This window comes from Rattus norvegicus, chromosome 5 (assembly GCF_036323735.1).
Source record: "Rattus norvegicus strain BN/NHsdMcwi chromosome 5, GRCr8, whole genome shotgun sequence".
NCBI lineage: Eukaryota > Metazoa > Chordata > Mammalia > Rodentia > Muridae > Rattus > Rattus norvegicus.
The window spans coordinates 90,497,503-90,568,308 of NC_086023.1; the positions used below are offsets into that span (position 1 = coordinate 90,497,503).

The 70,806-nt window shown below is 42.1% G+C and overlaps 5 protein-coding genes and 3 pseudogenes across 5 annotated transcripts; 1 reads left to right on the forward strand and 7 right to left on the reverse strand.

The window, feature by feature from the left end:
• Positions 1 to 693: 693 nt before the first annotated feature.
• On the reverse strand, positions 694 to 2,216 carry LOC134479072 (uncharacterized). Its single transcript, XM_063261348.1, has 3 exons — positions 2,039 to 2,216; positions 1,465 to 1,644; positions 694 to 1,190 (listed from the first exon to the last, which is right to left on the reverse strand). The coding sequence occupies exons 1-3, from the start codon at positions 2,214 to 2,216 to the stop codon at positions 694 to 696; spliced, it is 855 nt and encodes a 284-aa protein (XP_063117418.1).
• Positions 2,217 to 4,741: 2,525 nt separating this feature from the next.
• Positions 4,742 to 6,266, reverse strand: LOC134479073 (uncharacterized). The gene is made up of 3 exons (XM_063261349.1): positions 6,089 to 6,266; positions 5,514 to 5,693; positions 4,742 to 5,238 (listed from the first exon to the last, which is right to left on the reverse strand). The coding sequence occupies exons 1-3, from the start codon at positions 6,264 to 6,266 to the stop codon at positions 4,742 to 4,744; spliced, it is 855 nt and encodes a 284-aa protein (XP_063117419.1).
• A 2,521-nt stretch (positions 6,267 to 8,787) lies between these two features.
• Positions 8,788 to 10,316, reverse strand: LOC120103080 (uncharacterized; annotated as a pseudogene).
• Positions 10,317 to 12,833: 2,517 nt separating this feature from the next.
• 3110040M04Rikl1 (RIKEN cDNA 3110040M04 gene like 1) lies at positions 12,834 to 14,375 on the reverse strand. The gene is made up of 3 exons (XM_017593916.3): positions 14,198 to 14,375; positions 13,606 to 13,785; positions 12,834 to 13,330 (listed from the first exon to the last, which is right to left on the reverse strand). Exons 1-3 carry the CDS (start codon positions 14,373 to 14,375, stop codon positions 12,834 to 12,836), a joined length of 855 nt encoding a protein of 284 aa, XP_017449405.3.
• Positions 14,376 to 16,906: 2,531 nt separating this feature from the next.
• LOC134479074 (uncharacterized) lies at positions 16,907 to 18,437 on the reverse strand. The gene is made up of 3 exons (XM_063261350.1): positions 18,260 to 18,437; positions 17,678 to 17,857; positions 16,907 to 17,403 (listed from the first exon to the last, which is right to left on the reverse strand). Exons 1-3 carry the CDS (start codon positions 18,435 to 18,437, stop codon positions 16,907 to 16,909), a joined length of 855 nt encoding a protein of 284 aa, XP_063117420.1.
• Positions 18,438 to 20,953: 2,516 nt separating this feature from the next.
• LOC134479075 (uncharacterized) lies at positions 20,954 to 22,485 on the reverse strand (annotated as a pseudogene).
• Positions 22,486 to 25,014: 2,529 nt separating this feature from the next.
• LOC134479076 (uncharacterized) lies at positions 25,015 to 26,555 on the reverse strand. Its single transcript, XM_063261351.1, has 3 exons — positions 26,378 to 26,555; positions 25,786 to 25,965; positions 25,015 to 25,511 (listed from the first exon to the last, which is right to left on the reverse strand). The coding sequence occupies exons 1-3, from the start codon at positions 26,553 to 26,555 to the stop codon at positions 25,015 to 25,017; spliced, it is 855 nt and encodes a 284-aa protein (XP_063117421.1).
• A 36,669-nt stretch (positions 26,556 to 63,224) lies between these two features.
• Smarca2-ps2 (SWI/SNF related, matrix associated, actin dependent regulator of chromatin, subfamily a, member 2, pseudogene 2) overlaps positions 63,225 to 70,806 on the forward strand; it is an 8,775-nt pseudogene continuing 1,193 nt past the window's right edge.

Genomic DNA, 70,806 nt, shown 5'->3' on the forward strand with positions numbered 1-70,806 from the left:
AAGACAAGATTCAACCAAGTGAGAGAGGAAAAATGGATAATACTCTTAAAAGGTCATGGATTTCGAGTCCTGAATGGCTTGATTGTGTCAGTCTACTGAACAGGAAGCTGTGTTCTATGGTCTGCAACACACCAGTCTTGGTTGCTATCCTGAGGTAAGTTCTGGAATCCAGGAGGTGCCTCAGGGCTCAAAAGAAAGGAAGAATGGCAGTTCCAACTGAGGGAAGGGGCCCAGCCATCCCAGAGCCCAGAAAGGGCTGTACAGCTGAGACTCTGGGAACTAGCATGAACAAGGACTGGGGCTTGATCCCAGGAACAGCATGTCAAAGGTTCGCGAGCTCCCGTGCCTTACACGGGCAGTTCAACACTCAGTTGGCATACGGGACATTGTCCAAAAAGGGACGAGGGTGTCTGTAGGCTAATCAAGCTCCCTTTGCTGATTGAACTCTAAAAGTCTGTCATTTCTCAAATGATACACAGTTCCTAAAGGGCAGGTGGAAGGATCCAAGTCAGTGAAAGCTCTCAAAGGTCCAAGTTCCCGCGAGAATCTTCGCAGGATTTCTTCACAGGCAGGCCCTGGGTCTCTAAGTGGAGTGTCCCCAGGCCCTAAAGGTGGGATCCTCAGGATAGGCAGATGGTTTGGTGCTCGCTGAGGACACAAAGCCTGCCTGCTGGCCTCTCTGGCCTGATGTGCTCAGCCCAGGGTGCCGCTTGCAACCCACGAAGGGTTAAGAGATGTGAAGGGCAGTGGCCTGCTCTGTGCACCACTTAGCTGTCCTGGGTTGTAGGGCCAGGTGTATCTAGGCAGGCTGGCCTGTGCAGACCAAATGGAATTGACTGTGTGAAGAGCCCAGTGCAGGGCTGCTCCCGCGTGAGACAATTGCCAAGTGAGCCAGGCGCGCTGTGAGACAGTGGGCTCCCTGCTGCTGGAAGGCCCAGGCAGGAAGGCACCTCCAGGGGTTTGGAGGTCGTCCAGGGCCACCTGCAAGGCACCCATGTTGGTGAAGACTCTGGACATCAGCAGGGAGAACGTCGGGAATGAGAGGGCTTCCGGAGAAGGGTGTCTGCGCCTCTTGGCTGAGTTGTATGGGGCACCATAGCTGTCTCCAGAGGGCCTGCGCTTCAGAGTCCTCACAGGAGATCTTAGCTGGGGCCTTCGGTCCTTTACATGCAGTTTTGTGTGCGAGGAATCTGTGGCAGAGACAATGGGCATTACTCAGAGTGCACACTGATTTCACCCAGCAGCCTACCCTCCAATACACCACCGCGAAAGAGCTCTTGAAAGAGCTTTTTCCATGCCCTGATAGGGTCTGTTTCATGTCCTGTGGAAACACACCCTCCCCACAGTGCCTTAGCACTGGAAGCCCCAACGAACCAGTCACCACCAGCTGTGTTCTATGCACGGTTTGCTTAGCACCCAGGGCATTTGCCCCCTCGGGTCTGCTTCTTCAAAGCCCAGACCTACCTCTCCTGTGGCTGGAGCCATGCTTTTCCCTTCCTATCTCTCTGGAGGAAAATGGTCTGGCCCTCCTCTTCTCATCCAGCTCGTTACTTCTCTTGTCAGGTCTGCAGGAGGAGACAGCCCAGCTTTGCCCAGATCGCTTCTGCCTGGGGACCTGAGGCTCCAAACTTGGACAGGTGTTCTCTGTGGGGACAAGAGGTAATTGGTGAAAGGTCCCCAACCTTCCTAAGGAAAGCCTGAGATAAGGCACCATGAGGCCAAGCTCCTGGCACGCCTTACAGTCCCATGCAGAACCCCACTACTTTTCTATTCCACATCCCCTCTTTGGTGAAGGCTTACACATGCTTGGGATGTTCCCAAGTTGCTTCAACAAACATTCCAAAATACAGACCCAGTGACCCTTGGCTGACCTAGGCTCACCCCAAAAGCAAACACAAACGCACACACACACACACACACAAACACACTCTCTCACAATTTGTTATCAAATGTGCAGTGAGGGCACCATGAAGAGTGCAGCCGACCTCCTTCCTCAACTTCAACAAGCCTACCAGTAGCTCAAAGATGGAAACCCTACCTTTGCCATTGGCAGAGGACTTGGAACGCGGGCCACTGTTCTCCCCACCTTCAGAGGACTGTTTCTCATCTCTCTTCTGCTCTAGGGGCTGCTTTCTCTTGGAAGGAGATACGATGGGCATCTCTAAATTCACAGGTCCAGGCTCCTCCACTTGTGCTTCACTCCTTTCTGCCTCCATTTTTGGCCGGAGCTCACGGGCAAATGGTGCTGATTGTAGAGTTGATTGGCCCTAAATACAGTCCTGAAACTCCACCCCCTGGCAGAGCTCTTGCAGGAGCTTTCGCCAATCCCTGTCAGGCCACACCCAGGAATAGGGAGGGGCGACTTAATTCAATCTAACTCGAGGAATATTCCTTCTGGTTGATTTCCATGCTTTCTCTACTAAATTGGGAGGGTTTGAAGCTGAAGGCCACAGTTAAATTTCTTCTCTAATGGGTGTCCTAAACAGGATACCAAACGCACAATGCTTTTTGAACTCTGATTCGATGCTTTAGGTTTGCTATAGAGTTTCGACCTCCAGCCCACAAACTTGTCTCCCTATCTCTGTGTGGACGTTTCTATGGGTGGTTGGGTGAGAGTGTGCATGCATCGGGACATAGGTGTGCCCCTTTGTGTGTGACCCTACTACCTCCTGCTGAATTGGAGTCTACATGCATGTGTGTGTGTGTTTGTGTGTGTGTGTGTGTTTGTGTGTGTTTGTTTATTTTTGCAGTATCCGTGTTTGTGTGTTTGTGTGTGTGTGTGTGTGTGTGTGTGTGTGCGCGCATGTGTGTGCATCTCAGATGCTTGCTGAGTTGTCTGAGCAATTTTTTCAATGCCACCTGACCAGATTGGTTTTCCCCAATTGGCTCTTGATTTGGAAACGGTATGGAGCCAGTCTGTCTTCAACTATGGGTTTCTAAACGCTGCACTCAATGAGTTTCTTCATTACGATATAGGTACAAGCCCACAGTTGCTATGGAGGAGAACATGGTCGATTGAGTAAGAACAGCAACTTGTAGGATAGTAGACTTGAATGCTTATCCCTCAGGAAAAGAGTACTATTCGGGAAGGATTTAAGTTGTGGTAGGGCCTTAGGGTAGGCATGCCTATGCTTGGAAACGTGGTGGGTGAAGCCAGTTGGTTGTTTTGTGGTTTCAAAACCACAGCCAGACATACCCTCTCACTGCTGCCCTGGACCTGGATAAAGAATGATTAGTTACATGTGATTCCTCAGCCCCCTCTCACTCTCTTTGCCACCATGCTTCCAGCCCTGATGGCAATGAACAAAACTACTGGCAGCGTATGCAAGCTGCTATTAAATGCTTTCTTTTACCAATTTGTCCTGGTCATGGTTTCCTTCACAGCAATAGAATCCTGAGACACTGCCTGAGAAAAGGAGGGAAGGAAGAACATAAGAGACAAAGGGCAGCAGGGAAGAAAGGATGGAAAGAAGGTAGGAAGGAAGAAAGAAAAGAAGGGACAAAGGAAGACTGGTAGGTCCAGTGGATCAGGTTTGTTGGCTCAGGACTTCAACCTCAGCAATCGGTAGTCCAGAGGAAGCAGGTGTGTATCAGTCAAGGAGACAGTCTGGCCTACAGAGAAAGTTCAAGGACAACCAGAGCTACCTCCTGAGACCCAGTCTCAAACTAACAAAACAAACAACATCTACAGAGCCTCAATACCGAAGATCAGTCTGCAGAACAGGATGGAGGAATGAAAGATTTGACTCTCAGAACTTCTGCAATGATCTCTGTCTACAAATCATGCTTGCTTACCACACATGCACACACCCGTGTGCACACGCACACATACACACACACAGACACTCACACACACTCACACACACTCACACACTCATACATTCGTGCAATATGAGATAAAAAAGGAATGTATATAGATTACTCCACACAGCCTAATAGTGTATACACTATTACGCAGATGAAGGAGAGATACATTGACATCACTCGATTGACATGAGGACGAACTAAATCTTTATTTAAAAAGGTAAAAACCATGATGAAATATTGCAAGACAAGATTCAACCAAGTGAGAGAGGAAAAATGGATAATACTCTTAAAAGGTCATGGATTTCGAGTCCTGAATGGCTTGATTGTGTCAGTCTACTGAACAGGAAGCTGTGTTCTATGGTCTGCAACACACCAGTCTTGGTTGCTATCCTGAGGTAAGTTCTGGAATCCAGGAGGTGCCTCAGGGCTCAAAAGAAAGGAAGAATGGCAGTTCCAACTGAGGGAAGGGGCCCAGCCATCCCAGAGCCCAGAAAGGGCTGTACAGCTGAGACTCTGGGAACTAGCATGAACAAGGACTGGGGCTTGATCCCAGGAACAGCATGTCAAAGGTTCGCGAGCTCCCGTGCCTTACACGGGCAGTTCAACACTCAGTTGGCATACGGGACATTGTCCAAAAAGGGACGAGGGTGTCTGTAGGCTAATCAAGCTCCCTTTGCTGATTGAACTCTAAAAGTCTGTCATTTCTCAAATGATACACAGTTCCTAAAGGGCAGGTGGAAGGATCCAAGTCAGTGAAAGCTCTCAAAGGTCCAAGTTCCCGCGAGAATCTTCGCAGGATTTCTTCACAGGCAGGCCCTGGGTCTCTAAGTGGAGTGTCCCCAGGCCCTAAAGGTGGGATCCTCAGGATAGGCAGATGGTTTGGTGCTCGCTGAGGACACAAAGCCTGCCTGCTGGCCTCTCTGGCCTGATGTGCTCAGCCCAGGGTGCCGCTTGCAACCCACGAAGGGTTAAGAGATGTGAAGGGCAGTGGCCTGCTCTGTGCACCACTTAGCTGTCCTGGGTTGTAGGGCCAGGTGTATCTAGGCAGGCTGGCCTGTGCAGACCAAATGGAATTGACTGTGTGAAGAGCCCAGTGCAGGGCTGCTCCCGCGTGAGACAATTGCCAAGTGAGCCAGGCGCGCTGTGAGACAGTGGGCTCCCTGCTGCTGGAAGGCCCAGGCAGGAAGGCACCTCCAGGGGTTTGGAGGTCGTCCAGGGCCACCTGCAAGGCACCCATGTTGGTGAAGACTCTGGACATCAGCAGGGAGAACGTCGGGAATGAGAGGGCTTCCGGAGAAGGGTGTCTGCGCCTCTTGGCTGAGTTGTATGGGGCACCATAGCTGTCTCCAGAGGGCCTGCGCTTCAGAGTCCTCACAGGAGATCTTAGCTGGGGCCTTCGGTCCTTTACATGCAGTTTTGTGTGCGAGGAATCTGTGGCAGAGACAATGGGCATTACTCAGAGTGCACACTGATTTCACCCAGCAGCCTACCCTACCATAACACCACCGCGAAAGAGCTCTTGAAAGAGCTTTTTCCATGCCCTGATAGGGTCTGTTTCATGTCCTGTGGAAACACACCCTCCCCACAGTGCCTTAGCACTGGAAGCCCCAACGAACCAGTCACCACCAGCTGTGTTCTATGCACGGTTTGCTTAGCACCCAGGGCATTTGCCCCCTCGGGTCTGCTTCTTCAAAGCCCAGACCTACCTCTCCTGTGGCTGGAGCCATGCTTTTCCCTTCCTATCTCTCTGGAGGAAAATGGTCTGGCCCTCCTCTTCTCATCCAGCTCGTTACTTCTCTTGTCAGGTCTGCAGGAGGAGACAGCCCAGCTTTGCCCAGATCGCTTCTGCCTGGGGACCTGAGGCTCCAAACTTGGACAGGTGTTCTCTGTGGGGACAAGAGGTAATTGGTGAAAGGTCCCCAACCTTCCTAAGGAAAGCCTGAGATAAGGCACCATGAGGCCAAGCTCCTGGCACGCCTTACAGTCCCATGCAGAACCCACTACTTTTCTATTCCACATCCCCTCTTTGGTGAAGGCTTACACATGCTTGGGATGTTCCCAAGTTGCTTCAACAAACATTCCAAAATACAGACCCAGTGACCCTTGGCTGACCTAGGCTCACCCCAAAAGCAAACACACACACACACACACACACACACACACACACACACACTCTCACAATTTGTTATCAAATGTGCAGTGAGGGCACCATGAAGAGTGCAGCCGACCTCCTTCCTCAACTTCAACAAGCCTACCAGTAGCTCAAAGATGGAAACCCTACCTTTGCCATTGGCAGAGGACTTGGAACGCGGGCCACTGTTCTCCCCACCTTCAGAGGACTGTTTCTCTTCTCTCTTCTGCTCTAGGGGCTGCTTTCTCTTGGAAGGAGATACGATGGGCATCTCTAAATTCACAGGTCCAGGCTCCTCCACTTGTGCTTCACTCCTTTCTGCCTCCATTTTTGGCCGGAGCTCACGGGCAAATGGTGCTGATTGTAGAGTTGATTGGCCCTAAATACAGTCCTGAAACTCCACCCCCTGGCAGAGCTCTTGCAGGAGCTTTCGCCAATCCCTGTCAGGCCACACCCAGGAATAGGGAGGGGCGACTTAATTCAATCTAACTCGAGGAATATTCCTTCTGGTTGATTTCCATGCTTTCTCTACTAAATTGGGAGGGTTTGAAGCTGAAGGCCACAGTTAAATTTCTTCTCTAATGGGTGTCCTAAACAGGATACCAAACACACAATGCTTTTTGAACTCTGATTCGATGCTTTAGGTTTGCTATAGAGTTTCGACCTCCAGCCCACAAACTTGTCTCCCTATCTCTGTGTGGACGTTTCTATGGGTGGTTGGGTGAGAGTGTGCATGCATCGGGACATAGGTGTGCCCCTTTGTGTGTGACCCTACTACCTCCTGCTGAATTGGAGTCTACATGCATGTGTGTGTGTGTTTGTGTGTGTGTGTGTTTGTGTGTGTTTGTTTATTTTTGCAGTATCCGTGTTTGTGTGTTTGTGTGTGTGTGTGTGTGTGTGTGTGTGTGTGTGTGTGTGCGCGCATGTGTGTGCATCTCAGATGCTTGCTGAGTTGTCTGAGCAATTTTTTCAATGCCACCTGACCAGATTGGTTTTCCCCAATTGGCTCTTGATTTGGAAACGGTATGGAGCCAGTCTGTCTTCAACTATGGGTTTCTAAACGCTGCACTCAATGAGTTTCTTCATTACGATATAGGTACAAGCCCACAGTTGCTATGGAGGAGAACATGGTCGATTGAGTAAGAACAGCAACTTGTAGGATAGTAGACTTGAATGCTTATCCCTCAGGAAAAGAGTACTATTCGGGAAGGATTTAAGTTGTGGTAGGGCCTTAGGGTAGGCATGCCTATGCTTGGAAACGTGGTGGGTGAAGCCAGTTGGTTGTTTTGTGGTTTCAAAACCACAGCCAGACATACCCTCTCACTGCTGCCCTGGACCTGGATAAAGAATGATTAGTTACATGTGATTCCTCGGCCCCCTCTCACTCTCTTTGCCACCATGCTTCCAGCCCTGATGGCAATGAACAAAACTACTGGCAGCGTATGCAAGCTGCTATTAAATGCTTTCTTTTACCAATTTGTCCTGGTCATGGTTTCCTTCACAGCAATAGAATCCTGAGACACTGCCTGAGAAAAGGAGGGAAGGAAGAACATAAGAGACAAAGGGCAGCAGGGAAGAAAGGATGGAAAGAAGGTAGGAAGGAAGAAAGAAAAGAAGGGACAAAGGAAGACTGGTAGGTCCAGTGGATCAGGTTTGTTGGCTCAGGACTTCAACCTCAGCAATCGGTAGTCCAGAGGAAGCAGGTGTGTATCAGTCAAGGAGACAGTCTGGCCTACAGAGAAAGTTCAAGGACAACCAGAGCTACCTCCTGAGACCCAGTCTCAAACTAACAAAACAAACAACATCTACAGAGCCTCAATACCGAAGATCAGTCTGCAGAACAGGATGGAGGAATGAAAGATTTGACTCTCAGAACTTCTGCAATGATCTCTGTCTACAAATCATGCTTGCTTACCACACATGCACACACCCGTGTGCACACGCACACATACACACACAAGACACTCACACACACTCACACACTCATACATTCGTGCAATATGAGATAAAAAAGGAATGTATATAGATTACTCCACACAGCCTAATAGTGTATACACTATTACGCAGATGAAGGAGAGATACATTGACATCACTCGATTGACATGAGGACGAACTAAATCTTTATTTAAAAAGGTAAAAACCATGATGAAATATTGCAAGACAAGATTCAACCAAGTGAGAGAGGAAAAATGGATAATACTCTTAAAAGGTCATGGATTTCGAGGCCTGAATGGCTTGATTATGTCAGTCTACTGAACAGGAAGCTGTGTTCTATGGTCTGCAACACACCAGTCTTGGTTGCTATCCTGAGGTAAGTTCTGGAATCCAGGAGGTGCCTCAGGGCTCAAAAGAAAGGAAGAATGGCAGTTCCAACTGAGGGAAGGGGCCCAGCCATCCCAGAGCCCAGAAAGGGCTGTACAGCTGAGACTCTGGGAACTAGCATGAACAAGGACTGGGGCTTGATCCCAGGAACAGCATGTCAAAGGTTCGCGAGCTCCCGTGCCTTACACGGGCAGTTCAACACTCAGTTGGCATACGGGACATTGTCCAAAAAGGGACGAGGGTGTCTGTAGGCTAATCAAGCTCCCTTTGCTGATTGAACTCTAAAAGTCTGTCATTTCTCAAATGATACACAGTTCCTAAAGGGCAGGTGGAAGGGTCCAAGTCAGTAAAAGCTCTCAAAGGTCCAAGTTCCCGAGAGAATCTTCGCAGGATTTCTTCACAGGCAGGCCCTGTGTCTTAAGTGGAGTGTCCCCAGGCCCTAAAGGAGGGATGCTCAGGATAGGCAGATGGTTTGGTGCTCGCTGAGGACACAAAGCCTGCCTGCTGGCCTCTCTGGCCTGATGTGCTCAGCCCAGGGTGCCGCTTGCAACCCACGAAGGGTTGAGAGATGTGAAGGGCAGTGGCCTGCTCTGTGCACCACTTAGCTGTCCTGGGTTGTAGGGCCAGGTGTATCTAGGCAGGCTGGCCTGTGCAGTCCAAATGGAATTGACTGTGTGAAGAGCCCAGTGCAGGGCTGCTCCCGCGTGAGACAATTGCCAAGTGAGCCAGGCGCGCTGTGAGACAGTGGGCTCCCTGCTGCTGGAAGGCCCAGCAGGAAGGCACCTCCGGGGGTTTGGAGGTCGTCCAGGGCCACCTGCAAGGCACCCATGTTGGTGAAGACTATGGACATCAGCAGGGAAAACGTCGGGAATGAGAGGGCTTCCGGAGAAGGTTGTCTGCGCCTCTTGGCTGAGTTGTATGGGGCACCATAGCTGTCTCCGGAGGGCCTGCGCTTCAGAGTCCTCACAGGAGATCTTAGCTGGGGCCTTCGGTCCTTTACATGCAGTTTTGTGTGCGAGGAATCTGTGGCAGAGACAATGGGCATTACTCAGAGTGCACACTGATTTCACCCAGCAGCCTACCCTACCATAACACCACCGCAAAAGAGCTCTTCAAAGAGCTTTTTCCATGCCCTGATAGGGTCTGTTTCATGTCCTGTGGAAACACACCCTCCCCACAGTGCCTTAGCACTGGAAGCCCCAACGAACCAGTCACTACCAGCTGTGTTCTATGCACGGTTTGCTTAGCACCCAGGGCATTTGCCCCCTCGGGTCTGCTTCTTCAAAGCCCAGACCTACCTCTCCTGTGGCTGGAGCCATGCTTTTCCCTTCCTATCTCTCTGGAGGAAAATGGTCTGGCCCTCCTCTTCTCATCCAGCTCGTTACTTCTCTTGTCAGGTCTGCAGGAGGAGACAGCCCAGCTTTGCCCAGATCGCTTCTGCCTGGGGACCTTAGGCTCCAAACTTGGACAGGTGTTCTCTGTGGGGACAAGAGGTAATTGGTGAAAGGTCCCCAACCTTCCTAAGGAAAGCCTGAGATAAGGCACCATGAGGCCAAGCTCCTGGCACGCCTTACAGTCCCATGCAGAACCCCACTACTTTTCTATTCCACATCCCCTCTTTGGTGAAGGCTTACACATGCTTGGGATGTTCCCAAGTTGCTTCAACAAACATTCCAAAATACAGACCCAGTGACCCTTGGCTGACCTAGGCTCACCCCAAAAGCAAACACAAACACACACACACACACACACACACACACACACACACACTCTCACAATTTGTTATCAAATGTGCAGTGAGGGCACCATGAAGAGTGCAGCCGACCTCCTTCCTCAACTTCAACAAGCCTACCAGTAGCTCAAAGATGGAAACCCTACCTTTGCCATTGGCAGAGGACTTGGAACGCGGGCCACTGTTCTCCCCACCTTCAGAGGACTGTTTCTCTTCTCTCTTCTGCTCTAGGGGCTGCTTTCTCTTGGAAGGAGATACGATGGGCATCTCTAAATTCACAGGTCCAGGCTCCTCCACTTGTGCTTCACTCCTTTCTGCCTCCATCTTTGGCCGGAGCTCACGGGCAAATGGTGCTGATTGTAGAGTTGATTGGCCCTAAATGCAGTCCTGAAACTCCACCCCCTGGCAGAGCTCTTGCAGGAGCTTTCGCCAATCCCTGTCAGGCCACACCCAGGAATAGGGAGGGGCGACTTAATTCAATCTAACTCGAGGAATATTCCTTCTGGTTGATTGCCATGCTTTCTCTACTAAATTGGGAGGGTTTGAAGCTGAAGGCCACAGTTAAATTTCTTCTCTAATGGGTGTCCTAAACAGGATACCAAACACACAATGCTTTTTGAACTCTGATTCGATGCTTTAGGTTTGCTATAGAGTTTCGACCTCCAGCCCACAAACTTGTCTCCCTATCTCTGTGTGGACGTTTCTATGGGTGGTTGGGTGAGAGTGTGCATGCATCGGGACATAGGTGTGCCCCTTTGTGTGTGACCCTACTACCTCCTGCTGAATTGGTGTCTACATGCATGTGTGTGTGTGTTTGTGTGTGTGTGTGTTTGTGTGTGTTTGTTTATTTTTGCAGTATCCGTGTTTGTGTGTTTGTGTGTGTGTGTGTGTGTGTGTGTGTGCATGTGTGTGCATCTCAGAGGCTTGCTGAGTTGTCTGAGCAATTTTTTCAATGCCACCTGACCAGATTGGTTTTCCCCAATTGGCTCTTGATTTGGAAACGGTATGGAGCCAGTCTGTCTTCAACTATGTGTTTCTAAAAGCTGCACTCAATGAGTTTCTTCATTAGGATATAGGTACAAGCCCACAGTTGCTATGGAGGAGAACATGGTCGATTGAGTAAGAACAGCAACTTGTAGGATAGTAGACTTGAATGCTTATCCCTCAGGAAAAGAGTACTACTCGGGAAGGATTTAAGTTGTGGTAGGGCCTTAGGGTAGGCATGCCTATGCTTGGAAACGTGGTGGGTGAAGCCAGTTGGTTGTTTTGTGGTTTCAAAACCACAGCCAGACATACCCTCTCACTGCTGCCCTGGACCTGGATAAAGAATGATTAGTTACATGTGATTCCTCGGCCCCCTCTCACTCTCTTTGCCACCATGCTTCCAGCCCTGATGGCAATGAACAAAACTACTGGCAGCATATGCAAGCTGCTATTAAATGCTTTCTTTTACCAATTTGTCCTGGTCATGGTTTCCTTCACAGCAATAGAATCCTGAGACACTGACTGAGAAACGGAGGGAAGGAAGAACATAAGAGACAAAGGGCAGCAGGGAAGAAAGGATGGAAAGAAGGTAGGAAGGAAGAAAGAAAAGAAGGGACAAAGGAAGACTGGTAGGTCCAGTGGATCAGGTTTGTTGGCTCAGGACTTCAACCTCAGCAATCGGTAGTCCAGAGGAAGCAGGTGTGTATCAGTCAAGGAGACAGTCTGGCCTACAGAGAAAGTTCAAGGACAACCAGAGCTACCTCCTGAGACCCAGTCTCAAACTAACAAAACAAACAACATCTACAGAGCCTCAATACCGAAGATCAGTCTGCAGAACAGGATGGAGGAATGAAAGATTTGACTCTCAGAACTTCTGCAATGATCTCTGTCTACAAATCATGCTTGCTTACCACACATGCACACACCCGTGTGCACACGCACACATACACACACATACACACACACAGACACTCACACACACTCACACACTCATACATTCGTGCAATATGAGATAAAAAAGGAATGTATATAGATTACTCCACACAGCCTAATAGTGTATACACTATTACGCAGATGAAGGAGAGATACATTGACATCACTCGATTGACATGAGGACGAACTAAATCTTTATTTAAAAAGGTAAAAACCATGATGAAATATTGCAAGACAAGATTCAAGCAAGTGAGAGAGGAAAAATGTATAATACTCTTAAAAGGTCATGGATTTCGAGTCCTGAATGGCTTGATTGTGTCAGTCTACTGAACAGGAAGCTGTGTTCTATGGTCTGCAACACACCAGTCTTGGTTGCTATCCTGAGGTAAGTTCTGGAATCCAGGAGGTGCCTCAGGGCTCAAAAGAAAGGAAGAATGGCAGTTCCAACTGAGGGAAGGGGCCCAGCCATCCCAGAGCCCAGAAAGGGCTGTACAGCTGAGACTCTGGGAACTAGCATGAACAAGGACTGGGGCTTGATCCCAGGAACAGCATGTCAAAGGTTCGCGAGCTCCCGTGCCTTACACGGGCAGTTCAACACTCAGTTGGCATACGGGACATTGTCCAAAAAGGGACGAGGGTGTCTGTAGGCTAATCAAGCTCCCTTTGCTGATTGAACTCTAAAAGTCTGTCATTTCTCAAATGATACACAGTTCCTAAAGGGCAGGTGGAAGGATCCAAGTCAGTGAAAGCTCTCAAAGGTCCAAGTTCCCGCGAGAATCTTCGCAGGATTTCTTCACAGGCAGGCCCTGGGTCTCTAAGTGGAGTGTCCCCAGGCCCTAAAGGTGGGATCCTCAGGATAGGCAGATGGTTTGGTGCTCGCTGAGGACACAAAGCCTGCCTGCTGGCCTCTCTGGCCTGATGTGCTCAGCCCAGGGTGCCGCTTGCAACCCACGAAGGGTTAAGAGATGTGAAGGGCAGTGGCCTGCTCTGTGCACCACTTAGCTGTCCTGGGTTGTAGGGCCAGGTGTATCTAGGCAGGCTGGCCTGTGCAGACCAAATGGAATTGACTGTGTGAAGAGCCCAGTGCAGGGCTGCTCCCGCGTGAGACAATTGCCAAGTGAGCCAGGCGCGCTGTGAGACAGTGGGCTCCCTGCTGCTGGAAGGCCCAGGCAGGAAGGCACCTCCAGGGGTTTGGAGGTCGTCCAGGGCCACCTGCAAGGCACCCATGTTGGTGAAGACTCTGGACATCAGCAGGGAGAACGTCGGGAATGAGAGGGCTTCCGGAGAAGGGTGTCTGCGCCTCTTGGCTGAGTTGTATGGGGCACCATAGCTGTCTCCAGAGGGCCTGCGCTTCAGAGTCCTCACAGGAGATCTTAGCTGGGGCCTTCGGTCCTTTACATGCAGTTTTGTGTGCGAGGAATCTGTGGCAGAGACAATGGGCATTACTCAGAGTGCACACTGATTTCACCCAGCAGCCTACCCTACCATAACACCACCGCGAAAGAGCTCTTGAAAGAGCTTTTTCCATGCCCTGATAGGGTCTGTTTCATGTCCTGTGGAAACACACCCTCCCCACAGTGCCTTAGCACTGGAAGCCCCAACGAACCAGTCACCACCAGCTGTGTTCTATGCACGGTTTGCTTAGCACCCAGGGCATTTGCCCCCTCGGGTCTGCTTCTTCAAAGCCCAGACCTACCTCTCCTGTGGCTGGAGCCATGCTTTTCCCTTCCTATCTCTCTGGAGGAAAATGGTCTGGCCCTCCTCTTCTCATCCAGCTCGTTACTTCTCTTGTCAGGTCTGCAGGAGGAGACAGCCCAGCTTTGCCCAGATCGCTTCTGCCTGGGGACCTTAGGCTCCAAACTTGGACAGGTGTTCTCTGTGGGGACAAGAGGTAATTGGTGAAAGGTCCCCAACCTTCCTAAGGAAAGCCTGAGATAAGGCACCATGAGGCCAAGCTCCTGGCACGCCTTACAGTCCCATGCAGAACCCCACTACTTTTCTATTCCACATCCCCTCTTTGGTGAAGGCTTACACATGCTTGGGATGTTCCCAAGTTGCTTCAACAAACATTCCAAAATACAGACCCAATGACCCTTGGCTGACCTAGGCTCACCCCAAAAGCAAACACAAACACACACACACACACACACACACACACACACACACACTCTCTCTCTCTCTCTCACAATTTGTTATCAAATGTGCAGTGAGGGCACCATGAAGAGTGCAGCCGACCTCCTTCCTCAACTTCAACAAGCCCACCAGTAGCTCAAAGATGGAAACCCTACCTTTGCCATTGGCAGAGGACTTGGAACGCGGGCCACTGTTCTCCCCACCTTCAGAGGACTGTTTCTCTTCTCTCTTCTGCTCTAGGGGCTGCTTTCTCTTGGAAGGAGATACGATGGGCATCTCTAAATTCACAGGTCCAGGCTCCTCCACTTGTGCTTCACTCCTTTCTGCCTCCATCTTTGGCCGGAGCTCACGGGCAAATGGTGCTGATTGTAGAGTTGATTGGCCCTAAATACAGTCCTGAAACTCCACCCCCTGGCAGAGCTCTTGCAGGAGCTTTCGCCAATCCCTGTCAGGCCACACCCAGGAATAGGGAGGGGCGACTTAATTCAATCTAACTCGAGGAATATTCCTTCTGGTTGATTGCCATGCTTTCTCTACTAAATTGGGAGGGTTTGAAGCTGAAGGCCACAGTTAAATTTCTTCTCTAATGGGTGTCCTAAACAGGATACCAAACACACAATGCTTTTTGAACTCTGATTCGATGCTTTAGGTTTGCTATAGAGTTTCGACCTCCAGCCCACAAACTTGTCTCCCTATCTCTGTGTGGACGTTTCTATGGGTGTTTGGGTGAGAGTGTGCATGCATCGGGACATAGGTGTGCCCCTTTGTGTGTGACCCTACTACCTCCTGCTGAATTGGAGTCTACATGCATGTGTGTGTGTGTTTGTGTGTGTGTGTGTGTTTGTGTGTGTTTGTTTATTTTTGCAGTATCCGTGTTTGTGTGTTTGTGTGTGTGTGTGTGTGTGTGTGTGTGTGTGCGCGCGCGCATGTGTGTGCATCTCAGATGCTTGCTGAGTTGTCTGAGCAATTTTTTCAATGCCACCTGACCAGATTGGTTTTCCCCAATTGGCTCTTGATTTGGAAACGGTATGGAGCCAGTCTGTCTTCAACTATGGGTTTCTAAACGCTGCACTCAATGAGTTTCTTCATTACGATATAGGTACAAGCCCACAGTTGCTATGGAGGAGAACATGGTCGATTGAGTAAGAACAGCAACTTGTAGGATAGTAGACTTGAATGCTTATCCCTCAGGAAAAGAGTACTATTCGGGAAGGATTTAAGTTGTGGTAGGGCCTTAGGGTAGGCATGCCTATGCTTGGAAACGTGGTGGGTGAAGCCAGTTGGTTGTTTTGTGGTTTCAAAACCACAGCCAGACATACCCTCTCACTGCTGCCCTGGACCTGGATAAAGAATGATTAGTTACATGTGATTCCTCGGCCCCCTGTCACTCTCTTTGCCACCATGCTTCCAGCCCTGATGGCAATGAACAAAACTACTGGCAGCGTATGCAAGCTGCTATTAAATGCTTTCTTTTACCAATTTGTCCTGGTCATGGTTTCCTTCACAGCAATAGAATCCTGAGACACTGCCTGAGAAAAGGAGGGAAGGAAGAACATAAGAGACAAAGGGCAGCAGGGAAGAAAGGATGAAAAGAAGGTAGGAAGGAAGAAAGAAAAGAAGGGACAAAGGAAGACTGGTAGGTCCAGTGGATCAGGTTTGTTGGCTCAGGACTTCAACCTCAGCAATCGGTAGTCCAGAGGAAGCAGGTGTGTATCAGTCAAGGAGACAGTCTGGCCTACAGAGAAAGTTCAAGGACAACCAGAGCTACCTCCTGAGACCCAGTCTCAAACTAACAAAACAAACAACATCTACAGAGCCTCAATACCGAAGATCAGTCTGCAGAACAGGATGGAGGAATGAAAGATTTGACTCTCAGAACTTCTGCAATGATCTCTGTCTACAAATCATGCTTGCTTACCACACATGCACACACCCGTGTGCACACGCACACATACACACACACAGACACTCACACACACTCACACACACTCACACACTCATACATTCGTGCAATATGAGATAAAAAAGGAATGTATATAGATTACTCCACACAGCCTAATAGTGTATACACTATTACGCAGATGAAGGAGAGATACATTGACATCACTCGATTGACATGAGGACGAACTAAATCTTTATTTAAAAAGGTAAAAACCATGATGAAATATTGCAAGACAAGATTCAACCAAGTGAGAGAGGAAAAATGGATAATACTCTTAAAAGGTCATGGATTTCGAGTCCTGAATGGCTTGATTGTGTCAGTCTACTGAACAGGAAGCTGTGTTCTATGGTCTGCAACACACCAGTCTTGGTTGCTATCCTGAGGTAAGTTCTGGAATCCAGGAGGTGCCTCAGGGCTCAAAAGAAAGGAAGAATGGCAGTTCCAACTGAGGGAAGGGGCCCAGCCATCCCAGAGCCCAGAAAGGGCTGTACAGCTGAGACTCTGGGAACTAGCATGAACAAGGACTGGGGCTTGATCCCAGGAACAGCATGTCAAAGGTTCGCGAGCTCCCGTGCCTTACACGGGCAGTTCAACACTCAGTTGGCATACGGGACATTGTCCAAAAAGGGACGAGGGTGTCTGTAGGCTAATCAAGCTCCCTTTGCTGATTGAACTCTAAAAGTCTGTCATTTCTCAAATGATACACAGTTCCTAAAGGGCAGGTGGAAGGATCCAAGTCAGTGAAAGCTCTCAAAGGTCCAAGTTCCCGCGAGAATCTTCGCAGGATTTCTTCACAGGCAGGCCCTGGGTCTCTAAGTGGAGTGTCCCCAGGCCCTAAAGGTGGGATCCTCAGGATAGGCAGATGGTTTGGTGCTCGCTGAGGACACAAAGCCTGCCTGCTGGCCTCTCTGGCCTGATGTGCTCAGCCCAGGGTGCCGCTTGCAACCCACGAAGGGTTAAGAGATGTGAAGGGCAGTGGCCTGCTCTGTGCACCACTTAGCTGTCCTGGGTTGTAGGGCCAGGTGTATCTAGGCAGGCTGGCCTGTGCAGACCAAATGGAATTGACTGTGTGAAGAGCCCAGTGCAGGGCTGCTCCCGCGTGAGACAATTGCCAAGTGAGCCAGGCGCGCTGTGAGACAGTGGGCTCCCTGCTGCTGGAAGGCCCAGGCAGGAAGGCACCTCCAGGGGTTTGGAGGTCGTCCAGGGCCACCTGCAAGGCACCCATGTTGGTGAAGACTCTGGACATCAGCAGGGAGAACGTCGGGAATGAGAGGGCTTCCGGAGAAGGGTGTCTGCGCCTCTTGGCTGAGTTGTATGGGGCACCATAGCTGTCTCCAGAGGGCCTGCGCTTCAGAGTCCTCACAGGAGATCTTAGCTGGGGCCTTCGGTCCTTTACATGCAGTTTTGTGTGCGAGGAATCTGTGGCAGAGACAATGGGCATTACTCAGAGTGCACACTGATTTCACCCAGCAGCCTACCCTCCAATACACCACCGCGAAAGAGCTCTTGAAAGAGCTTTTTCCATGCCCTGATAGGGTTTGTTTCATGTCCTGTGGAAACACACCCTCCCCACAGTGCCTTAGCACTGGAAGCCCCAACGAACCAGTCACCACCAGCTGTGTTCTATGCACGGTTTGCTTAGCACCCAGGGCATTTGCCCCCTCGGGTCTGCTTCTTCAAAGCCCAGACCTACCTCTCCTGTGGCTGGAGCCATGCTTTTCCCTTCCTATCTCTCTGGAGGAAAATGGTCTGGCCCTCCTCTTCTCATCCAGCTCGTTACTTCTCTTGTCAGGTCTGCAGGAGGAGACAGCCCAGCTTTGCCCAGATCGCTTCTGCCTGGGGACCTTAGGCTCCAAACTTGGACAGGTGTTCTCTGTGGGGACAAGAGGTAATTGGTGAAAGGTCCCCAACCTTCCTAAGGAAAGCCTGAGATAAGGCACCATGAGGCCAAGCTCCTGGCACGCCTTACAGTCCCATGCAGAACCCCACTACTTTTCTATTCCACATCCCCTCTTTGGTGAAGGCTTACACATGCTTGGGATGTTCCCAAGTTGCTTCAACAAACATTCCAAAATACAGACCCAGTGACCCTTGGCTGACCTAGGCTCACCCCAAAAGCAAACACAAACACACACACACACACACACACACACACACACACACACACTCTCACAATTTGTTATCAAATGTGCAGTGAGGGCACCATGAAGAGTGCAGCCGACCTCCTTCCTCAACTTCAACAAGCCCACCAGTAGCTCAAAGATGGAAACCCTACCTTTGCCATTGGCAGAGGACTTGGAACGCGGGCCACTGTTCTCCCCACCTTCAGAGGACTGTTTCTCTTCTCTCTTCTGCTCTAGGGGCTGCTTTCTCTTGGAAGGAGATACGATGGGCATCTCTAAATTCACAGGTCCAGGCTCCTCCACTTGTGCTTCACTCCTTTCTGCCTCCATCTTTGGCCGGAGCTCACGGGCAAATGGTGCTGATTGTAGAGTTGATTGGCCCTAAATACAGTCCTGAAACTCCACCCCCTGGCAGAGCTCTTGCAGGAGCTTTCGCCAATCCCTGTCAGGCCACACCCAGGAATAGGGAGGGGCGACTTAATTCAATCTAACTCGAGGAATATTCCTTCTGGTTGATTTCCATGCTTTCTCTACTAAATTGGGAGGGTTTGAAGCTGAAGGCCACAGTTAAATTTCTTCTCTAATGGGTGTCCTAAACAGGATACCAAACACACAATGCTTTTTGAACTCTGATTCGATGCTTTAGGTTTGCTATAGAGTTTCGACCTCCAGCCCACAAACTTGTCTCCCTATCTCTGTGTGGACGTTTCTATGGGTGGTTGGGTGAGAGTGTGCATGCATCGGGACATAGGTGTGCCCCTTTGTGTGTGACCCTACTACCTCCTGCTGAATTGGAGTCTACATGCATGTGTGTTTGTGTGTGTGTGTGTGTTTGTGTGTGTTTGTTTATTTTTGCAGTATCCGTGTTTGTGTGTTTGTGTGTGTGTGTGTGTGTGTGTGTGTGTGTGTGTGTGCGCGCATGTGTGTGCATCTCAGATGCTTGCTGAGTTGTCTGAGCAATTTTTTCAATGCCACCTGACCAGATTGGTTTTCCCCAATTGGCTCTTGATTTGGAAACGGTATGGAGCCAGTCTGTCTTCAACTATGGGTTTCTAAACGCTGCACTCAATGAGTTTCTTCATTACGATATAGGTACAAGCCCACAGTTGCTATGGAGGAGAACATGGTCGATTGAGTAAGAACAGCAACTTGTAGGATAGTAGACTTGAATGCTTATCCCTCAGGAAAAGAGTACTATTCGGGAAGGATTTAAGTTGTGGTAGGGCCTTAGGGTAGGCATGCCTATGCTTGGAAACGTGGTGGGTGAAGCCAGTTGGTTGTTTTGTGGTTTCAAAACCACAGCCAGACATACCCTCTCACTGCTGCCCTGGACCTGGATAAAGAATGATTAGTTACATGTGATTCCTCGGCCCCCTCTCACTCTCTTTGCCACCATGCTTCCAGCCCTGATGGCAATGAACAAAACTACTGGCAGCGTATGCAAGCTGCTATTAAATGCTTTCTTTTACCAATTTGTCCTGGTCATGGTTTCCTTCACAGCAATAGAATCCTGAGACACTGCCTGAGAAAAGGAGGGAAGGAAGAACATAAGAGACAAAGGGCAGCAGGGAAGAAAGGATGGAAAGAAGGTAGGAAGGAAGAAAGAAAAGAAGGGACAAAGGAAGACTGGTAGGTCCAGTGGATCAGGTTTGTTGGCTCAGGACTTCAACCTCAGCAATCGGTAGTCCAGAGGAAGCAGGTGTGTATCAGTCAAGGAGACAGTCTGGCCTACAGAGAAAGTTCAAGGACAACCAGAGCTACCTCCTGAGACCCAGTCTCAAACTAACAAAACAAACAACATCTACAGAGCCTCAATACCGAAGATCAGTCTGCAGAACAGGATGGAGGGATGAAAGATTTGAGTCTCAGAACTTCTGCAATGATCTCTGTCTACAAATCATGCTTGCTTACCACACATGCACACACCCGTGTGCACACGCACACATACACACACACAGACACTCACACACACTCACACACTCATACATTCGTGCAATATGAGATAAAAAAGGAATGTATATAGATTACTCCACACAGCCTAATAGTGTATACACTATTACGCAGATGAAGGAGAGATACATTGACATCACTCGATTGACATGAGGACGAACTAAATCTTTATTTAAAAAGGTAAAAACCATGATGAAATATTGCAAGACAAGATTCAACCAAGTGAGAGAGGAAAAATGGATAATACTCTTAAAAGGTCATGGATTTCGAGTCCTGAATGGCTTGATTGTGTCAGTCTACTGAACAGGAAGCTGTGTTCTATGGTCTGCAACACACCAGTCTTGGTTGCTATCCTGAGGTAAGTTCTGGAATCCAGGAGGTGCCTCAGGGCTCAAAAGAAAGGAAGAATGGCAGTTCCAACTGAGGGAAGGGGCCCAGCCATCCCAGAGCCCAGAAAGGGCTGTACAGCTGAGACTCTGGGAACTAGCATGAACAAGGACTGGGGCTTGATCCCAGGAACAGCATGTCAAAGGTTCGCGAGCTCCCGTGCCTTACACGGGCAGTTCAACACTCAATTGGCATACGGGACATTGTCCAAAAAGGGACGAGGGTGTCTGTAGGCTAATCAAGCTCCCTTTGCTGATTGAACTCTAAAAGTCTGTCATTTCTCAAATGATACACAGTTCCTAAAGGGCAGGTGGAAGGATCCAAGTCAGTGAAAGCTCTCAAAGGTCCAAGTTCCCGCGAGAATCTTCGCAGGATTTCTTCACAGGCAGGCCCTGTGTCTTAAGTGGAGTGTCCCCAGGCCCTAAAGGAGGGATGCTCAGGATAGGCAGATGGTTTGGTGCTCGCTGAGGACACAAAGCCTGCCTGCTGGCCTCTCTGGCCTGATGTGCTCAGCCCAGGGTGCCGCTTGCAACCCACGAAGGGTTGAGAGATGTGAAGGGCAGTGGCCTGCTCTGTGCACCACTTAGCTGTCCTGGGTTGTAGGGCCAGGTGTATCTAGGCAGGCTGGCCTGTGCAGTCCAAATGGAATTGACTGTGAACAGCCCAGTGCAGGGCTGCTCCCGCGTGAGACAATTGCCAAGTGAGCCAGGCGCGCTGTGAGACAGTGGGCTCCCTGCTGCTGGAAGGCCCAGGCAGGAAGGCACCTCCGGGGGTTTGGAGGTCGTCCAGGGCCACCTGCAAGGCACCCATGTTGGTGAAGACTCTGGACATCAGCAGGGAGAACGTCGGGAATGAGAGGGCTTCCGGAGAAGGTTGTCTGCGCCTCTTGGCTGAGTTGTATGGGGCACCATAGCTGTCTCCGGAGGGCCTGCGCTTCAGAGTCCTCACAGGAGATCTTAGCTGGGGCCTTCGGTCCTTTACATGCAGTTTTGTGTGCGAGGAATCTGTGGCAGAGACAATGGGCATTACTCAGAGTGCACACTTATTTCACCCAGCAGCCTACCCTACCATAACACCACCGCGAAAGAGCTCTTGAAAGAGCTTTTTCCATGCCCTGATAGGGTCTGTTTCATGTCCTGTGGAAACACACCCTCCCCACAGTGCCTTAGCACTGGAAGCCCCAACGAACCAGTCACTACCAGCTGTGTTCTATGCACGGTTTGCTTAGCACCCAGGGCATTTGCACCCTCGGGTCTGCTTCTTCAAAGCCCAGACCTACCTCTCCTGTGGCTGGAGCCATGCTTTTCCCTTCCTATCTCTCTGGAGGAAAATGGTCTGGCCCTCCTCTTCTCATCCAGCTCGTTACTTCTCTTGTCAGGTCTGCAGGAGGGGACAGCCCAGCTTTGCCCAGATCCCTTCTGCCTGGGGACCTTAGGCTCCAAACTTGGACAGGTGTTCTCTGTGGGGACAAGAGGTAATTGGTGAAAGGTCCCCAACCTTCCTAAGGAAAGCCTGAGATAAGGCACCATGAGGCCAAGCTCCTGGCATGCCTTACAGTCCCATGCAGAACCCCACTACTTTTCTATTCCACATCCCCTCTTTGGTGAAGGCTTACACATGCTTGGGATGTTCCCAAGTTGCTTCAACAAACATTCCAAAATACAGACCCAGTGACCCTTGGCTGACCTAGGCTCACCCCAAAAGCAAACACAAACACACACACACACAGACACACACACACACACACACACACTCTCTCACAATTTGTTATCAAATGTGCAGTGAGGGCACCATGAAGAGTGCAGCCGACCTCCTTCCTCAACTTCAACAAGCCTACCAGTAGCTCAAAGATGGAAACCCTACCTTTGCCATTGGCAGAGGACTTGGAACGCGGGCCACTGTTCTCCCCACCTTCAGAGGACTGTTTCTCTTCTCTCTTCTGCTCTAGGGGCTGCTTTCTCTTGGAAGGAGATACGATGGGCATCTCTAAATTCACAGGTCCAGGCTCCTCCACTTGTGCTTCACTCCTTTCTGCCTCCATCTTTGGCCGGAGCTCACGGGCAAATGGTGCTGATTGTAGAGTTGATTGGCCCTAAATGCAGTCCTGAAACTCCACCCCCTGGCAGAGCTCTTGCAGGAGCTTTCGCCAATCCCTGTCAGGCCACACCCAGGAATAGGGAGGGGCGACTTAATTCAATCTAACTCGAGGAATATTCCTTCTGGTTGATTGCCATGCTTTCTCTACTAAATTGGGAGGGTTTGAAGCTGAAGGCCACAGTTAAATTTCTTCTCTAATGGGTGTCCTAAACAGGATACCAAACACACAATGCTTTTTGAACTCTGATTCGATGCTTTAGGTTTGCTATAGAGTTTCGACCTCCAGCCCACAAACTTGTCTCCCTATCTCTGTGTGGACGTTTCTATGGGTGGTTGGGTGAGAGTGTGCATGCATCGGGACATAGGTGTGCCCCTTTGTGTGTGACCCTACTACCTCCTGCTGAATTGGAGTCTACATGCATGTGTGTGTGTGTTTGTGTGTGTGTGTGTTTGTGTGTGTTTGTTTATTTTTGCAGTATCCGTGTTTGTGTGTTTGTGTGTGTGTGTGTGTGTGTGTGTGTGTGTGTGCGCGCATGTGTGTGCATCTCAGATGCTTGCTGAGTTGTCTGAGCAATTTTTTCAATGCCACCTGACCAGATTGGTTTTCCCCAATTGGCTCTTGATTTGGAAACGGTATGGAGCCAGTCTGTCTTCAACTATGGGTTTCTAAACGCTGCACTCAATGAGTTTCTTCATTACGATATAGGTACAAGCCCACAGTTGCTATGGAGGAGAACATGGTCGATTGAGTAAGAACAGCAACTTGTAGGATAGTAGACTTGAATGCTTATCCCTCAGGAAAAGAGTACTATTCGGGAAGGATTTAAGTTGTGGTAGGGCCTTAGGGTAGGCATGCCTATGCTTGGAAACGTGGTGGGTGAAGCCAGTTGGTTGTTTTGTGGTTTCAAAACCACAGCCAGACATACCCTCTCACTGCTGCCCTGGACCTGGATAAAGAATGATTAGTTACATGTGATTCCTCGGCCCCCTGTCACTCTCTTTGCCACCATGCTTCCAGCCCTGATGGCAATGAACAAAACTACTGGCAGCGTATGCAAGCTGCTATTAAATGCTTTCTTTTACCAATTTGTCCTGGTCATGGTTTCCTTCACAGCAATAGAATCCTGAGACACTGCCTGAGAAAAGGAGGGAAGGAAGAACATAAGAGACAAAGGGCAGCAGGGAAGAAAGGATGGAAAGAAGGTAGGAAGGAAGAAAGAAAAGAAGGGACAAAGGAAGACTGGTAGGTCCAGTGGATCAGGTTTGTTGGCTCAGGACTTCAACCTCAGCAATCGGTAGTCCAGAGGAAGCAGGTGTGTATCAGTCAAGGAGACAGTCTGGCCTACAGAGAAAGTTCAAGGACAACCAGAGCTACCTCCTGAGACCCAGTCTCAAACTAACAAAACAAACAACATCTACAGAGCCTCAATACCGAAGATCAGTCTGCAGAACAGGATGGAGGAATGAAAGATTTGACTCTCAGAACTTCTGCAATGATCTCTGTCTACAAATCATGCTTGCTTACCACACATGCACACACCCGTGTGCACACGCACACATACACACACATACACACACACACAGACACTCACACACACTCACACACTCATACATTCGTGCAATATGAGATAAAAAAGGAATGTATATAGATTACTCCACACAGCCTAATAGTGTATACACTATTACGCAGATGAAGGAGAGATACATTGACATCACTCGATTGACATGAGGACGAACTAAATCTTTATTTAAAAAGGTAAAAACCATGATGAAATATTGCAAGACAAGATTCAACCAAGTGAGAGAGGAAAAATGGATAATACTCTTAAAAGGTCATGGATTTCGAGTCCTGAATGGCTTGATTGTGTCAGTCTACTGAACAGGAAGCTGTGTTCTATGGTCTGCAACACACCAGTCTTGGTTGCTATCATGAGGTAAGTTCTGGAATCCAGGAGGTGCCTCAGGGCTCAAAAGAAAGGAAGAATGGCAGTTCCAACTGAGGGAAGGGGCCCAGCCATCCCAGAGCCCAGAAAGGGCTGTACAGCTGAGACTCTGGGAAATAGCATTAACAAGGACTGGGGCTTGATCCCAGGAACAGCATGTCAAAGGTTTGCGAGCTCCCGTGCCTTACACGGGCAGTTCAACACTCAGTTGGCATACGGGACATTGTCCAAAAAGGGACGAGGGTGTCTGTAGGCTAATCAAGCTCCCTTTGCTGATTGAACTCTAAAAGTCTGTCATTTCTCAAATGATACACAGTTCCTAAAGGGCAGGTGGAAGGATCCAAGTCAGTGAAAGCTCTCAAAGGTCCAAGTTCCCGCGAGAATCTTCGCAGGATTTCTTCACAGGCAGGCCCTGGGTCTCTAAGTGGAGTGTCCCCAGGCCCTAAAGGTGGGATCCTCAGGATAGGCAGATGGTTTGGTGCTCGCTGAGGACACAAAGCCTGCCTGCTGGCCTCTCTGGCCTGATGTGCTCAGCCCAGGGTGCCGCTTGCAACCCACGAAGGGTTGAGAGATGTGAAGGGCAGTGGCCTGCTCTGTGCACCACTTAGCTGTCCTGGGTTGTAGGGCCAGGTGTATCTAGGCAGGCTGGCCTGTGCAGACCAAATGGAATTGACTGTGTGAAGAGCCCAGTGCAGGGCTGCTCCCGCGTGAGACAATTGCCAAGTGAGCCAGGCGCTCTGTGAGACAGTGGGCTCCCTGCTGCTGGAAGGCCCAGGCAGGAAGGCACCTCCAGGGGTTTGGAGGTCGTCCAGGGCCACCTGCAAGGCACCCATGTTGGTGAAGACTCTGGACATCAGCAGGGAGAACGTCGGGAATGAGAGGGCTTCCGGAGAAGGGTGTCTGCGCCTCTTGGCTGAGTTGTATGGGGCACCATAGCTGTCTCCAGAGGGCCTGCGCTTCAGAGTCCTCACAGGAGATCTTAGCTGGGGCCTTCGGTCCTTTACATGCAGTTTTGTGTGCGAGGAATCTGTGGCAGAGACAATGGGCATTACTCAGAGTGCACACTGATTTCACCCAGCAGCCTACCCTCCAATACACCACCGCGAAAGAGCTCTTGAAAGAGCTTTTTCCATGCCCTGATAGGGTCTGTTTCATGTCCTGTGGAAACACACCCTCCCCACAGTGCCTTAGCACTGGAAGCCCCAACGAACCAGTCACCACCAGCTGTGTTCTATGCACGGTTTGCTTAGCACCCAGGGCATTTGCCCCCTCGGGTCTGCTTCTTCAAAGCCCAGACCTACCTCTCCTGTGGCTGGAGCCATGCTTTTCCCTTCCTATCTCTCTGGAGGAAAATGGTCTGGCCCTCCTCTTCTCATCCAGCTCGTTACTTCTCTTGTCAGGTCTGCAGGAGGAGACAGCCCAGCTTTGCCCAGATCGCCCTTGCCTGGGGACTTTAGGCTCCAAACTTGGACAGGTGTTCTCTGTGGGGACAAGAGGTAATTGGTGAAAGGTCCCCAACCTTCCTAAAGAAAGCCTGAGATAAGGCACCATGAGGCGAAGCTCCTGGCAAGCCTTACAGTCCCATGCAGAACCCCACTACTTTTCTATTCCACATCCCCTCTTTGGTGAAGGCTTACACATGCTTGGGATGTTCCCAAGTTGCTTCAACAAACATTCCAAAATACAGACCCAGTGACCCTTGGCTGACCTAGGCTCACCCCAAAAGCAAACACAAACACACACACACACACACACACACACACACACACACACACACACTCTCTCTCTCACAATTTGTTATCAAATGTGCAGTGAGGGCACCATGAAGAGTGCAGCCGACCTCCTTCCTCAACTTCAACAAGCCCACCAGTAGCTCAAAGATGGAAACCCTACCTTTGCCATTGGCAGAGGACTTGGAACGCGGGCCACTGTTCTCCCCACCTTCAGAGGACTGTTTCTCTTCTCTCTTCTGCTCTAGGGGCTGCTTTCTCTTGGAAGGAGATACGATGGGCATCTCTAAATTCACAGGTCCAGGCTCCTCCACTTGTGCTTCACTCCTTTCTGCCTCCATTTTTGGCCGGAGCTCACGGGCAAATGGTGCTGATTGTAGAGTTGATTGGCCCTAAATACAGTCCTGAAACTCCACCCCCTGGCAGAGCTCTTGCAGGAGCTTTCGCCAATCCCTGTCAGGCCACACCCAGGAATAGGGAGGGGCGACTTAATTCAATCTAACTCGAGGAATATTCCTTCTGGTTGATTGCTATGCTTTCTCTACTAAATTGGGAGGGTTTGAAGCTGAAGGCCACAGTTAAATTTCTTCTCTAATGGGTGTCCTAAACAGGATACCAAACATACAATGCTTTTTGAACTCTGATTCGATGCTTTAGGTTTGCTATAGAGTTTCGACCTCCAGCCCACAAACTTGTCTCCCTATCTCTGTGTGGACGTTTCTATGGGTGGTTGGGTGAGAGTGTGCATGCATCGGGACATAGGTGTGCCCCTTTGTGTGTGACCCTACTACCTCCTACTGAATTGGTGTCTACATGCACTTGTGTGTGTGTGTGTGTGTGTGTGTGTGTGTGCGTGTGTATGTGCATCTCAGATGCTTGCTGAGTTGTCTGAGCAATTTTTTCAATGCCACCTGACGAATCTTGTTTTTCCCAATTGGGTCTTGATTTGGAAACGGTATGGAGCCAGTCTGTCTTCAACTATGGTTTGCTAAAAGCTGCACTCAATGAATTTCTTCATTAGGATATAGGTACAAGCCTACAGTTGCTATGGAGGAGAACATGGTCGATTGAGTAAGAACAGCAACTTGTAGGATAGTAGACTTGAATGGTTTTCCCTTAAGACTTTAGTACTACTTTGGAAGGATTTAACATGTGGTATGGCCTTAGGGTTTGTTCGTTTATGCTAGATAAATCTTGTGTGAAGTATGCTGTTTGATTTTTTGTTTTTCAAACCCTGAGCCATACAGAGCCATGGACTCCCTCTGACTTCTACTCATGGACTTTACAAAATAATGATCAGTTCCTTATGCATGCTCAGCCTCACGCTTCCACTCTGATGACAATGATCTAAACAACTTAAAGTGTATGCAAGCTGCTATTAAATGCGTTTTTGTTTTGTTTTGTTTTACCAAAGTTGTCCTGGTCATGGTTCTCTTCACAGCAATAGAATCCTTAGACACTGCCTGAGTAAAGAAGGACAAGCAGAACATAAAGCAAAAGGAAAAAGGGTAGCTGGGAAGAAAGAATTGAGAGAAGGTATGAAGGAACAAGGAATGTAGGAACAAATGAGACTGCTCGGTCCAGTGGATCTAGTTTTTTGTCTCAGGACTTCAACCTCAGCAATTCCTAGTCCAAAGGAAGCAGGTGTGTATCTGACAGGAAATCAGCCTGACCTACAGAGAAAGTGCAAGGCCAACCAGTGCTAAGTTCTGAGACCCAGTCTCAAACTAACAAAACATCTACAGAGCCTCGTTACTGAAGATCATTCTGCAGAACAGGATGGAGGAAAAAAGATATGAGTCTCAGAACTTCTTCAATGATCTCTATCTACAAATCATACATCCTACCACACACCCAAGTACTCTCTCTCTCTCTCTCTCTCTCTCTCTCTCTCTCTCTCTCCCTCACACATGTTCAATATGGGATCTGAAGGAAATGTAAATAGGTTTGGTTCCCATTACTCCCAATAGGCCAATAGTGTATAAAGTCCTAGACAGATGAAGGAGAGATCAATTGTCCGCACTTGATTGACACATAGATGAATTAAATCTTTATCTGAAAGGTGGATCCAAGAGAGATATTAAAAATGGAACACTCTTAACAGGTCACAGGTTTTTGAGTCCTGAATTTATTGATTTTGTCAGAGAGTTAGTCTACTGAACAGGAAGCTCTCCTCTAAGTTCACCAACACACAAAACCTAGAAGAATTACTGGACTAACTTGTTAACCTGAAGTAAAGACAGGATTCCAGGCAGTGCCTTAATGCTCAGCACTAAGAAATAAGTAAGAAATAAGGGCAGTTCCAAGTGAGGAAAGGAGCCCAGCCTTCTCAATGCCTAGAAAATGTTGTGCCGCTCTGGTGCTGTGCAACTAGCATGCACAAAGACTGGAGCTTGACCCAAGGAACACCAAATATATTCCTCCAGGAGCCTTGTTCCTTTCATGGGAAGTTCAACACTCACTTGGTACAAGAGACCTTGTTACAAACTGACTTATTAATATTCTCCCTTCTAGATATCTTCACCTTTCAAGTTCTTTGTATAAAGCTCCCTGGAGAAGAAACCAGTAGTCTACCCACTTCTGGATCCTGTATGATTTAATACTGATAACAGGTGAACAGTTGTTCTGTAGACACATCTTCCATAGGAAACTCACTTCATTGTTATTGGATATGATTCTTGAAATAATGATGTTAGTACTATGGCTATTACAGTAGTCATTTTCAAGCTTCTGGCTGTCAAGTTCATCGGCAATATGGTATTATTGGCCATTATATGAAAACATGGTCATCCTGTCAAATACCTTGTAATATTTTGTTTAATCCAAAGAACAAAGTTGCTATCAACTTTTCAGTGCATCTGTCATTTTTAATGATTATAATCTCTGCAGAGAATGGTAACTGTTCAAAGTGCCCAAGAATAAGAGGTTGAGTGTTTACATCTAAGTAGGACATCTTTATTAATCCTCATCTTGTTGAGACTCCAGCAACAGCAGTGCAGAAAAGGGTTGAAAACATTTAGACCTGGTTGATGGACAGAATTATTGCTAAATGTTGTCATCTAGACATGACATTCCTTTTATATTCACGGACTCACAGAAGCTATGGTTACCAGAGTAAGACCTGTACAACATGAAGCTAACCAATAGTCTGGTATTCATGGTGGAGGTGCCCTGAACACACTATCCTTCCTTGTGGAGCTATGGGCAGTTTCTAGTTTCTGGGGAAGGAATATACATTCTTCTTTAAACATATGGCTACTAGTAGGTTTTCCATGTTCCAGTAGATGGCTCCGTATCCATACACATATGAGCAGTAAAAAATGGAACTAATTGTCCCTTATAGGAATTATATCCAACCATAATCTTGAGTGAAAAAATGTACACTACTTAATTTAATAGAAAAGATGAAATATTCAATAGATTGCTGTGTTGGTTTGTATATACTCTACCCAGGGAGTGGCATGATTACAAGATGTGGTCTTGTTGGAGTAGGTGTTTCTTTGTGGGTGTGGCTTTAAGGCCCTCATCCTAGTTTTCTTTAAGCCAGAATTTTCCAAGTAGCCTTTCCAAGAAGAAATACACAGCTTCTCCTCCATCATACCTCCCTGGATACTGCCATGGTCCCACCTTGATGATAATGGACTAAACCTCTGAAACTGTAAGCCAGTCCAAATTAGATATTGCCCTTATAAGTTGCCTTGGTCATGGTGTCTGTACACAACAATAAAACCCTAATTAAAACGGAAGTTGGTACTAGTAGTGGGGTATTGTTAATATAGGCCTGACCATGATTATGCTTGAAAGAAAGTGGATTTTGAAACTTTGGATTTGGAAAGCAATGGGATATTTTTAAATGGAGCTTAATGTGATATCCTAGTAGAAATATGGATGACTTCATTATTGAGAGTGATTTGAATTATATGGACCTAGCCCAAGGAGTTTCAGTGGAGAATTTTAGTATATAGTCAAAAGACTGTATTTGTGGTATTTTGTTGAAGAATATAGTTACTTTTTGCCCTTGTTTGAAGAGTTTACCTGAGGCTAAGGTGAAAAGACTCAGGGTAATTGCATTGACAAAGGATCTCAGAAATGCCCATCATAGACTTTGTTCTCTGGTTAAGGCTCATGAAGAGCATTATAAACAAGTATAGCAATCTGAGAAGGAATATATATAATATTAAATTGAATTAAGGGAGTAGTGACCTTGGGGTAAGATCTCACTCAGTAAACTAAACCCAACAAGTCTTTTAATCCCAGGAGGCAAAGACAAGCAGATCTCTGAGTTCGAGGATAGCAAAACAATTTCTAAGTGAAGAAAACTTAGACTCAGTGGAGCACACTATTAATCCCAGTGCTTAGAAACAGGGATGTAGCTATCTGAATTCAAAGTCAGTCTACAGAACATGTTCCAGGACAGCCAAGCATAGGCAGTAAAGGAGTTGGTAAACAGAAAGCTGGTGATAATGTTATAGAAATTTCAGCCCCAGGAATCAACAGAACTCTGCAGCTTTGTCCACGTGGCTCTGATTTTAGAGTCCATAATAGAAGGAACTACTGGGACAATTGATGTTGGTTAGCTGGAGCTAAGAAATTTGTGGTGATTAAGAAGAGACCAGCATCACTGAGATGAAAATTTCTGGGAAGTGTTTTCTGAGAGTACAAAAAAAAAAATGTGTTCCAGAGATAGCCAAGGTTGTACCTTGTGCTTCAGCTGAACTTGGTAATGTATAAGAATCACCCAGGTAAAACTGGTTTTGAAAGCATGAAGGGGTCATGAAGAGCAGCTGAGGCTAGGCTAGGCACTGTGAGAGGGCATTGAAGGTCATTAATGAAAATACAGCCTCAGTTGTTGTTGATGGCCCATGACTGGAGGTGTCATTCATGCAAAGGAGTTGATGTTTGGCATCATAAAGAGAACCTATGAGAGGCTATTGGTGAAGTCTAGTTATAGCAGAGGACCCTAGAATATTAGAGATCCCAGTACCATGGGATAATTACCAAGAACAGCAACAGTAGTGGAGTGGATCAACCTGAGCTTAGAGTGCTACAGAGGGCAGAGCTGGAGAAGTAATGCCAGTCCTTTGGAGGAACCCAGATGATCATGTGTGGATCCGTGATATGGAAACAAGATGCTGTAACAGTGAAGTTGACTTGGAGACTCCAAGACTTTTGTGATACCATGGTGTATCTGATGAGTAAAGCTGCTAACAGAGAATGGAACCAGCCCAGAGAAAGAAGATTTTTGCAGTCAACAAAGATGAAAAGGAGTTGGAGATCTGAAGACCACTGTGTTATTCAGGGTTCCTATTACTGCACAAAACATCATGATCAAAAGCAAGTTGGGGATGATAGGGTTTATTGAGCTTACACTTTCCACATTGCTGTTCATCACCAAAGAAAGTTAGGACTGCAACTCAAGCATGTCAGAAGTAGGAGCTGATGCAGAGGCTACGGAGAGATGTTACTTACTGGCTTGCTTCCCCTGCCTTGCTTAGCTTGCTTTCTTATAGAACCCAGGACCACCAGCCCAGGGATGGCACCACCTGTTGTAGGCCCCGAATGGCCTTACTTCAGGAACACAACCCACAACACAACTTGACAAAGTTACGCTACAATGGCTAGAGTTTTAATGATCCATGTACGTGGGGTTGCTCATCCTCACAGGGAGAGGCAACAACTTACCCAAAAACCACACAACTTTTACTCTTTACAGAGGACAGACTTCAGAAACAGGACTAGCTGGTCCATTATCATTGTTGGTACACAGGACAAAGGATCTTGACAGGTATTGGCTAGCCTGCTCAAGGGGCTGTTCTTGACTTAGTTAGTCACTTTCCTCACCTGGCCTTGGAAAATCACTGGGAAAGGGCTAAGTTGGAAAGTTCCTCAGAAGGTGGGAGAGGAACTGGGTGGTCGGGCAAGGTCAGGATGACATCTTGTGGTTGTTCTCAGAATTTACCATAGGGAGGGGTAGGGAGAACAGTTGGTTTTGTTTTGGCTGGTTTCCATTAAGCCTGGTCATTCTGACCACCAAGACCTTACTCCTGTTTTCCCAGAACCTCGTTCTTACAGCTTTGTTTCTTGTATCTATGAAACTTATTTCTTCATACCCACAATGGGCCCTCCCCATTGATCACTAGCTGGGAAAATGCCTTATAGCTAAATCTCATGGAGGAATTTCCTCAACTGAGGGTACTTTGTAATAATTCCAGCCTGTGTCAAGTTGGCACACAAAACCAGCCAGTACTATCACCTTGAAATCAGACATGGAGATGTAGAGTGTGGAGTTTGCCCAGCTGTTTTCCTGTCTTTCCTTGGGAGTTACAGTTAAATGATTGGCTGAATCTCAGAAGAGACCTTAAACTTTGGACTTTTAATATTTTTGAGACTGTTAGACTTTGGGGACTTTTGAAGTTGGACTAAATGCATTTTTATATTATGCTATGTTTAGGTATGGCTCCCACAGACTCATATGTTTGACCAAACCTATGGGGGACAGGGAGTGGAATGTGATGGTGTGTATATGCTCAGCCCAGGGAGTGGCAGTATTAGAAGGTGTGGCTATGTTAGAGTAGGTGTGTCCCTGTAGGTGTGGGCTTTAATACCCTCATCCTAGATGCTTAGAAGTCAGTATTCTCCTAGCAGCCTTCCAAGATGTAAAGGATGCTTCCCTCCTTTAAATATGTACCAGGAAGTGAAATGGAGCTTAACCCTGTGTTACTTAATGGTGATAATGTTATAGAAATTTCAGATGATGTAAAGATGTAAATCTCTCAGCTTCTGTACCATCCCTGCCTTGATGATGCCATGCTCTGAATTTGATGATAATGGATTGAACCTTTGAACCTGTAAGCCTGCCACAATTAAATGTTGACCTTGTAAGAATTGCCTTGGTCATGGTGTCTGTTCACAGCAATAAAACCATAACTGAGACAATCGCTATGAAATATTTCTATCATCCCCCTACATTTGTGTCTTTTATTTACCTCCCCAAAAGTTTCCTGAGAGATCAAGTATTTAAGTATCAGTAGTGACAGAAATAGAGAAGACCATTTTCTGCATAATTTTGGACAACTGCTGTTCTAAGTAAGATGTAGATATAATAATCACTAAAATTAGAACAAAATACTTTTGACTAATCAAAATATTTTTAATTCCACTTGGCAAAATCTACCATAAATTAAATATTTAAAATGAATCTGAAACCTATGAAAAATAGTTGATATACCATGGTCTAGTTTTTTATGTCCTGAACCTTCATTGAAATGTTACAGTGACATTTGAAAGTACAAGGAGGGGATATGGAAGCAAAGTTTAGAGCAACGACTGAAGGAATGCTCATTCAGAGCCTGCCCCACATATGGCCCATGTAACCATATATATACACATCCACTAAAACTAGATAAGATTGATGAAGCTAAAAAGTGCAAGCTGAAAGGGACTGGATATAGATCTCTCCTGAAAGACATATCCAGAGCATGTCCAATACAGAGGTCAATGCTAGCAGCAAACCACTGAACTGAGGAAAGGACCCCCTTTGGGGGAATTAAAGAAAGGATTGAAAGAGCTAAAGGAGCTTGCAACCCCATAAGAACAACAATGCCAACCAACCAGAGCGTCCAGTGACTAAACCACTACCGAAACACTATCCATGAACTGACCCAGGTTTCCAACTGGATATGTAGCAAAGAATAGACTTGTTGGAGCCCAGTGCAGGGGAATGTCCGGTGGGGGACAGTAAGGGGGGTGGATGGGAGGAACATCTGTATGGGGGAGGGGGAGGGGAGGAGGGCTTATGGACAGGAAACCCTGGGAAAGGTAATAACATTTGAAATGTAAGTAAAGAAATGCATCTAATAAAAAAGAAGAAAGTACAAGGAGAAGAAATAAAGAATTTAAGAAAGTACAAAGAAAAGAAACACTGAACTTAAGCAAATAAGACATAAAAATTAGCTGTTATAAACTCGAAATTTCCCAGCTCCCTAAGTGGAATCAGAGCATGCTGCCCAAATACATAATTTTACATTTGAACTGTTTTCAGGTAAAAGCAATAGGCAGGGAAAACATATTTCTATAAAACGATGACATGCACTTCTTTTAATAATTGCTCCTTCTTGCACCATAAAGAGGAAAACACTCTTTTCTCTGGACACAAAGAATCAAAATTCATATAAATATGCACAGACTCTGCTAAAAATCACCCTTATCTTTCACTTACTTCCCTCATGTATTTCTTAATTAGTTTTGCAGTGCACTCTCCCAGAGGAACAATTCTTTATATGAGAACTTGTCCACAATTTATTGCTTAGTTTAAGTGGTAAATAAAACAGTTTGGTGTGGTGACATATGGCTGTTATATTGACTCAAGATGCTAAGGAAGAATAATTGTGAATTTGAGGCTAGACCTTGAGTTACTTTGAGGAGGACAATGTTTCAAATAACAAAACAACAACAACAACAACAACAACAACAACAACAACAACAACCACGACAACAACAAGTTAAAAGGAATACAGCTCTGTGTAAAAGTGCTTGTGTAGCCTGCTCAGGACCCTGAATTCTCCTCCAACATCAAAATGTGTACTTAGCACTCTTTTACTATTTACTTCTCTTCAGTAAAGTTTTAGCATATTTAAAATAACAATAGTAAGGCCAAACACATAATATGCAATTTCTCCTTATCATTTTCCTTAGTTCATTTAATATGTAGCTTCTAAAACTAAACTGAAAACAATAGGTGGAAAGTTTCTTCTTTTCAATACTCTCACAAGAAAAATAAGTAATAAAGTAGAAAAATACCATTGTACTTTTCACACTGACCAAGATATTTTGAAGTTTAAACTTCTCTAATGACATATTTAGTGGAGAAAGGTAGGAAAATGGGTTGACCTGTGTATCATTCGCACACAGGAGTGATTTCTATAAAGACATGTAGGTATCTTTCTAAAAAAATTAAATGAATATATGTATTCAAAGACCAGCACTTTCCCTAGAGATAAATTGAGATATTTGAAGTGAATTACTTATAAGAATGTTCATTGAAATCACTAAAGTCAGGGACCCCTGTGGTTGAATTAGAAAAAGACTGGAAGAAGTTGAGGAGGAGGGAAACCCCATAGGAAGACCAGTAGTCTCAAAGAACCTGGACTCCCAAGATCTCTCAAACACTGAGCCACCAATCAAGCAGCATACATTAGCTGCTTTGAGGCCCCTGACACTTAGATAGCAGAGGACTTCCTAGTCTGGCCTCAGAAAGAGAAGATGCATCTAAACCTTGAGAGACTTGAGGCACCAGGGAGGGGAGAGGTCTGGTCATGTGTGGGGTGGGAATGTAGGGGGTGACATCTTCTTGGAGATGGGGGAGGAGGAATGGGATGAGAAATTTTCTGAGGGCAGAACAGGAGGGGAATAACAACTGGCATGTAAAAAAATGATTAATAATAATTAAAAAATATAGTTGTCCAAAATAAATAAACATTAAGGAAGAAAACTAATGAAATAATAGAAAATCTCCCTTTATAGTATGCAGTTGTTTGCAAGTTTTAAGCTCCATACAATCAATAAGAACTCACTTCCTGGGCATAGTTTAAATTTTAAAAAAAACATAGTCATATGTAAAGAAAAAGCAAATATATACACGCCTTGTTACATGCAGAGATCTTATCCAAGAAATGGTTACCAGAACCAGTAGTAGTTCTGAGATGGAAGAATGCCCCAGGCAGATATGAGCTAAGTATTTTAAATTTTGAATCAAATATGTACATTTTCAATTCTTAAAATTAAATTCATAATCTGGCTCACATGCTGGTATTTGCTGTGAACCATTATATAGGTATTTGGAGGTACACTAACCACAAACAAATCATTCCAGTGGTAAGAGAGTAAAGCCAGTTGCTTCTGCTCAAGGCATCTTAACTGAGTTCTATTTCTCTTATTTATGATATAGTAAGAGATGTAGTCACAATTATAAAGGAGAGACTTGCTTTTACTTTCTTGTATTGGTGTGTTCCCCACTTATGACGATGTATCCTTGGATATCATCCCAATCTCTTATTGCTGTGTTGCTAGCACTCAGAGCCATGCTGACAGATAGGACATTTGAAGCATCATATCCATCATCCTAACAATTTGCATGAGAAGGAACACTGCTTGGAGGGAAGAAGAGTGCCACAGACAAGGACATATGGCACAGCCGGGTAAGCATGGGTTGCCCATCCATCCAGAAGAACTTTAACTGTCCTGTCCCCTTGGTTACCCCGACTAGCCATTTGACTATTCAATTGTGTTGTTATTGTAATCCTGCAGATGGCCATCTGTTCTGCTCACAAGGGAGACCTGGCCCTGGGGAGACTACCCAGCTGCCCTGAATCATACAATCAGGTCAATTACAGCCCTGCTTCTTAATTGCTTATGACGGCTGGGCTATTGTGCTCAAACCACCAGTAATTTCCAGTTCATTGTGGCTAAAGAATCTGGGCTAATAGTGGTTCCAACCTGTTCCCCAGGGTTCCTGCCATTACTCAGCTTGCACTATTGCTCTGAAGGCTAGGGTCTGCTACACACACTGTTGGCTGCTGAGTTTCAACTTAAAGTTATGCTGCTGTACAGGAAGCAAATCAAGAAGAAGCATCATGGGGCTGGGGATTTAGCTCAGTGGTAGGGCGCTTACCTAGGAAGCGCAAGGCCCTGGGTTCCGTCCCCAGCTCCAAAAAAAAAAAGAAGCATCATTTAAAGATAGTGGTTCCTTTTTTAGAAAGACAGAAGTAACATAATGTGACAATTGCCCTAATTTTTCATTTGAGAAGCAGCCTGCACATAGAAACAGATTGTTAAGTTAATGGAGATTGAGAAAGTGAGGATGATGGCTCTCTTTCTCTCTCTCTCTCTCTCTCTCTCTCTCTCTCTCTCTCTCTCTCTCTCTCTCTGTGTGTGTGTGTGTGTGTGTGTGTGTGTGTGTGTGTGTGTGTGTTATCCATTTTAGTAGTAATTACCAAAACCCATAGATAACTAATGTGAACAGCTTACTGGCTGTAATTTAGAAGCTTCTGAGAAATTTCAGACAAATTAGCTTTCCAAGACTTTAAATTTAAGAAATTATGGGACTGGAAATATAGGTTAGTAAAGAGTGCTCAAGTAGCATGTTCAAGGCCCTGTGATTCCCAGCACCATGGAAAACAAGACAGAGGAGAGAAAACTGTGAGAAGAGAGTAGAGATGTGTGCAGAAAAACTATGGCACTTTTTCCATTGTGCCCTGAAAACTTCATTGCACTGTCACCAGTGAGGTTCCATTTGTATTATGGTGAACAATGATACAGGTAATGGAATTATACATTTAAAAAGATTGTATTTCCAACCAAGAAAAATCTTCTAACTTTTACCAAGACTGATGTTGTAGGTGTGAATAAGTCCCAGGACAGGACTAAAGTTGCTTGGGTTGTTTTTGTCCCAGCACAATGAATTGATTGCATCAGGAGCATGTTATTAGGAATAGGAATAGAGAGAGTTTATTGAGAATGGGAAACACTCAATATTTAGAAATGTGCTAATAGTGAGGGAAGCTCTGGGCCTTGAGGATCATAACACTTTATAAATCATTTTCATGGCACATAACCTCTGCCACCTTCATATATTGCAGCTTTTCTCTTGTGCTGGTTGTTGTATGTATCCCAAGTGGGGAAGAGTTTCCAATCTTTCTTTGCCAACTGTCCTCTTCTGTTAATTTTGATATTGGTCCCTTTAGTCCCTACACCCTATCACAATTCCACCACTGAGATCTATGGCCCTAAAAATGTCCTCAGGGTATGAGAAGGTAAGAAGCAACTCATCTATACTTTTTCCATGCTGAGCATTTATTGCTCTTAGAGGAACCCTGAGTTCAATTCCTAGTACCTACATCTGACTCCAAACAGCCTACAAATCCAGTACCACCAGTGGTTTTGACTCCCCTCCTGACTTCCACAGACATTCATAGAGGAAGAGAGAGGGAGAGGAGAGGGAGAGAGAAAGAGAGGGAGAGAGAGAGAGAGGGAGAGAGAGAAAGAGAGAGAGAGGGAGAGGTTATTCACAGATCCTTAGAATTATTAAAAAAATATAGAGATGGTTGCATGAATTAATGTGTCAATGTACAAAAAGACCACTTTTAAAAAGAATCCAACTGTGGAGTTGATTACAGAGGAAAGAGTGTTGTGATAGGTATTCCTGGTTGTTAATTTGACTACATATGGCATGAACTACAATCCAGAAATGGAGGGCACACCTGTTATTCGGATCTTACGGCTGAAAGACCAGGCTTCTGACCCCTGACCCAGATCTTGACATGGAGATCTTGAGGCATAGTAGCCATGAAAAACTTAGGCCCAGACGGTAATCTCAGGAGACTGAGGCAAGATCATCTCTGAGTTCAAGTTCAGCCTGGAACAGAGCAAGTTCCAGATCCAGCCTTGTTGGTACGCACCTTTAATCTGGGCCACACATTCTGCTGGAAGCTTACATAAGGACACTGAAAGAAGGAAAACTCACTCTTGCTTGAACATCTGTTGGAATCTACTTACTTCTTTGGGATTACAGTTTTTACAGAAGACCAGGTGAAATGATTAGCCTTGTGGAACTGCACATCTCCTAGATTCTTGAACTTCCCATTCACAGCTGCCCATTTTTGGGTTTGTTGGACTACTGACTGTAAGTCACTAGTGTTGCCTGTGCCCCGGATTACTTGCAGCCCAACCCTAATTGACCTTGGTGTTTGGAGATGTAGTGGGACAGAGTCAACTACTCTGGGAGCAGATGACTAACACTGCAGCAAGCTCTCTGAACACTACTGAAAGTTCCCTTAATCACACACACACACACACACACACACACACACACACACACACACACACACGCACACACACACAGGCTGCTGCCCAACCCCCATTGGTTTCAAGAAAGCATCTCTTCTAAACAGCAGTTCCAGATTGGATGGCATTGTCTGCACCAGCAATCCTTGATCTCTCAGGCAGTCTTCAATTAGGTCTTCCTGCAGGAGATGCTTTTGCAGCTGTGCAGTCCCCAGCATTTATATAGAGATATTTCTGCTACACACCATCTTTCTGACCAAGAAGTCAGATGACTCACTGGAGCTACAGAATGCTTTGAAAAGTGACACTTGGGACCTAAGTAACCTGAGATTTGAGGTCATAATATTGAATGCTCTCTTTAGTCCTGTATCCATATTGACTTATACCTCCAAGTATGAGTTTTCAATACCCAGAAGGTCAGTTACACCAGTTTTAAAGAAAAACTTGGACATCAGGAATGTTTAATTGAAATATGTCTTTTTACAAAGTAAATCTATCTAGAGGATGATATTGAAGTATACAATGACAATTGACTGAACCTGTGTGTGTGTGTGTGTGTGTGTGTGTGTGTGTGTGTGTGAGAGAGAGAGAGAGAGAGAAAGAGAGAGAGAGAGAGAGACTAAAAGATTGAATTTATTTCAATTATAAAACTACATCTGATACTCAGATCAGTAGAAATTTAATGGTATAAGAATTGAAAGCCTGGGAAAGAGGAATCACCTTAGTCATATAAATTATGCCTTGGGGGCCTCAGGGACACAGTAGTGCGTACTGCTCAGCCCCAGAGATAACTTTGGTTGGTGGGAACAAAGACCAAAGAAAGAGAGAATGTACAACTCAACTCTGCTGTATTTCATTCTGCAGAGATTAGTTTCCCTGACTGAAGATGGTCAGGAAACATATCTCATAACCATAGCTTCATACCTTTTTATTTGATTTTTTCTGTCATATTTTATACAATGAATTCAAATGAATACATTTGTTAAACCCAAGTCTCATAATAAGCATGTACAAATCACTTTTGTCAGAAAACGTTTACTTTTTATATGAGCACATAAGACAGCCAAAGCAGGTTCAAAGTTTTACATTTTTGCCTCTATTTTATGTGGATAACCTATATACATATCAATTGCTCAGAGAAAGTCTAAAGCCCAGGAATGAATCTATTCCTGGGTTTCAGAAACAGTAAAGCCCAGCAAGATCATCCATGCAAGCAACAAAGAGTCAAGAATCTTTCATTTTATTGTTAAGTTCAGCAGAGGACAATTATCAAGAGGACAAGATTGCACTCTGAATCATAAATAATCATGCTTCAGAACTTTATTTTACCAACAACAGGGACTTCTCCTGAAGCCAGAAGTGAGGCCACCAACCACTGAGCACCTCTCTAAGCCTGTTAAATTGCATATGTGTTTTGTTTTCTGTTGTAATTTTGAGTTATACCTAAATACAAGAAATTTGAGCTAATTTAAAAGCTTTAATCATCACTCACCCATGAACCACTTAAGTACCATGTGAACCATGTTGAAAGCTAAACACATATGGATGATAGAATTATATGTAGTTACATGTAAAGGCACATTTTAAAAAACAGAAAACTTTGTAGCTTTTGCTAGTATTAAGTTAGTTTGTTGATTGTATTTTTTTATAGCAGTAAGCAATCCTCAATCCAAAAATCTGTATATTTAAGGATGCCTGATACAGATAAAACAGTAAATTTGATTTTTTTCAAGTCAAATCTGACTATTGATCAGGCTTTCAGTAGACTGGGTTAACATCAAAAGTTAGGCTCTAAAATGATTGCCTTCTTTTCCTTTAGTTTAAGCAGGACAAGATGAGAACATTAAAAGACATCTGTACTTGAAAGCAAATAGAAAGGCTTTTATATGTTCATGCTCTGAGTTCAAATTTATCTTTAAAAAGGTAAGGTATTTGTTTCTATCTTAAAACAGTAACAATCATTTTTATTTTATACATTTTATTTTATAGTGAGTTTTGAATGTAATTGTTTGTTAGGATGGCATCTCAAATTTTTTCTAGTGAAGGGGAATTTAACATAAAGATCATTGACCAGCCTGTATCCATCCTTTCCATGTGACTTGGCTTAGTAAAAACCTACATTGAGCATTTATATATTCAGAGTTTTTCTGGGAACAAATTCACAGCAATTAGTCTAATTAGGGTATTTTAATGAACATTACTTAGAGGCATTTAATTAACACAAAACATTTTATGTCTTAATATTTTTGATACCCATGACTATTGGACTAATGAAATAAACTCTTAATTAATTTCCCCTAGAACCTGTTTTGGAAGGGAGTCTTTATCAACATCCATGTGTTCAATGTTGAATTTCATAGCTTATTGAAACTTTTACCTTGTATCCCCAAAGAATTTCATTTTATATAAGCCAATACCAGTTGAGGCTCCATTAAAAACCTGTTAGTGACCCAAAGATAAAACTTTAATAAATTGTAAGCATGTAATAATACCTCAATTTATAGGTAAATACTTATCAGATATACTACATCCATTCCATAATCTCAAATTCACACATATTACATGCACATCTTAAACTAGGCATACCAAAATATTAAAAGTAAAAACAGAACTAATTTTAGCATAAGATAAAAATAAATGAAAAAAATGTAAGTGGTCACAAGTTTTGTTGTTCAGTTATCAGGATGACTCTGTGGGGAATCTGTGTTTTGTTCTATGTTGTCTTAATGCAAGAATGACATAAAATCAATCACAGGAAAATAGAGATGAGCACACATAGGACACAATGACTTTGACAAGGTAAAATATTCTTCTGTAATCTTTGGAGGCTATAAGGTTTGTAAGGCTATAAGGTTTGGAGGCTCTGGAGGTTTGTAAGGTTGACAGTCATTTTATTCTCTGTCTATATGTTTGGTTGTATAGTTATGTTTGGTTGTATAGAGTTCATGCCAGAAGTTAATTCTTTCTGTGGGTCTTAGCTGTGGAGTAGGGTGAAGGCAAATGTCCAGCAGCTGAAAGATTGTGGGGCATGTGTTTCCTGTACTATTGAAAAGTCTTAGAGTAATGTAGTTATTTGTGTTTGAAAGTGTTAGGAATAGTCTTTGAGCAGAAACAAAAAAGGAAAACAACACAATAGATCTGGCATTTTGGGAGCATCAAGACGACAAGATTCTGTTACAATATTGTCAGATAATTTGGGTCTTCCAAAGTCCCCATGAAGCAAGAGAAAAATCAAAAAAAAAAAAAAAAAAGAAAATACATTTTGAGAATACTACTTGTTTAATGTTGTAGGTCCTTAAATAAGCTTGCTCATTTTTCCTTGTGTTGCTGAGAATATGGGCTATTGTGCCCCAGAACATTGTAGCAGGCTCATAGAAATGGTAACACTGTATTGAGAAAAGAAAATTACTCTTAAAAACAATAGGGTTAGTGCCTGTTTTGTTCCAAAAGCCCCAGAAGTTATCTTCAAAATATGCATTATCTCTTTTACATAAAAAGCTAAGAAGGCGAAATGACCTTAAATCCACTTTCAGGACAGTACAAACAGTTTATTAACTTACAACTTACTTTAGTTTTTCTTTAAGAATTGACCCAGATCACTCATTTTTGTCCAAGACTGTCCATGAAATATAATGCTAATTAAAATTGAAGAAGTTTATCCATAGAGACGCACCCTGCAGTGTTGTTGGCCTTCAAACATAGTTGAAAAAAGAAAATTATTCAAGTCAAGAACACCAGGAAGAAGGATATCTTTCTAGGTAGTACTGGATTCATTTGGCTAGGACAATTATGACTGACAAAGGCCAGATTACTGTAAGAAATGTTTCTTAGGATTTTACTGCTATGAACAGACACCATGACTAAGGTAACTCTTATAACGGCAACATTTAATTGGGGCTGGCTTACAGGTTTAGAGGTTTAGTCCTTTATCATCAAGGCAGGAACATGGCATTGTCATGGCAGGCATGGTGCAGGAGAAGCTACGAGTTTTACATCTTCATTGGACGACTGCAAGGAGAATATTGGCTTCTAGGTAGCTATAATGAAGGTTTTAAAGCCCACATCCACAGTGACATACTCACTCCAACAGGGCCCCACCGTCTAATAGTGCTAATCTCTGGACCAAGCATATACAACCATTGCATTCCACTCCTTGGCCCCCATGGGCTTGTTCACACATGTGAGTCTATGGACACCATACATAAACATAGCATAATGCAACATGCACTTAGTCCAATGTCAAAAGTCCCCATATTCTATAGCAGTCTCAACATTATTAAAAGTCCAAAATTTAAAGTTTCTTCTAAGATTCATCTAATCACTTAACTGTAATCTCTAAGGCAAGATAGGAAACCAGCAGGACAAACTCCAAACATCTCCATGTCTAATGACAAAGCAGTCTTTATATCTCCAACTCCTTTTTTATCTTTGTTGACGGAAAAAAAAAAAACTTGTTTCTCTGAGCTGGTTCCACTTTCTGTTATCAGCTTTTGTCAGCAGATAGACCATGGCTCTGGCATCTCAAAAATCTTGGGGTCTCCAAGGCAACTTCAATGTTACAGTTTCTTCTTTCAATGTCTGAGATCCACACATAATCTTCTAGGCTCCTCCAAGGACTGTAATGACTTCTCCAGCTCTTCCCTCTGTAGCAATCTAAGCTCAAGTTGATACACTCCACTGCTACTGCTGTTTTTAGTGATCATCCCATGTTACTGAGATCTCCAATAATAGGGGTCTTCTGCTGAAACTAGGATTCACCAATAGCCTCTCATAGGCTCTCTTCATGATGCTAAACCTCAACTGCTTTGCATGACCCCTCCAGTCCCGGACCATCAACTGCAACTGAGGCTGAACCTTCACCAATGGCCTTCCATGCCCTCTCACAGTGCCTAGCCTCAACTGCTCTTCATGACCCCTTCATAGCTTTAAAACCAGTTCCACTTAGGTGATTCTTACACATTACCAAATTCAGCTGAAGCATGAGGTACAACCTTGGCTATTTCTGGAACAAATTTTCTTTGTGCTCTCAGAAAATACTTCCCAGATGTTTTCACCTCAGTGATGCTGGCCTCATCTTAATCACCACTGATTTCTTAGTCCAGCTAACCAGAATCAATTGTTCCAGTAGTCTCTTCTATTCTGGACTCCAAAGCCAAATCCACTAGGCCAAAGCTGCTGAGTTCTGCTGCTTGCTGGGGTTCTAACATGATCTCCTTGTTCTATTACATTATCACCAGCTTTCTGTTTTTCAACTCCTTCCCTGTCTAAACTTGACTGTCCTGGAACTTGTTGTGTAGACTAATGTTGAACTCAGAGATCTACATGCCTGTCTCCTAAGCACTAGGTTTAAAGGTATGCCTACTAAGTCTGAATTTAAGTTTTTCATTACCTAGAACTTGTCGTATTTGAGACTGGTCTTGAACTCAGAGATCTACTTGTAATTGCCTCCTGGGATTAAAGGCTTATACTACCAGGTCTGAATCTAACTTTGCTGGGTGGAATTTTGCCCCAAGGTCATTACTGCCTTAATTCAATTTAATATCCTTAACCACAGGATCCAGGCTCTAGTTTACTTCTTGGTGCCCCTTTAATACCCAAACTATATATTTTATACTTTTCTTTCTCCTTTTGCTATGCTTGTGTTCTTCATGAGACTTAACCAGAGAACAAAGAATATGATGGACATTTCTGAGACTTCCTTTGTAAATAAAATTAACCTGAATCTCTTCACTTTAGCCTCAAGTAAGACTCTTCAGAGAAAGGCAAAAAGTAGCCACATAGTTCACCAAAGTACCACAAGTCCAGGCTTTTGGCAATATATTAAAATTCTCCACTGAAACCCCTTGGGCCAGGTACATACAATTCAAATGACTCTTGATAACAAAGTCTTCCATATATCTACTAGGATATCCCACTAACCCTCATGGAAAGCATTCCATTGCTTTCTAAAACCAAAATCCAAATATCCACATTATTCTAAATAAAAGCATGCTCAGGTCTATCACAGCAATACTTAACTTCCAGTATCAATTTCTGTCTTAGTTAGATTTTTATTGCTGTGTACAGACACCATGACCAAGGCAACTTTTATAAGGACAACAATTATTTGGGGCTGGAACAAGTTCAGAGGTTCAGTCCATTACCATCAAGGTGGGATCATGGCAGCATACAGGCAGGCATGATGCAGGAGGAGCTGAGTGTTCACCATCTGATTGTGGTTAGCAGAATACTGGCTTCCAGGCAACTAGGATGAGGGCTTTAAAGCCACATACACAGTGACACACCTACTCCGACAGGGCCATACCTTTGAATAGTACCACTACCTGGGCAGACCATATACAAACCATCACAAAAAGCAAATATAATTTTATTAATACATTCACCATAAATACACATAGGAAGACTTTGTGAAGATGAACATGGCCTTTCATAATCCATAAAAAAAATCTCAAATGAGGCAGTAGATGTCTGTAATCATAGTATTAGGGAGACCATAGCAAAAGGATCCTAAGTCCCAGGCAAGCCTGAGTTACCAAGGAGACTTTATAACAGGAAAGACAGAATAAAGGAATGAAGGAAGAAGGGATATTTATAGATATAACAAGAAAAAGAAAATACAAAAATGTTGAAGCCCTTATGAACTAGTAGAGAGATTTGTGTAGAATCTCTAGTACTCTGTCTATGACTGTGAAAGTTCTAGAACTTTGTACAGAGATTAAGATCTGGTCTTCCTCCCAGTGAGAGTTGACAGAATCTTTATAATTTCATTTTCCATCTAGACAAATAGAGGGAGTGGATATAGAAATTTAAGTATGTTTCCACTCAGTTGTTTTTGAGTTTACACTAATCAGTATGACTATGTGTCATATTTTGGGAACATATATTTGGTTACTCTCCATGAGCAAACATTAAAGAAAAGGGTAGCTTCCCCCCAAAAAGGTATTTAAACAAACTTCTGTTCCTGCATATCTATACACCACTCTTTACTAAAAAGCTGAAAAATGAGATATAAGAGAGAACCCAGAATTAATCCTTCTCATACATCATCAAGTGATCAACAAGGATAACAATGTTACTCAGTGGAGAATGAATGGTACCTTCAACAAATGGTACTTCCATAATGACATATACACATGCACAAAAGGATAAATGCAAAAGTGGTAAGTGCAAAACTGAACTCAAAGTGGATCAAGAATTTCAATGTTAAAGAAAAATCATGGGGACAGGACTCTTCCAGTCTCCATCTGCACCCACAACTAAGGCTGTCCCATAGCCCATTGGACCCAAAACCTTCCCAGAGAAAGCTGGCCTTCCCGGAGCTTCCTTAATTCTAATCCGACAGATGAGACCCCTCTTTCTCTCCACTAATTATCCACAGAGACACCTGGCAGGAATGCACACAGCACAGGAACTGCTGAACAGCCTGGAACAGGATCCTTCTGTCTCCATCTGTACCCAAAGTTAAGGCTGTCCAACAAACCTGCTGACCTAAGAGTTCTCTCAACCCTAAGATAACAGACTCAAAGGTTCACAGGAGGGACAAGATCCAGTCAGAGACAGCAAGATCAACTAACATCAGAGATAACCAGATGTCAAGAGACAAGCACAAATACCTAAGCAACCGAAACCAAGACTCCTTGGCATCATCAGAACCCAATGCTCCCACCACAGCAATTAATGGATACCCCAACACACCAGGAAAGCAAAGTTTGAATGTAAAATCACAGATCATGATGATGATAGAGGACTTTAAGAAGGAAATAAATGAATTCCTTAAAGAAATACAGGGCAACACAGATAAACAAGAAGAAGTCCTTAAAGAGGAAACACAAAATTTCCTTAAAAAGTTACAGGAAAACATAACAAAACAGGTGAAGGAATTGAAATAAACCATCCAAGATCGAAAAATGAAAGTAGAAACAATAAAGAAATCACAAAGAAAGACAACCCTGTATGCAGAAAGCCAAGGAAAGAGATAAACAGTCATCAATGCAAGCATCACATACAAAATACAAGAGATTGAAGAGAGAATCTCAGGGGCAGAAAATACCTTAGAAAACATTGACACAATAGTCAAAAAATGCAAAATACAAAAAGCTCCTAACCAAACAACATCCAGGAAATCCAGGATACAATGAGAAGACAAAACCTAAGGAAAATAGGTATAGAAGAGAGCAAATATTCTCAACTTAAAGGGTCAGTAAGTATCTTCAACAAAATTATAGAACAAAACTTTCCTAAAGTAAAGAAAGAGATCCCCATGAACATGGAAGAAGCTTAGAGAACTCCAAACAGATTCGACCACAAAAGAAATCCCTCCCATCACATAATAATGAAAGCACTGAATATACAAAACAAAGAAAGAATATTAAAAGCAATAAGGGGAAAAGGTCAAGTAACATATAAAGGCAGACCTATGAGAATTACACCAAGCTTCTCAAAAGACTATGAAATGTAAAAGATCCTGGGCAGAGGTCATACAGACCATAAGAGAACACAAATGCCAGTCCAAGCTAATATACTCAGAAAAACTCTCAATTACTATAGATAGAGAAACAAAGATATTCCATGACAAGACCAAATTTTTACAATCTCTTTCTACAAATCTAGGCTTACAAAGAATTATAGATGGAAAACTCCTACACAAGGAAGGACACTACACTCTAAAAAAAGCAAGAAAGTAACCTTTTTTTCAAAAACCCAAATGAAGATAGCCACACAAACATAATTCCACCTCTAATAACAAAAATAACAGGAAACAACAATCACTATTCCTTAATATCTCTAAAAACAATGAACTCAATGCACCAATAAAAGACATAGACTGACAGACTGGATAAGTAAACAGGACTCAGCATTTTGCTGCATACAGGAAATGCACCTCAATGACAAAGACAGACACTACGTTAGAGTAAAAGACAAGAAAAAATATTTCCAAGAAAATGGCCCCAAGAAGTCATTCTAATATCGAATAAAAACTCATTTCAACTAAAGTTGATCAAAAAAAATAAGGAAAAATTCATCAAAGGAAAAATCTGCCAAGTTGAATTCTGAATTATGAACATCTATGCTCAAAATGCATAGGCAACCACATTCATAAAAGAAACTTTACTGAAGCTCAAAGTACACATCACATCACACACAATAATAGTGGGAGACTAAAACATCCCACTCTCACCAATGGACAGATAATGGAAACAGAAACTACACAGAGACACAGTGAAACTAAGAGAAGTTTTGAACCAAAAGGATTTAACAGATACCTAAAGAACATTTCATCCCAAAACAAAAGAGTATGCCTTCTTCTCAGCACCTCATGGTACATTTTTCAAAATGGACCATATAATCCGTCACAAAACAGACTTCAAAATACAGGAAGATTGAAATAATCCCATGCATCCTATCAGATCACCATTTACTAAGGCTGGTCTTCAATAAGAACAGAAACAACAAAAAGCCCATGTACACATGGAAGGTGAACAATACTCTACTCAATGGTAACTTGGTCAAGAAAGAATAAAGAGATAAAGGACTGTTTAGAATTTAATGAAAATGAAGGCACAACATACCCAAACTTATAGGATACAATGACAGCAATGCTAAGAGGAATACTCATAGGTATGAGTGGCTCCAGAAAGAAATTGTAGGGAGCATACACTATTAGCTCAACAGCACAACAGAAAGCTCTAGGAAAAAAAAGAATCAATACAGCAAAAAGGAGTAGACAGCAGAAAATAATCAAACTCAGAACGGAAATCATGAAAGTGGAAGAGACAAAAAGAAGTATACGAAGAACTCCCTTAGAGAAACACAGGAAAACATAAATAAACAACTAGAAGCCTACAGAGAGGAATCACAAAAATCCCTGAAAGAATTCCAGGAAAACACAATCAAACAGTTGAAGGAATTAAAAATGGAAATATTGGGGTTGGGGATTTGGCTCAGTGGTAGAGCGCTTGCCTAGCAAGCGCAAGGCCCTGGGTTCGGTCCCCAGCTCCGAAAAAAAAAAATGGAAATAGAAGCAATCAAGAAAGAACACATGGAAACAACCCTGGATATAGAAAACCAAAAGAAGAGACAAGGAGCCGTAGATACGAGTTTCACCAACAGAATACAAGAGATAGAAGAGAGAATCTCAGGAGCAGAAGATTCCATAGAAGTCATCGACTCAACTGTCAAAGATAATGTAAAGCGGAAAAAGCTACTGGTCCAAAATATACAGGAAATCCAGGACTCAATGAGAAGATCAAACCTAAGGATAATAGGTATAGAAGAGAGTGAAGACTCCCAGCTCAAAGGACCAGTAAATATCTTCAACAAAATCATAGAAGAAAACTTTCCTAACCTAAAGAAAGAGATACCTATAAACATACAAGAAGCCTACAGAACTCTAAATAGATTGGACCAGAAAAGAAACTCCTCCCGTCACATAATAGTCAAAACACCAAACGCACAAAATAAAGAAAGAATATTAAAAGCAGTAAGGGAAAAAGGTCAAGTAACATATAAAGGCAGACCTATCAGAATCACACCAGACTTTTCGCCACAGACTATGAAAGCTAGAAGATCCTGGACAGATGTCATACAGACCCTTAGAGAACACAAATACCAGCCCAGGTTACTGTATCCTGCAAAACTCTCAATAAACATAGATGGAGAAACGAAGATATTCCATGACAAAACCAAATTTACACAATATCTTTCTACAAATCCAGCACTACAAAGGATAATAAATGGTAAAGCCCAACATAAGGAGGCAAGCTATACCCTAGAAGAAGCAAGAAACTAATCGTCTTGGCAACAAAACAAAGAGAAGAAAAGCACACAAACATAACCTCATATCCAAATATGAATATAACAAGACGCAATAATCACTATTCCTTAATATCTCTCAACATCAATGGCCTCAGCTCCCCAATAAAAAGACATAGATTAACAAACTGGATACGCAACGAGGACCCTGCATTCTGCTGCCTACAGGAAACATACCTCAGTGACAAAGACAGACACTACCTCAGAGTGAAAGGCTGGAAAACAACTTTCCAAGCAAATGGGTCGGAAGAAGCAAGCTGGAGTAGCCATTCTAATATCGAATAAAATCGATTTTCAACTAAAAGTCCTAAAAACACATAAAGAAGGACACTTCATATTCATCAAAGGAAAAATCCACCAAGATGAACTCTCAATCCTAAATATCTATGCCCCAAATACAGGGACACCTACATACGTAAAAGAAACCTTACTAAAGCTCAAAACACACATTGCACCTCACAAAATAATAGTAGGAGATTTCAACACCCCACTCTCATCAATGGACAGGTCATGGAAACAGAAATTAAACAGAGACGTAGACAGACATGAGCCAAGTGGACTTAACAGATATTTATAGAACATTCTATCCTAAAGCAAAAGGATATACCTTCTTCTCAGCTCCTCATGGTACTTTCTCCAAAATTGACCATAAAGTTGGTCAAAAAATGGGCCTCAACAGGTACAGAAAGATAGAAATAATCCCATGCGTGCTATCAGACCACCACGGCCTAAATCTGGTCTTCAATAACAATAAGGGAAAAAAGCCCACATATACGTGGAAGTTGAACAATGGTCTACTCAATGATAACCTGGTCAAGGAAGAAATAAAGAAAGAAATTAAAGACTTTTTAGAATTTAATGAAAATAAAGGAACAACATACCCAAACTTATGGGACACGATGAAAGCTGTGCTAAGAGGAAAACTCATAGCTCTGAGTGCCTGCAGAAAGAAACAGGAGAGAGCATATGTCAGCAGCTTGACAGCACACCTAAAAGCTCTAGAACAAAGAATCAATAAAACCAAGAGCTGGATCTTTGAAAAAATCAACAAAATTGATAAACCCTTAACCAGACTAACCAGAGGGCACAGAGAGAGTATCCAAATTAACAAAATCAGAAATGAAAAGGGAGACAAAACAACAGAGTGAGAAAATTCAAAAAATTATTGGATCCTATTACAGAAACCTATACTCCATAAAACTGGAAGATGAAATGGACAATTCTTTTGACAGACACCAGGTAACAAATTTTAATCACAATCAGATAGACCATCTAAATAGTCCCATAAAACCTACAGAAATAGAATCAGCCATTAAAAGTCTCCCAGCCAAAAAAAGTGCAGGACCAGATGGGTTTAATTCTACCAGATCTTCAAAGAAGACCTAATACCAATATTCTTCAAACTATTCCACAAACTAGAAATAGAAGGAACACTACCCAGTTCATTCTATGAAGCCACAATTACACTTATTCCTACAAAACACAAAGACCCAACAAAGAAAGAGAACTTCAGAACCAATCTCCCTTATGAATATTAGTGCAAAAATACTCAATAAAATTCTCAAACTGAATCCAAGAACACATCAAAATGATCATTTAACATGATGAAGTTGGCTTTATTCCAGGAATGTAGGAATGGTTCAATATATGAAAATCCATCAAAATACTCCACTATATAAACAAACTCAAAGGAAAAAAATCTACTTGAAAATCTAATTAGATGCTGACAAAGCATTTGACAAAATTTGACACCCTTCATGATAAAAGACTTGGAAAGATCAGGAATTCAAGACCCATACCTAAACATAGTAAAAGCAATATACAACAGACCAATAGCCAACATCAAACTAAATGAAGAAAAACTTTAAGAAATCCCACTAAAATTAGGGACTAGACATGGTGGCCCACTCCCTACATATTCAATATAATACTTGAAAACCTAGCCTGAGTTATTAGACAACAAAAATTGGTCAAAGTGATACAAATTGGAAAGGAAGCAATCAAAATATCACTATTTGCAGATGATATGATGGTATACTTCAATCACCTCAAATATTCTACCGGAGAACTCCTAAACCTGATAAACACCTTCAGCAAAGTGGCTGGATATAAAACTCACTCAAGGGGTTGGGGATTTAGCTCAGTGGTAGAGCGCTTGCCTAGGAAGCGCAAGGCCCTGGGTTCGGTCCCCAGCTCTGGAAAAAATAAATAAATAAATAAACTCACTCAAACAAATCAGTAGCCTTCCTCTACTTGCAGGATAATCAGGCTAAGAAAGAAAATAAGAAAATGATAGCCTTTATAATAGTCACAAATAATATAAAATATGTTGGTGTTACTCTAATCAAGCAAGTGAAAGATGTTTATGACAGGAACTTCAAGTGTTTGAAGAAATTGAAGATGATCTCAGAAGATGGAAAGATCTCCCATGCTCATGGTTTGGCAAGATTAATATAGTAAAAATGACTATCTTGCCAAAAGCAATGTACAGATTCAATGCAATTACCATCAAATTTCCAAGTCAATTCTTCACAGAGTTAAAAAGAACAATTTGAAAATTCATTTGGAATAACAAAGAACCCAGGGGAGCAAAAACTACCCTCAGCAATAAAAGAATTTCTGGGAAAATCACCATCCCTAGCCTCATGTTGTACTACAGAGCAATCCTGATTTTTTTTAAAAAATTGCATGGTATTGGTACAGAGACAGGCAGGTAGATAAAGGGAATAGAACTGAAGGCCTAGAAATGAACCCACATACCTATAATCTTTCACAAAGGAGCTAAAGCCATCCAGTAGAAAAAAAGACAGCATTTTCAACAAATGGTGCTGGTTTAACTGGCAGTCAACATGTAGAAGAATGAAAATCAACCCATTCTTATCTCTTGTACAAAGTTCAAGTCCAAGTGGATCAAAGACCACCATATAAAACCAGATACACTGTAACTAATAGAAGAGAAAGTGGGGGAAAACCTCAAACACATGGACACAGGGGAATATTTCCTGAACAGAACACCAGTGGCATATGCTTTAAGATCAAGAATAGACAAATAGGACCTCATAAAATTGCAACACTTCTGTAAGGCAAAGGACACTCTCATTAGGACAAAATGGCAACCAAGAGATTGGGAAAAGTCTTTACCAATCCTGTATCTGATAGAGGGCTAATATCCAATGTATACAAAGAACTGAAGAAGTTAGAATCCAGAGAGCCAAATAACCCTATTAAAAAATGGGATACAGAGCTAAACAAAGAATTCTCAATTGAGGAATATCAAATGGCCAAGAAGCACCTAAAGAAATGTTCAACATCCTTAGTCATCAGAGAAATGCAAATTAAAACAACACTGAGATTCTACCTCACACCAGTCAGAATGCCTAAGGTCAAAAACTCAGGTGACAGCAGATGCTAGTGAGGATGTGGAGAAAGGAACACTCCTCCATTGTTGGTGGGATTGTAAGCTGGTACAACCACTATGAAATCAGTCTGGTTGTTCCTCCTAAAATTGGACATAGTACTGCTTGAGGACCTAGCTATACTACTCCTGGTCATATATCCAAAAGCGCCCCAACATACAACAAGGACAGCTGCTCTACCATGTTCATAGCAGCCTTATTTATAATAGCCAGAAGCTGGAAAAAAACAGATGTCCCTAAACAGAGGAATGGATACAGATACTGTGGTTCATTTACACAATGGGTTACTACTCAACTATTAAAAACAGTGACTACATGAAATTTTTATGCAAATGGATGAAACTAGAAAATATTATTGTGAGTAAGGTAACCCAGTCACAAAAGAAAGCACATGATATGAACTCAGTAATAAGTGGATATTAGCCCAAGAGCTCAGAATACACAAAAAACAAATCACAATACATATGAAGCTCAAGAAGAAAGACAAAAATGTGGATGCTTCAGACCTTCCTAGAAGGGAGAACAAAATCTCCACTGGAGGAAATACAGGGACAAAGAATGGAGCAGGAATTGAGAACGATCACCCAGAGACTACCCCACCTGGGAATCCAGCCCATATAGAAACAGCCACCAAACCGAGACAATATTGCTGATGCCAAGAAGTGCATGCTGACAGGAGCCTGATATAGCTCCTGAAAGGATCTGCTATAGCATGACAAATACAGAGGCAGATGCTTGCAGCAACCTTATTGACCCTAGAATAGAGTCTCCATTTGGGGAGTTAAAGAAAGGCCTGAAGGAGCTGAAGGGGTTTGCAACCCCATAAGAACAATACCAACCAACCAACCAACCAGAGCTCCCAGGGACTAAACAGCCATACAAAGAGTACACATGTGCATACCCATGACTCCAGCTGCATATGTAGCAGAAGATGGCCTCTTTGAGCATCAATGGCAGGAGCCGCCCTTGGTTCTGCCAAGGCTCATTGCCCCAGTGTAGGGGAATGTCACGGCAGGGAGCTGGAAAGGTATGGGTCAATGGGGCAACACCCTCATGGAAACAGGGGGAGGGAGGATGGGATGGAAGTTTATGGATGGAAAACTTGGAAAAGGGATAACATTTGAAATGTAAATAAAAAACTTCAATTAAAAAAAAAAAGAAGTGTAAGAATTTTCTGTAAAATCCCAACTGGATATTCTCCCTGTTATGAGCCAGTGAAAAGGACAATCAAAATAAGAAAGAAAAAGTAGACTTTATTCCAGAGAGAAAAAGAAAAAAGAGCTCCTGACCTCCACAAATGAATTAGATGTATACCAGGGGAAAAGCAAGAAAGATTCAGAAGAGTAACCCCAACAGATCTTTAAGCCCCACAGCACCCTGGTCAGGGTCTGGGAAGCAAGAGCTATTTTCATGATCCTGGAGAGAGTGACAGCTAAGGCATCTTACTGTTTGTCTTGGTTAGGGTTTTGTTGCTGTAAACAGATGCCATGTCCAAGGCAACTCTTATAAGGACAACATTTAATTGGGGCTGGCTTATAGGTTCAGATATTCAGTGCATTATCATCAAGGCATGGCAGCATTCAGTCAGGCATGATGTAGGAAGAGTTGAGAGTTCTACATCTTGTTGTGAAGGCAAACAGGAGAAGACTGTCTCCTAAGCAGCTAGAACAAAGGTATTAAAATCCATGCCCACAGTGATACATCTAGTCCAACAAGGCCACGCCTACTCCAATAAGACCTCACCTCCTAAAAATGTCACTTCATGGGTCAAGCATACTCACAGCATCACACTGCTCTTGTACAATATCAACAGAAGTTTCCCACCACACGTCTGGAGCAGTTTAAACCAACTCTAGCCCCAAAACTAGCTCCAGATCTACAGGAACACACACACACACACACACACACACACACACACACACACTTATGTGTGCACACAGGTATATGTGTGCATACAAGCATGAACACAATTTAAAATAAAATATAAATTACTGATTTGGAGACCAAAAATGTAATACACATAATTAATCACCAAGCTATTTATTGGGAAAAAATAAAAAAGATTGGCAAAATTTATTCAAACTAGCTGAAAGAAAATGTAAACAAAATTAAAGAAATTGGTAATGAAAAGAGAGATATTAGTATTACTCCAATGAAATTCAAAGATTATCATAAACAGCTTTGAAAATTTGTATTCCAGTAAACTGAACAAAAAATAAAAGAAATGAAAAATTCCTCGAACATATGATCTATCAAAATTAAATCGAGGATATAAACAACAAAGACGGATCCATAAATATCAAATTATTAAATCCTAGGACTGAAAAGATTCACTGCCATGTAATTTTAATTTAGAAAAGAAACAGTAATGCTCCTTAAACTTTATTAAATAGAAAAGGTGATACTTCTACTAAACTTACTCTTCAAAGACAGTACCACCTTGATAACAAACCAGAATGGATACAATAGAGAAAAACAGACTAAATTCTCTGATAGCCCTCAAAATAATATTTCCCAATAAAAATTCTGGGAAACCAAATTCAGGAATATTTTTGTCAATATTATATATTATTTTATTCTAAACATGCAAGTGTGATTAATCATTAAACACTCATTATTAACATGAATAATTAAAACATTAATATCAATACTTTTAACACTGAAGATAAATAAACATAAGGACAAAAGATATCAAATAATCATCTATATCAATATAAAATAGTACTTCAATAAAGTTCAAAGTCATTTTATGATAGAAGAGACATACTTCAATATAACAAAGGTTACACATGGCAAATAGATGCCTAAGTAGAGAAAACTGAAATCACTGCCTCTAAGATATAGAACAACAAAATCTACTCTATTTACTCTTATTAAATACAAAAGCTAAATTTCTAGTTTGGGAAGTAAGACAAAAAAAATAAACGAAGAAGAAAGTGGATACAAATAGGGAAAGATGAACTCGAACTACCCCTATTTGATAATGGCCTTGATCTGGTAATTAAAAGACACTAAATACTTATTCAGAATATGCCTAAATCCAAGAAAGACATTCAGCAATGTAGAATGATTTGAAACCAACATGAAAAAGGTTGACATGTATCAGTATTACCAGTAACATATGTTTCAAGGAAGATATCAGGGGAAAAGATCATCTACAGTAGTTTCAAGAAAGGCCTAAGAGGGGGTTGGGGATTTAGCTTAGTGGTAGAGTGCTTGCCTAAGAAGCGCAAGGTCCTGGGTTCGGTCCCCAACTCTGAAAAAATGAACCAAAAAAAAAAAAAAAAAAAGAAAGGCCTAAGAGTACTCATGCTTCAGACCTGGGTAAGAACTTTTGATTTTATTTTAAATGTAGTCATTAAAAATCCACCTTTCAGTAGAGTAGAGGATGACTGTTGGAGTGTAATGGGAGTATAAGGCTTGCTTCTGACTCTTGTATCCTTAATGTCTAGTCTCATGACCCTGTCACACACACTAATGCAAGGGAAACTTCTGTGCAATAAAACTGATAAACAAACAACACTCAGGAAATCCAACCTCTTTCATTGTAAGTCATTTATGCTTTACAGTTTTCAGCAGTTTCTCCTTAACTGACATGTCTGAAAAAGCAGACAATATATCCAAAACAAAAAACAAAACATACAAACAAACGAAAAATCCTAGCTTGTGGGATGGCTCAATAGGTAAGAAAATGTTCTGCTCTGTTCTTCCAGAGGACCATATTTGGTTCTGAGAACCTGGATCAGGCTTTGTGCAACTGCAAATGACTTCAGTTCCAGGGGATCTAATACCTTCTTTGACTTCTGTGTGGGCACCTACATATTCATGACATACAGCACACACACACACATACACACAGAGGGGGGTCGGAAGGAGGAGAGGAAAAGGGGAAAAGGAGGGTGGAAGGGAGGAGAGAGGAGGGGGGACAGCGGAGAAATGAGAGGGGAGAAGGAAGAGGGGTGGAGAGAATAAATAAATAAATAAATAAATAAATAAATAAATAAATAAATGCAACCTAAAGTAAATATAACCAAGGAAGACAAATTCATATAATGAAAAAATCTGAGATATATGAAAGAATGAATTTAATGCTAGAATATGAAAAGACCTTCCATACTGATGGATTGTCAGAATTAATATTACAAAGATGGATATTGTATCTAAAGTGGTCTATATACAGCATAATCATCTTCAAAATATCAAATACATTTTGCAAAGAAGTAGAAAAAAATGGTAAAATTCCATTGGAGGCACCAAAGACATTGAGTAGCTAGAGAACCATTAGCCAAAAGAATAATACTACAGGTGTTATAATCCCTAATACCAAATGATATGACAAAGCTCCAGTAACAAAATAGCATGGTACTAACCCACACACTCAGAGACCCTTGGTATAGAAGAGAAAACCTAGAAATAAGTTAAAAAACTATCTACCTAAACACTTAGAAAGATGTTGGAAGCATACATTCATGGGGACACAGTCTTTTTAACAGTCAGTGCTGGGAAAGCTGATTTCTCCAGCATTTCTTAAAATGTTTATATTTAAACCAAATTATAAATGCATAATTCTCACCTTACACAAAATCAAATCAAAATATTTCTAATATAAAACATAAAACCTTGAAACTGGGTAGGGATAGCATTTCAAGATATTAACAAGGCTAGAAATTTCTCAGTAGAAATAGAATGATCTGAGAAGTAATGCCAAGAATTGCCAAATGGGATTGCATGAAATCAGAAGCTTCTGTACAGCAAAGCAAACAATACATGAGTAAATACACAGCCTACAAATGAGGAAACAAAACTTTATCAACCACATTTAACCACATTTCATAGAGGAATTACTATCTAGGATATACACACAACGAGAAAAATTAGACACTAAACAAGTGAATCAGCAAATCAATAAATGGGATAATAAACTGAACAAGCAATCCTCAAAACAAAAAATTCACATGGCCAATACACACTTGTACATGTTGAATTTTTATATTGAATATTCTTCAACATCATAGACATGTAAATTAAAAGTACTTTGAGATTCTTTCTTACTCTATTCAGGATTGTTACTATATAACCAAATGTAATGTTCTCCCTCCAGAAGTCATAGACTTTATAACATCCTTAATGCCAAATATGGAAAAATCTCCCTTGGATCTATTGTTTAGGAAAATCAAAGAGACCTCCAAAACAATACAAGTGTTCCATTGCTCTTGTTTGCCTCCTGAAATTTTAGGGTTAGAGCCTGTTTCTGAAATATTATACATTTTAGACAGAGGATTTGGAGAGACTAAGCTAGAACTGACCAGGAAGCTTCCTTGGGACCAGCTCTCATTTTAATGAAAGGAGCTATGGAGGCTGACAAAGGATAAAAGCAATCAGTTGTCTTGTCCAGATGAAAAATCTCATGAAACGCAAATGAATAAAAATTAATTAATTAATTAATACCAGAATGCAAAGTATTAGCATAGTGCAATAGTGACACTTAAATCCTGAGGTTGATCACACCCATCTAAGTAGACTTTGAGGCCCTGTCAACAGGAACAAATTCATTCCTGATACCAGAAACCTACACATCTTCCCATAGCTAATAGAGAGAGCCATGAACTCTGGAGAAAACCTTCTACTGCCACTTACTAAATCAGTATTTCTAACTGCATTGAAATAATTATCCTTGTACCCACAGATAAATGTAATGATCACCCCTTATTAAAGCACCTTTTTTTTTCAGGACAGAGAAATTGTGTAATGGAATCTCAGTATGGCTACCTGACCAAGACTTGAAAAACAAAAACATTAATTGATATGCCACAATGGGTGTAGGAAATCTCATAAAGTCCTACACTTTGGTGAAGATTCACAAGCAATTAATGGTTGCTGAGTGGGAGTAATAGTATTCTACATTTGTATGCAAACCCAGGGTAAATATCCACCTAAATACACCTAGATACATATAAATATGCCCAATACTAAATGGATTTGCAGGATATACTTTATAACAATAATTATTTAAAAATAAGAATCCATGAGTTTGAGGAGTGAGGTGATTGTGACAGAAGCTGGAAGGAGGAAATAATGTAAGTGAGGTACTCATATATGAAACTCTCAAGGGGTTGGGGATTTAGCTCAGTGGTAGAGCGCTTGCCTAGCAACCGCAAGGCCCTGGGTTCAGTCCCCAGCTCCGAAAAAAAAAAAGAAAGAAACTCTCAAAAATACGAAAAAGAAATGAAGAAATAGAAGAGAGAAGAAAAATGAGAGTAAATACTGGAAGTGTTTGAAGAAAGGGAAGTATTCATCCACTGAAGCTGCAGATGTAAACTTGGATAGCCAATATGAAAATCAGTATATTAATTTTTCAAAAAAATTAGAACTACTGTGGAATTCAGTTATATTAATCTTGAATATATACCTGAAAAACTTCAAGTCAATACAGCACAGAGATATTTGTATACTCATGCTTACATCTCACTATTCATCATACCAAGAAAATACATCCAAATTAGATGTCCCATCAACCAATGAATGAATTAAAAATTCTGGCATCTGCCCAATAAGTTCTTATACAACCATAAAGAAAAACAAAATCATAATATTTGCAGAATAACAAATATAAATAGAAGTCATTGTGTTAAGCCAAATAAGCTAGACTCAGAAGTACAAATAGATGTTTCTGCTCATTAATGAAAACTCAATTTCATATTATGTATGTCCAAATATAAACATGTGTACATATGCATGCGTATATATATACACACATATAAATATATGAATGTCAATGTATATGTAAACCTTGAAAATAGAAAGGGCATCAGGAGAGCAAGAATGAGTCTTAAGAGATAGAAAATAAAGAAAATAGAGTACATTTGATAAGAAATATGGAAAAACTGCGACAATGAAAAGAACCAGGTAGCAGGGCATGAAGCATCAGAACAGAGAGCTATGAAAGAGAATAAATGAAAATACTATATTGTGATACACACAGGCATAATAATAATAATAATAATAATAATAATAATAATAATAATAATAATAAATACCATATAATATTCATTGCTTTGCATTCTAAAATTTAATTTAAGAAACCCAAAACATAAAAATATGTACTGAGATACAGGTACTATCAATTACATGGAAGGAAATTCAAGTTAAAATTTTTATTGTCCCAGCTTTATTTAACCATACATATTTATATAGATCATGAATATTTATACAAAAGATTAATAATTATTCTATACAAACAACATAATAATGATTTTTCTTCTACTGTGTTAATGAGCTAAATAAAGATGCTTTTAGGCATTTAAAAACAAAAGGAACTAATCATTTGTTATAATACCATGTTCAATATTACTGTCTCTTTCCACCAATTCTTCATTGCCAAAGACATATTTTAATGTAGAAACTCATATGAGTTAAATTTTAATGAAAAACAGGAAGCTCTAAATACAAAAATTAGATTTGAGGATCGAGAATTGAGGCTTAGAATCAAGAACCAGACTCCTGTATCTATTAGTCGTGTTTTTTGTGGAGGTGATTCTCAATACATATGAAAGAAGAGGAATGCTGTTAGTAGTCTACAAATATCTCTGGTTATACATCACTTAAAATAACACCTCTCTTAAGTCCAAGTGGATCAAGGACCTCCACATCAAACCAGATACACTCAAACTAATAGAAGAAGAAGTGGGGAAGCATCTCGAACACATGGGCACTGGAGAAAATTTCATGAACAAAACACCAATGGTTTATGCTCTAAGATCAAGAATCAACAAATGGGATCTCATAAAACTGCAAAGCTTCTGTTGTTAGGACAAAACAGCAACCAACAGATTGGGAAAAGATCTTTACTGATCCTACAACTGATAGAGGGCTTATATCCAAAATATACAAAGAACTCATGAAGTTAGAATGTAAGGAGACAAATAACCCAATTAAAAATGGGTTTCAGAACTAAGCAAAGAATTCACAGCTGAGGAATGTCAAATGGCTGAGAAGCACCTAAAGAAATGTTCAACATCTTTAGTCCTAAGGGAAATGCAAATCAAAACAACCCTGAGATTCCACCTCACACAAGTCAGAATGGCTTAGATCAAAAACTCCAGTGACAGCAGATGCTGGTGAGGATGTAGAGAAAGAGGAACACTCCTCCACTGTTGGTGGGGTTGCAGACTGGTACAACCATACTGGAAATCAGTCTGGAGGTTCCTCAGAAAATTGGACATTGAACTACCTGAGGACCCAGCTATACCTCTCTTGGGCATATACCCAAAAGATGCCCCATATATATGCCCCAACATATAACAAAGACACATGCTCCACTATGTTCATAGCAGCCTTATTTATAATAGCCAGAAGCTGGAAAGAACCCAGATGCCCTTCAACAGAGGAATGGATACAGAAAATGTGGTACAGCTACACAATGGAATATTACTCAGCTATCAAAAACAATGACTTTATGAAATTCATAGGCAAATGGATGGAACTGGAAAAATGTCAACCTGAGTGAGGTAACCCAATCACAGAAAAACACATGTGGTATTCACTCATTGATAGGTGGATATTAGCCCAAATGCTCGAATTACCCTAAGTGCACAGAACACATGAAACTCAAGAAGGATGACCAAAATGCGAATACTTCACTTCTTCTTTAAAAGAGGAACAAGAATACCCTTGGGAGGGGATAGGGAGGCAAAGTTTAGAACAGAGGCTGAAGGAACACCTATTCAGAGCCTGCCCCACATGTGCCCCATACGTGTATAGCCACCAAACTAGATAAGATGGATGAAGTAAAGAAGTGCAGGCTGACAGGAACCGGATGTAGATCTCTCCTGAGAGACACAGTCAGAATATGGCAAATACATAGGCGAATGCCAGCAGCAAACCACTGAACTGAGAATGGGACCCCTGTTGAAGGAATCAGAGAAAGGACTGAAAGAGTCTGTAGGGGCTTGAGACCCCATATGAACAACAATGCCAACCAACTAGAGCTTCCAGGGACTAACGCACTACCCAAAGACCATACATGGAGTGACCCTGGGCTCCAACTGCATAGGTAGCAATGAATAGACTAGTAAGAGCACCAGTGGAAGGGGAAGCCCTTTGTCCTGCCAAGACTGAACCCCCAGTGAACGTGATTGTTGGGGAGAGGGAGGTAATGGGGGGAGGATGGGGAGGGGAACACCCATATAGAAGCGGAGTGGGAGGGGTTAGGGGGATGTTGGCCTGGAAACCAGGAAAGGGAATAACAATTGAAATGTAAATAAGAAATTCCCAATTTAATAAAGATGGAGAAAAAAATAACACCTCCCTTTCTTGTACAGCAGACCCTGGTAATGCTGTCTTTGCTTACATGTCATCATATCTTAGTGAAAGGAAAGCTACTGAATACAAACTAAGATATCAAGATAGATAATGTATTGCTAAAGTTAGGAAGAAACTTCAATAAAAAGCATTGCCAAAGCAATTAAAGCTGAACCTAAGCAAATGTTACCTTGGAAATAATCCAGTTTGATAAAAGAAAACTTTGTCTTAGTAATTTATTTATACCTGCACATCATAATTCACACATCACCACAGGCTCGAAGCAACGTGGCCAAATGACTACAGACTAAAACCACTAAAAACATTACCTGAAAGCAAGCCCTTTAAGATACTCAATTTATCCATGTAGCCCTACCCTTCACCTACTTCTAGTCCTACCTTTATAAATCCCCCCCTTTACTCCCTCCCTTCCTCCTCCTCAGAGAGAAGCTACCTTTGGCTATCACAAGGCCCTGGGACATCTAGTTCCAGCAGGAGTAAGCACATGCTCTCCCACTAAGGTCCAACCTGGCAGTCCAGTTAGGGAAAGAAGATCCAACTGCAGGCAACAGAGACAGACATAACTTCCTGCTCCAACTGTTAGGGAACCCACTTGAAAACCAAGCTGCACATCTGCCCCAAATGTATAAGTCAGACCTTGAAAAATCTTTGATTGGTGACTCAGACTCAGTGAGCTCCATGGGCCAGGTTAGTTGCTATATGACCCATATTTTCTGATCACTAATTTAAGCTATCCATCTTCTAATAGTCATTGTCTTAATCAATAATATTTTATTATAAAATTAATAAATCTTAGGGTAATAAGTTTTGGAATTGAATATATTTCATGCACTGAATTATACTTTAAATTGTTTTGAATAATTGTGTCAAATGAAATTTTTCATAAAAATTACTTTACTAAAAATAATGCTGTAGCTTTTATGTGAATATCTCCCAGACACTCATACATTAAAGGCTGGGTTTCCAGTCTGTAACACTATTGGCCAAGATTTGTACCTATAGGTAGTGAAGCCAAGTGGAAATTCATTGGAGGCCATTGCTTTGTAGGGGTGACCAAGAACTACCTACCTTTTCTTTTTGCTTCCTGCACATCATAATTCACACATCCCCACAGGCTCGAAGCAACGTGGCCAAATGACTACAGAGTAAAACCACTAAAAACATTACCTGAAAGCAAGCCCTTTAAGATACTCAATTTATCCATGTAGCCCTACCAACTATTATTAATACAACCAGTCCTATTTTGTATATGCCTTTATTTCTTCCACTATACAGTGTTATTTTGAAGCAAATCCAAGATTGGACATTATTTTTACTGCAATTATTATAGTGTTTCTTTACAAAAAGGCATTCTTTCCTTTTTATTTTTAAAAAGCATATAAACTGTCTTCCTTTAGGAATTTTCAAATATCTTTAGTTTTTGGTTAAACCAGCATATGGTCTTCAAGCCTCACTAATATTCTTCGAACCCCAGTATTTTCCTTTCCATTCCCATATCTAATGAATTCCATTGCTGGAAAAAGGTGGGAACCTTTTAGGGCCTTCATGAATCCCTTTCTAGTTTCCTGGCTTCTGCACATGAAAGAGAATATGTTGTATCTGTTGTTCTGAGGGTAGATTATCTCACTTATTGTATTTTCTAGTTCCATTCATTTTCCCAAAAAGTTTGTGGTTTCATTTTTCCTTTTTACCTAAATAAATTATCACTGCATGTCTGTACCTTTTACTCCACCTTTCCTCTGTTGATGGAGCTCTAGACAGATTCTGCATCCTCACTGTTGTGAACAGAACAACAATCAACTTGGTTGTGGTAGGATATGTTACCCTGGACACATACAAAAGACTGATAGAACTGTGTCATATTGTATAACTTAGTCATTTTAATTGTCTGGAGAAACATACACATTGACTTCCATAGGGGGTACACCAGTTTATATTCCCACCAACGGTCGATAATGGTTCTTTTTCCTGATATCTTTAGTAGCATTTTTTGTCATTTTTATGACAGCCAAAGAATCAAAACTAACAATGATAGCTCTATAATATCACGAACTATTCTACTGACTTCAGATTTTCCCAGTTTCCTACAATGTTTATTGATTTAGGATATCTTTGAAATGGGTTGAAACATATCTGAATACAATATCAGAAATCAATTAGTAGTTCATCATTTAGTAGTTGTGCTTCTTCTGTCAGCCTAAAGATCCCCTCTTTTATTTTGTTCACAGTATAATCATTGAACAAATGAAATATTATCCTGCAAAACTTCTTACATTCCCTATTTTGTTAATTACAGTTTTTTCAAAGATGTTCCCATATGTTTTCAGAAAATTAGTAAGAGAAATTAAAGTAAGAGCAGATTGAAAAGATGTATATGTATATATAAACATTAACAATTTTGCCCAGATTTATTAGTTGCTCAGAGGTTGAAAAGTTATATAGTTTTATTATGTCAGTCTTCATTTGTTGAGAACTGTAATATATCTATGAAGAATATATATCATATCAGATGATTCATCTTACGTGCACAGCTTAAGAGACTGGATAAACATTTGATTTAGAACCACCAAGAATACTGTTCATAAAATTTCCAATCTCATTTCCCTGAATAGAAATGTGTCAGCCCCTAAGAACGTCCAGAAGTACTGGAAAGATGAGAGGACTTATAGACTGATCAAGAGGGGTTCATGATCAAATGAAAAGCATATCCCAGTGACCTTTACATATTTGCTATTAAAATATACCAAAAAATCACCATAGGCTCCTAAGTCATAAATAAAGATAAAATAACTGAAAGAATACTATCAATATGATTATCAAAATGAGTCATTAAAGTAAGATAATCATAAAAAGAAGTATTATTCAAAATATTTTTAAATGTCTTATAACATGTTGCTTTATCAATATTTGAGAATGAACTGGCACGTATTAGGTCAATGCTGACATTTTAATAACACTTAAATGTGTATAAAAGCTGAAACTTGTAATTAGCCTTAATAAAATCAAAGTATTATTGTTAGCCTTATATAAAAATATTCTGTTCTAACATTGAAAAATTTAAAAGAAAATGTTCATATTTTTAATTTTTATACCAGAAATCATCCAATACTTTGTAGTAGAATACATTAAAAATCGAATCCAAAGAACCAAAAACCAAAAACAAAATAAACAAAAATGAACAAACAAAAAACCCTAATGTCTATTTGAATCTATAAATAAACATTCTGAAGCCTAAGAACAAATAATGACACTGGAAATATGTTTTTATTTCACAGAAATTTGGACCATTCAGTGCTAGCATAATAAATAGACAGCAATATGAGAAAAATTGAGCAGATATAATCCTTAAAATGTAAAAGCTCTAACTGGCAAGCCCATTCATAGTAAGAAGAACATATTAATAACTTCATCCTGAAATGAAGAAACAATGCAAATTAAATCGGTAAAATTGTTTTATCCTTGAAATGAATGAGCATTTTTTTCTCTAACATTAAAAGCAAATAAAGGAGCTGGCACACAACGAAAAGAAGATGCTTATCTTGATGAAGGATTCCTACAAAATTTAATAAGGAACTTGAAAATAGTTATGAATGACTTAAAATTATTCTTATCCTTTCTATGAAATATCCCTTATTGCATGTTTAGAATTTCTTACAAAGAAATAAACAGAGATATACATTAAGATTTGTGCATAAAATTTTGTCCCTGAACGACTTGGACTTAGAATCAAATTTAACAATTAATATATAATTAGAAACAGTTTTAAAAATAATATAAAAATAAAATAAAAATCTATATACAAAGTAAAATGTTTTCAAAAGTATGTAAAGATCTGAAAATCCGTTACTGTATATTCTAGTTTATCTTTCAATAGTGACAAAATATGCTGACAAAGCAACTTCAGGAAGAAAGTGTTAGTTGACTCAAAGTTTCAGGCTATAATCCATCATGGCACAGAAGTCAAGGCCTCTGGACATATCTATGAGATGTTATCCGAAATATGTTAATTGAGGTGTGAGAAAAATCCATATATTCTGGGTATAACTGTTCCATATAAAGGGAATTCTGACTGCATGAGTTGATAAGTGAGCTGAACAGCACTATGTATGCCTTAAATCACTATTCTCTGCTCTCGGTTCTGGACATCCGGTGAAGTGTTTTGTCCAGTTCAGTTTACTTCATCTTCTCCTGCCACGATTTCCAGTAACCTGAAATTGTTAGCTATACAAATTATTTGTCCCTGTATTAGAGAGTATGTAACAGCAACAGAAAATGCAATTAAGACAAATTATCATAAAGAAATGGGGCAGTTTCTATGATATAGCTGACTATGCAGCTTCTTTTATTTTACTGGATATATTTCCTTATTTACATTTCAAATGTTATTCCCTTTCCCGGTTTCCTGTACATAAGTCCCCTATCCCCTCCCACTCCCCCATGATGGTGTTCCACCCCCCCACCCCCTTACAACCCCCCAACACCTGATATTCCCGTGCACTGGGGGCCCGCCCTTTGCAGGACCAAGGGCTTCCTCATCCACTGGTGCTCCAACAAGACTATTCTCTGCTACATATGCAGTTGGATCAGTCCATGTATAGTCTTTTGGTAGTGGTTTACTCCCTGAAAGCTCTTGTTGTTTGGCATCGTTGTTCTTATGGAGTTGCAAGCCCCTTCAGCTCTTTCAATCCTTTCTCTAATTCCCCCAAAGGGGGTCCCATTCTCATTTCAATGGTTTGCTGCTAACGTTCACCTCTGTATTTGACAGGCTCTGGTTGTGTCTCTCAGGAGAGACCTATATCTGGTTCCTGTCAGCATGCACTTCTTAGCTTCATGAAACTTATCTAGTTTTGGTGGCTGTATATATGGGCTGCATGTGGGGCAGGCTCAGAATGGCCATTCCTTCAGTCTCTGCTCTAAACTTTGTCTCCATATAACCTTCTACAGATATTTTTGTTCCCGCTTTTAAGGAGTGGAAACATCCACATTTTGGTCATCCTTCTTCTTGAGATTCATGTGGGCTGTGGATTGCATCTTGAGTAATTCGAGCTTTTGGGCTAATATCAACTTATAAATGAATGCATACCATGTGTGTTTTTCTGTGATTAGGTTACCTCTCTCAGGATGATATTTTCTAGTTCATTCCATTTACCTATGAATTTCATGAAGTCATTGTTTTTCATAGCTGAGTGATACTCCATTGTATAGATGTACCATATTTTGTGTATCCATTCCTCTTTTGAAGGGTATCTGTGCTCTCTCTAGCTTCTGGCTATTATAAATAAGGCTACTAGGAGCATAGTGGAGGATGTTTCTATGTTGTATGTTGAAGCATCTTTTGAGTATATTCCCAGGAGAGGTATATCAGAGACCTTAGGTAGTGGCATGTCCAATTCTCTGAGGAACCTCCAGACTGATTTCCAGAGTGGTTATAACAGTTTGCAGTCCCACCAACAATGGAAGAGTGTTCCTCTTTCTCCACATCCTTGCCAACATCTGCTGTCACCTGAATTTTTTATCTCAGCCAATCTGACTGATGTGAGGTATAATCTCAGGGTTGTTTTGATTTGCATTTCCCTGATGACTAAGAATGTTTAACATTTCTTTAGGTGCTTTTTGGCCATTCGATATTCTTCAGCTGAGAATTCTTTGTTTAGCTCTGCACCACTTTTTATAATAAGGTTATTTGACTCTCTGCAGTCTAACATCTTGAATTCTTTGTATATTTTGGATATTAGCCCTCTATCTGATGTAGGATTACTAAAGATATTTTCCCAATCTGTTGACTGCTGTTTTGTCCTAATGACAGTGTCCTGTGCCTTACAGAAGCTTTGAAGTTTTATGAAGACCCATTTGTCGATTCTTGATCTTACAGCATAAGCCATTGGTGTTCTGTTCAGGAAATTTTCCCCAGTGCCCATGTGTTTGGGACTCTTGCCCACTTTTTCTTCTATTATTTTGAATGTGTCTGGTTTGATGTGGAGGTCCTTGATCCACTTGGACTTAAATTTTGTACATGGTGGTAAGAATGGATCAATTTGCATTCTTCTACATGCTGACCTCCAATTGAACCAGCATCATTTGTTGAAAATGCTCTTTCTTCCATTGGATGGTTTTAGCTCCTTTGCCAAAGATCAAATGACCATAGATGTGTCGGGTCATTTCTGGGTCTTCAATTCTGCTCCCCTGATCTATCTGCCTGTCTCTGTACCAATTCCATACAGTTTTTATGACTATTGCTCTGTAATACTGCTTAAAGTCAAGGATGGTGATTCCCCCCAGTTCTTTTATTATTAACTATAATTTTCACTATCCTGTGTTTTTTGTTATTCCAAATGAATTTGCAAATTGCTCTTTCTATCTCCATGAAGAATTGAGTAAGAATTTTGATGAGCATTGCATTGAGTCTGTAGATTGCACTTGGCAAAATGGCCATTTTTACTATATTAATTTTGTCAATCCATGAGCATGGAAGATCTTTCCATCTTCTCAGATCTTCAATTTCATTCTTTAGAGACTTGAAATTCTTGTCATAGAGATCTTTCACTTGCTTGGTTAATGTCAAACCAAGATATTTTATGTATTTGGGGACTATTTTGAAGGGTGTCATTTCTCTAATTTCTTTCTCAGCCTGTTTATCCTTCGAGTAAAGGAAGGATACTGATTCCTTTGACTTAATTTTCTACCCAGACACTTTGCTGAAGTTGTTTATCAGAATTAGTAGTTCTCTGGCGGAACTTTTGAGGACACTTAAATATACTATCATATCATCTGCCCATAGTGAAATTTTGATATCTTCCCTTCAAATTTATATCCCTTTGACTTCCTTTCACTGTCTGATTGCTCTGGCTAGAATTTTGAGTTCTATATTAAGTAAGGAGAGAGTGGGCAGCCTTGTCTAGTCCCTGATTTAAGTGGGATTTCTTCAAGTTCCTCTCCATTTGGTTTGATGTTAGCTACTCATTTGCTGCATATTGCTTTTACTATGTTTAGGTATGGGCCTTGAATTCCAGATCTTTCCAGGACTTTTATCATGAAGGGGTGTTGAATTTCGTTAAATCCTTTCTCAGCATCTAATGAAATGATCATGTGGTTTTTATATTTGAGTTTGTTTCTATAGTGCATTACATGTTGATGGATTTCCATATATTGAACCATACTTGCATCCTTGAGATGAAGTCTACTTGATCATGATGGATGATCATTTTGATGTGTTCTTGGATTCAGTTTGCAAGAATTTTATTGAGTATTTTTGGGTCAATATTCCTAAGGGAAATTGGTCTGAAGTTCTCTATCTTTGTTGGGTCTTTGTGTCATTTGGGTATAAGAGTAATTATGGCTTCATGGAAGGAATTTGGTAGTGTTTGTCTGTTTTGTAGAATATTTTGGACAGTATTGGTATGAGGTCTTCTATGAAGGTCTGATAGAATTTTTCACTAAACCTATCTGGTCCTGGGCTCTTTTTGGTTGGGAGATTTTTAATAACTGCTTCTATTTTGTTAGGAGTTATGGGGTTGTTTAGAGGGTTTATCTGTTCCTGATTTAACTTGAGTACTTGTATCTGTCTAGAAAATTGTCCATTTCATCCAGATTTTCTAGTTTGGTTGAATATAGGCTATTGTAGGATCTGATGATTTTTTTGAATTTCCTCAGATTCTTTTGTTATCTCTCCCTTTTCATTTCTGATTTTGTTAATTTGGATATACTCTCTGTGCACTCTGGTTAATCTGGTGAAGGGTTTATCTATCTTGTGGATTTTCTCAAAGAACCATCTCCTGGTTTTGTTGAATCTTTGTACAGTCCTTTTTGTTTCTACTTGGTTGATTTCAGCCCTCAGTTTGATTATTTCCTGCCTTCTACTCCTCTTAGGTTATTTGTTTCTTTTAGTTCTAGAGCTTGTAGGTGTGCTATCAAGCTGGGACCATGCATCTTCTAAGCTGATAGAGTTTTGAGTGTGGCTACTCAAGTCCATTAGAGCACAGCCAATTTCATTATGAATCCCAAATAACATGTGTGGTACCTCAGGATTTGGTGTTTGATCTGTTGCCTTTTGCTTTGCTTTTATCTGATCATTCCTTTGCATACTCTATTTCTTACTTTTGGGAACAGGATTGCTAAGTCTGTGTCATTCTATCTTAGATATAACTAGTTATTTAACATATAGGAACTTGTAATTAAGAGACTTTCTTTTAAAGTGGTAAAATTA

Excerpts from the sequence above, each read along its gene's own strand:
- LOC134479072 (XM_063261348.1), bottom strand. The coding sequence starts at position 2,216 with ATGGAGGCAGAAAGGAGTGAAGCACAAGTGGAGGAGCCTGGACCTGTG. Across the intron at positions 1,645-2,038 it reads GTCCTCTGCCAATGGCAAAG|AGAACACCTGTCCAAGTTTG; the intron begins GTAGGGTTTCCA and ends TTGTCCCCACAG. Across the intron at positions 1,191-1,464 it reads TGGCTCCAGCCACAGGAGAG|ATTCCTCGCACACAAAACTG; the intron begins GTAGGTCTGGGC and ends TCTCTGCCACAG.
- LOC134479073 (XM_063261349.1), bottom strand. The coding sequence starts at position 6,266 with ATGGAGGCAGAAAGGAGTGAAGCACAAGTGGAGGAGCCTGGACCTGTG. Across the intron at positions 5,694-6,088 it reads GTCCTCTGCCAATGGCAAAG|AGAACACCTGTCCAAGTTTG; the intron begins GTAGGGTTTCCA and ends TTGTCCCCACAG. Across the intron at positions 5,239-5,513 it reads TGGCTCCAGCCACAGGAGAG|ATTCCTCGCACACAAAACTG; the intron begins GTAGGTCTGGGC and ends TCTCTGCCACAG.
- 3110040M04Rikl1 (XM_017593916.3), bottom strand. The coding sequence starts at position 14,375 with ATGGAGGCAGAAAGGAGTGAAGCACAAGTGGAGGAGCCTGGACCTGTG. Across the intron at positions 13,786-14,197 it reads GTCCTCTGCCAATGGCAAAG|AGAACACCTGTCCAAGTTTG; the intron begins GTAGGGTTTCCA and ends TTGTCCCCACAG. Across the intron at positions 13,331-13,605 it reads TGGCTCCAGCCACAGGAGAG|ATTCCTCGCACACAAAACTG; the intron begins GTAGGTCTGGGC and ends TCTCTGCCACAG.
- LOC134479074 (XM_063261350.1), bottom strand. The coding sequence starts at position 18,437 with ATGGAGGCAGAAAGGAGTGAAGCACAAGTGGAGGAGCCTGGACCTGTG. Across the intron at positions 17,858-18,259 it reads GTCCTCTGCCAATGGCAAAG|AGAACACCTGTCCAAGTTTG; the intron begins GTAGGGTTTCCA and ends TTGTCCCCACAG. Across the intron at positions 17,404-17,677 it reads TGGCTCCAGCCACAGGAGAG|ATTCCTCGCACACAAAACTG; the intron begins GTAGGTCTGGGC and ends TCTCTGCCACAG.
- LOC134479076 (XM_063261351.1), bottom strand. The coding sequence starts at position 26,555 with ATGGAGGCAGAAAGGAGTGAAGCACAAGTGGAGGAGCCTGGACCTGTG. Across the intron at positions 25,966-26,377 it reads GTCCTCTGCCAATGGCAAAG|AGAACACCTGTCCAAGTTTG; the intron begins GTAGGGTTTCCA and ends TTGTCCCCACAG. Across the intron at positions 25,512-25,785 it reads TGGCTCCAGCCACAGGAGAG|ATTCCTCGCACACAAAACTG; the intron begins GTAGGTCTGGGC and ends TCTCTGCCACAG.